At 37.3% G+C, this 72,089-nt stretch overlaps 1 non-coding gene across 1 annotated transcript; it reads right to left on the bottom strand.

The window, feature by feature from the left end:
* Positions 1 to 29,373: 29,373 nt before the first annotated feature.
* LOC121217045 (small nucleolar RNA R71) lies at positions 29,374 to 29,480 on the bottom strand. Its single transcript, XR_005913253.1, has one exon. It is a non-coding gene; the product is annotated as a small nucleolar RNA R71 (small nucleolar RNA).
* Positions 29,481 to 72,089: the final 42,609 nt, after the last annotated feature.

Genomic DNA, 72,089 nt, shown 5'->3' on the forward strand with positions numbered 1-72,089 from the left:
TCCTCCATAAACCATCAAAATGCAAGTAGCTCATGCATGGGTAAATTTTTAAACATGAAACCTAGCATGAAATATGGTTAGAAATGGAGAGAGTAAGCTACTGGGATTTTAAAAATACAAAGAACATTAAAAACGGGGCTTGGGAGCACTTACTATTGAGCTTGAAAAGCTTGGAAACCCTAGCTATAGACGGCTTGAGAGTTTTGGCTGGTACAAGGGAGAAAATGGCTGATTTTTGGTTCATTTTTCCCATTTTATTTCATTAAAATGCCAAATGACCAAAATGCCCTTAAACCCTTTCTTTAAAATTTCATTCATGCAAACCCATTTTTGTCCAAAAACTTAGAAATTGGGAAAATTGCTCTCCAAGACCTTCTAATTTATAATCTAAAGCAATTTCATACAAATTGCTTATAGAATCCAAGTTTTACAATTTATTTAATTTAGTCCCTAATTTCCAATTGGACACCTTACTCAAAGAATTTCTTCATGAAATTTTAACACATGCATATTCTCATACTCTAAACCTCATAATAATCATAAAATAAATATTTGATGTTGGATTTGTGGTCTCGAAACCACTATTTCGAATAGGCCCTATTTCGGGATGTTACAAACTATCTCAAGTAACCATAACTATCATCTTTATATCTAGCCTATACATGCCATATTTACAAATATCCATGAGTTCAAAAATACCAATCAGCAACTGGATAGTGTGTGTATCTCCAACTTTATCTTAATTGAGCGAGCTATCGAACCTCTATAAAACATAGAAAAGAAACAGAGTAAGCTTTATAGCTTAGTGAGCCCATATAATTCAGAATTTAACTTACCATTTATACATAACCAAACAATTAAACAAGGTATATAAAATTCACTTGCCAAATGCGTATACACAAGCATTTATCAACAAGTTAGTCACATAAGTGCATGTAATCATCCATTATCTCAATTTAATACTCAATGCATTGTATCATATCAAATTCACATATACCATGTACATCATTTGTAACATCACTCACAATCATATAAACAATAATTCATTTGATAACAGTAACTCATTTGTTTAAACAGTACTTCATCCATATAACAGTAATTCATTCGTGTAACACATATCTTTTTCATATAACCAATAATAGAATTTATGCCCGTTAAACCTATTAGAATACTGAGGGATACTCGGGTGATATACATTACATATAAATCAGTAATTTGTGGAATCATTATCATTTTCGCTCTTTTGAGTTATAATCAGTAAGCTCCTCCTAAGCTGATGGATAGTAAGCTTTGTTGACCTAAAATGGTAAACTCCGACGAGTTTAAAACAGTAAGCTCTGACGAGCTAATACATCGTAAGCTCATACGAGCTACGGTGAGTCCACAGCACATGCAGGAGCTCAACCTAAACGTGTAACACCCTTAACCCAAGTTCGACACCGATTCTGAGTACGAGGCATTACCATCCACAAATCCAATACACACATACAAGTTGGATCATACAAACCCATTAAAATTTAATATTTTTTCAAACTTTGTTTAAACTCCTTAATATAGGCCCACGAGGCCTCAAACATTCATAGGAAACCATTCGGGAGCAACCCGAGTCCTTTAACTAACCTTAGAAAAATAACTCTTAACACGCCCGTGTGGAAGGGCAACATGCCCATGTGGTTATTATAACACCGCCGTGTCTATGGCTCGTGTCCCTCACACAGCTAAGACACAGAAAAAACTTGACATTCTATTTTTGACGTCAACATCCAACTTAAGGCACATGGCCAAGGCACACGCCTGTGGTTAGAGGTTGTGTCCTCCACACGGCTGAGAGACACGGCCGTGTCTCTACTTGTGTGTTTACTGCCATGCATACTGACTTGCAAATTTTACGTGCAAGGGACACACGGCTAAGAAACACGTCCATGGGGCTGACCGTGTGTTACACACGGCCTAGAAATACGCTCGTGTGTCTACCCGTGTGGAAAAAGTAAGTCTATTTACCAATCCTTCTTGCCACCCTTACTTGCACTAACCTACATAACGTCTAACATGACAAATCCACACAATAATACAAGGTCTAATTAGCCATACAAGGCATTACCTCATTCATGCAATTTACTCATCCATAAAAATATCATCATTTGCATATATCAATAATGAACATTAGCCATTATCCAAGGCTTTATACAAAATGAAAGGATTCATCCCAAGCGAACACATTTGGCCAAATTAACATTGACACAAAACTTAAAAGTCGAAGCCCTATACATGCCATATTCAAAATAATAAAACCAACTATACCAAGTGATTTGGTTGATAGTGTGATCGATGCCTCCGACGTCTGATCCTTTAGCTAGTTAGGCGGCACTATAAGAAAATGGAAATGAGAGGGAGTAAGCATAAAGCTTAGTAAGTTGCATGCAAATAAATAGAACAACTACTTTACCATTCATCATCATGCTCATAGTACAAAAATAGACATAAGCACAAGTCACTCATCGCTATCCAACACAATTCACATAGCATATATTGAGTTCACATCTCATACATTTCAAATAGGTACTGTAACATCCCAAAATAGGGCCTGGTCAGAATAGTGGTTTTAAGACCCCAAATCTAACGTTAAAATATTGTTTTTTATGATTTTTATGAGGTTTAGAATATGAATATATGCATGTGTTAAAGTTTCATGAAGAAATTCTAAGTATAAGGTGTCCATTTGGAAATTAAAGACCAAATTGAATAAGTTGCAAAATTTGTGTTTTAGAAGAAATTTGTATGAAATTGCTTTGGATTTTTAATTAGGAGGTCTTAAAGAGAAATTTTCCCAATTTATAAGATTTTGGACAAAATGGGCATGTATGAAATAATTTGAAGGAAAGGCATTAGGGGCATTTTGGTCATTTAGTATATTAATGAAATAAAAAGGGAAAATAAGTCAAAAATCAGCTCATTCTCTCCATGTTCCTACTAAAATTTTAGGGTTCTCCATAGCTAGGGTTTTCAAGCTTTCCAAGCTCTATAATCAAGAGAATCGAGATACGGGCCTTGGTCAGGGAAAGAACAAGGTTCACGAGGTTTAGGCTCGATTTCTAATATTTTGTACCGAGGTAAGTACATATGCAAATAAATACATTAATTATTGTTATTAATTGATTTATTGATATATGTATGCTTAATATGCTTACTTGGCTATGTTGATAATATAACATGTTTTGATACTTTGCTAAATGATTATGAGACGTTGGCCATGTGAAATAAACCATTATGTGAGTACGTTCGGTAAAGGTTTGGAAGTCTAAAATCCCGTTTGAACCTTAGGAATAGTTAAGGATACAAATGGCATGTCACTAGGATAGTCATGTGTGTTATGAGCTCATTTAATATGTGATACATGCTAAGGTCCGGGTGCTGGGTATCCTGAGTTGTGTTCGAATACTCTCTTAGCTCTTTGAGTAGCCCCATTGAGAGCGACATGTGATTTTGTGATATGAGGCACTTCAATGCACTTTCTGTCAGGTAGCCAAGGCTACGTTCAGGCACTTCTGTGCATTTCTTCCGTATGTCTGAATCATATTCCAAGTGTTCAACGGGTAACGTAATATGAATTCCGAAAGTAAAATTTAAGCAAGCCATATGAATGCAAAATGGCACAGGTATGTACTAAAACCCTATGAGGACTTAGTATATGATGATATTATGAAAGATAAGTATTTGGATAAGCATGTGCATATGAACATGGAAGGTAAGTATACATATGACATGATAAAAAGTATCATAATGAATAAGTAATTATGCTTAGATTATCAATAGTTGCAAAATGTAGATTATTTGTATGTGTACTTACTAAGCTTTATAGCTTACCCTCCTCTCTTTTCCCTTCTATTTAGATATGTCAAGCTAGCTTAAAGGATTGGGAGACATCGAAGCTCGGATCACACTTTCTTCAAGGATTTTGGGTATAAAAAAAAGGGTTCAATTATTTTGGTCATGGCATGAATAGGAAACTTGTTTATTTTGTGTATATGTGTCATGCTGAAGTAGCCAAGTATAATGGCTCAATTGGTCATTGATTATATTGTATGTGGCCATGTGATTTGGTCAATATTAATGATTGGGATGTATCCCTAAGTTTATCTTTACATGTATATTAAGATGTGTATGTGTTGGTTTGATGGATGACTATTCATTTGCTAGTATGTGGTTACATGATTTAGCACTCATAATGGATTGATAATAAGGAACATGGTAAACCATGAAATTGGTATGGAATGACTAAAAGATAAGGTTGTGTGAATACTAAGGGACTAGTATGAAAAGGGGTCATAGTGATGCTATAATGTTGCATGTTTAAGTGTCCAAATATATCATGGGATATGCCATTAAACATATAGAAGTGTACGATTGTTTAAGTGTGACCAATAGCTTGGAGAGTAGCCTCCAAATGCTCCACATGGGTAGACACACGGGCATGTGTGCCCCATGGGCATGTCGTTCGGTCGTGTGTCCCCTGCACCTTGAATTTTAGGTTAACATGCATGGTAGTAAACACACGGACAGAGACACGACTGTATGTCTCAACCGTATGGAGGACACAGCCTCTGGCCATGGGCATGTGCTTGGATGTGTCTCTCAAATTTGTATGATGACGTCATAAACAGAATGCTCGCTAAAATCACAAGAGCCACCACACGGGTGTGTCCCAGGTCGTGTGAGGAACACGGGCTAAGGACACAGGTGTGTGCTCAGCCGTGTGAAAACCCTTGGAGGTTTGAATTGGAAAATAAATCCAATGATTCCATACGAGTGTGGGACATGGGCGTGTCCCCAAGCACACAGGCGTGTGCATTGCCTCCACACGGGCATGTGAGGCTTTAACCTAGAAATTTTCTTAGAATTTCCGTGAGTCCTCAGTTTAGTCCCGGCCAGCCTATAATGCATGTTTTGGGCCTCGTAGGTCCATAATAGGGACAAATTGACTTTAATTGATTGGTTTTAGTTGAATGAAATTTTGTGCCCCGGTTCTGTATGTTTTGGTTCTGCTTAAGTTCGGTAATGTCTCGTACCCTGTCCCGGCATCGGATACGGGTAAAGGGTGTTACAGGTACCTATACCACTCGCAACATGGTTATAATTTTCTCATTTAACTTAAACTGTAACTCTCATTGTTTAAACTATAACTCTCATCATTAAACCATTTGGAATGCTACCGGATATTCACTAAGCCTCAAACATAGGGTATAATGCCGATGCCATGTCCCAGACATGTTCTTACTTTGACTCATCCATCAAGTCGATGCCATCTCCCAGACATGGTCTTACACTAACAATCGAAATCGAGGCCAACGTCCTGCCCCAGACATGGTCTTACACTGGCTCTCACGTATTCGTGCCAATACCATGTTCTAGATATGGTCTTACACTGACACCTCTATACGTGCCGATGCCATGTCCCAAACATGGTCTTACACTGACACATCTCGTAGCTGATGCATGTCCTAGACATGTCTTACACTGGTTTACCTCTTGGGGCCGATGCATGTCCCAGACACGTCTTACACTAGCTCTCGTCTCAATGCCGATGCCATGTCCTAAACATGGTCTTACACTGGCTCTCATAATGTGCCCAATGCATGTCCTAGACATGTCTTACACTGGCACACAAATAACCTGAATGTCATGCATGAATATTCGATTTATTTCCTAAGGTTCACCCGAGAGTTCTATTATCTCAATTATCATCATGTATTTCATTACCAAAATTAATCAATTTATGCTATAAAAATTCATGCACAATTGATAACAATGTAGTTGCATCATTTACACACAACTTACCTCGGTATACAAAATGTAGACGACTAGTTCGACTTAGTCCACTTGCTTTGCTTTTCCCCGGTCTAGGCCTGAATTTTGTAATTCTTGATCTAAAATGATAGAAATTCATTTGTTTCATCGGCATATTGCTCTAAGCACTCGAAAATTCATAATTGGGCAAAATAACCATTTTGCCCCTAGACTTTCACAAAATGACCATTTTACCCCTGGGTTCGAAAATCGATTTTTATCATATTTTCTCACTAACCAAGCCTAGCCAAATACTTTTTATAATAGAAACAACCCACAAGTCTCATTATTACACACATGAAACATCTATTTCACAACTTATGCAAAATGGTCCCTAGTTAGGGTTTCCATAAAAACTACTTCACAAAAGTTGTTTATTTCACAACCATAACTCATATTCTTCCATAAAATTTCAGAAATCAACATGTCTACTATCATGGAAAAACCCTAAACTTTCAACCATTTTGCAAAATAGTCCCCTTGTTAGAAAGCTCATGCTTCACGGATCTCAAAAAGTACAAAAATATTCAAGAAAAGCCCTCAAAGTCACTTACTTGCAAAGGCTTTAAGTTGCTGAAATTTTTCAAGCTTCCATGGCCATCTTCTTGGAGGAAAATTGGTGGATAAGAAGGAGCAAAACAAAAAGATGATAGCCTTTTTCTTAGGTTTTATTTTAATCAATTTAGGCCACCTAACTTTGATTTTCTCATCCCTTTTGTCCCTATGGCCGACCACCACTATTTTAAGGGTCTATTTTCCCTTTAAAGATCCACAATTTTGGTTATCTAGCTATTTGACACCCTTAGCTATCAAAATAGGACTTTTGCACTTTATGCAATTTAGTCATTTTTCACAATTAAGCATGCAATCGCTAAAATTAATCCACCAAAATTTTCATGTACTCTTATAATTATGCCATAACACATAAAATAATTCCAAAATAATTACTCTGACTCTGAATTTGTTGTCTCAAAACCACTATTCTGACTAGGCCTAAAATCGAACTGTTATAATTTTCCCCCTTTTAGGGATTTTCGTCCCCAAAAATCTTACTGATGAATAGGTTCGTGTATTGGTCTCTCATAGTCTCCTCGGGTTCCTATGTGGCTTCTTCGACCCCATGTCTATGCCATAATACTTTAAAAAAAGTGCAATACTCTTATTCCTCAAGTGTTTTACCTCCCGAGCCAAAATCTTAGCTGGCTCTTCACCATAAGTCATGTGTGGCTGAATCTCAATTTCTTCAGGGGAATTCACGTGTGAGGAGTCAGATCAATAGTGGCAAAACATCAATACATGGAACACTTCATGAATTTTCTCTAGCTCATGAGTAAGGCTAGCCGATATGCTACCGGTCCAATTCTCTCGGTCACCTCATAAGGTCCAATGAACCACGGACTCAGCTTGCTTTTTCTACTGAATCTAAGGACTTTCTTCCACGGGGATACTTTCAAAAGCACATTATCACCGACTTCAAACTCAATCTCTTTTTGTTTCAAATCCGTGTAGGATTTCTATCTATCCGAAGCGGCCTTCAAATAGTTGTGAATCACCTTAACTTTCTCTTAGGTCACTTTAAGTAAGTCAACCCCGCATATCTGATTCTATCCCAGCTCGGTCCAATACAAGGGTGTCCGACACTTACGCCAATACAAAGCGTCATAAGGTGCCATTTTCAGACTTGACTAATAACTGTTGTTGTAGGAGGATTCAAACAGTAGTAAATACCTTTCCCAACTTCCTTGAAACTCGAAAACACAACACCACAATATATCTTCTAGGATTTGAATTACTCTCTCCAACTGCCTGTCTGTTTACGGGTGGAAAGCTGTGCTAAAATTCAACTTTGTCCCCAAAGCTCTTTGCAGCTTCTTCCAAAACCTCGAGGTGAACCTTGAGTCCCTATTCAAAATAATCGACAAGGAAATTCCATGAAGTCTCATGATCTCAGAAACGTATAGATCGAGCAATTTTTCAAGGGAATAGTCAGTATGCACTGGTATAAAATGCGCTGACTATGTAAGCCTATCGACAACCACCCAAACGGCATTGTTTTTCCTCAGGGTTATCGAAAAACCTGTCATAAAGTCCATAGAAATTTGATCCCACTTCCACTCAGGAACCATGATAGATTGAAGTAAACTCGAAGGTACTTGGTGTTCGAATTTCACTTGTTGACCAACTAGACACTTAGAAACAAACTCAGAAATGTCGCTTTTCATCTCTGACCACTAGTACATTTTCTTCAAGTCATTGTACATTTTCACACTACCCGAGTGGATAGATGAACAACCACTATGTGCCTCTCATAAAATCCTCTGAATGAGATCATTATCCTTGGGTACACAAACTCTGTCTCGGTACATCATACAACCATCGGTGCCAATAAGAAATTCTGATTCATTTCCCATCTCACACTGAGCCATCTTAGCTTGCAAGTCCTTATCATATTTCTGAGCTTCACAAATCTCTTGAATGAACGTCGGTCTAGCTTTTATCTTAGCCAGAATCAAACCATCATCAGTCACAAAAAACTGAGCGTTCATAGCCTTCAAGGCGAATAATGACTTCCTACTCAAAGCATCAGCGACTACATTCGTCTTTCCCGGGTGGTAATCTATTATTAACTCGTAATCTTTTACCAGCTCTAACCATCACCGCTGTCATAAGTTAAACTCTTTTTGAGTCATCAAATACCTTAAGCTTTTATTGTTAGTGAATACCTAACATTTCTCGCCATACAAATGGTGACTCCAAATCTTTAATGCAAACACTATAGCCGCTAGCTCCGAATCATAGGTTGAGTAATTCTTCTCGTGTGGCTATAGCTGTCTCGAGGCATAGGCTATTACCTTGCCTTCTTCCATGAGCACGCACCCTAACCCATTCAAGGATGCATCACTATACACCATAAACTCTTTTCCCGGTTCTGGTTGTACTAAAACTGGGGCTTCGATCAACAAAGCCTTTAGTTTCTCAAAACTCTGTTGGTACTTCCCTGTCCATTTGAACTTGACATCCTTTTGTAACAACCTTATCATCGGAGAGACTATCATAGAGTATCCATTCACTAATCTTCTGTAGTATCCAGCCAAACCCAGAAAGCTTCGAACCTCTGTCACATTCCTTGGCAGTTTCCACTCAACGATAGCCGAGATCTTACTCAGGTCAACTCTGATCCCATCACCCGACACAATGTGTCCCAAGAATCTGACCTCTCGTAGAAAAAATTCGATCTTACCAAACTTGGCATATAACTCCTTATCTCTGAAGGCTTATAGAACCGTTCTCAAATGCTCTGCGTGGTCGCTCTTATCACATGAATAAATCAATATGTCGTCGATAAAAACTACGGTGAACCTATCCCAATATGGTAGGAAAATGTAGTTCATTAAGTCCACAAATACTGCAGGGGCATTTGTTAAACCAAAAGGCATGATGAGGAACTCATAATGGTCGTACCTCGTCTGAAAAGCAGTTTTCGGTACGTCTTACTCCTTAACTGGAAACTAGTAGTAGCCTGACCTCAAATCTATCTTAGAAAACACGGTGGTTCCCTTTAACTGATCGAACAGATCATCGATTCTTGGTAAGGGATACTTGTTCTTCACGGTCACCTTGTTGAGCTGTCGGTAGTCTATGTACAATCTCATCGACCTGTCTTTCTTTTTCACAAAAAGTACCGAAGCACCCCACGGTGAGTAGCTCGGTCTTGCAAAACCTTTATCCTTGAACTCTTGTAATTGAGTCTTCAACTCATTTAACTCTGTTGGATCCATTGTATATGGAGCAATCGAGATAGGTGCCGTACCAGGGACTAACTCGATACCAAACTCAACCTCTCTGGTTGGAGGCAATCCGGGTAATTCCTCCGAAAATACATTCGGATACTCACATACCATAGGCACTGTCTCAATTTTCACTTCAAACTCTTTGGTGTTCAACACAATTGCTAGGTAGGACTTATACCCTTTTCTCAAATATTTCTTGACAGTCAAAGACGAGATCAGTAATAGTGAGTTATCCTGTTCACCAGATTCAATCCGAATAATATACTCATTCTCACATTTCATTTCTATGAACTTGCTACCATAATTCACTATCACATCATGAGCAGTCAACCAATCCATGCCAAGAATTAGATCAAATTCATCAAACGATAGTAACATGGGGTTAGCTAGAAAATAATGACCTCCAATCATCAAAGGACAATCTCTACACACTTTATCAACTATCACATGCTTTCCTAACAGATTTGACACTTTTATCACAAATTCGGTAGACTCAACAGATATATTCATATTGGGTACTAATTTCATGCATACATAAGAATGGGTAGACCTAGATCAATTAAAGCAACAATAGAAATATCGTGAAGAGAAAAAGTACTCGTAATCACATCCGGTGAAGCTGCCTCTTCGCGAGCATGAATGGCATAAGTTCTTGCAGACGCTTGGCGCTCAGACCTCACAGTTGAATCTCTAGGAGCACCTTTACTGCTAGCCCCACTGCCCGGATTCTTTTGTGGTCAACCCCTCGAAGAAGCACTACTCGCCCTCACCTCTTGATTTTTCTCTTTCTCATATAATTTAGGGCAGACTCGGATGAAGTGGTCTAATGACCCACATTTGAAACAACCTTTTTCATTCCCTCGGCACTAGCTGAAATGACATCTACCACACTACGAACACTCCGGCCTATATGGACGAGCACTGCCAACACTTGCGATGGAAGTGGTTTGAGCTTTAGACGCCATGTATTGCTTGTTCTTGTTTTTACTCAAGAATCCTCCTGCAGCATTCAATCGAGTAGTGAATTCCCTCAATCTCTTAAATGAGGATTGATGCGACATCCCAAACTGTCTCTTCTTCAAATCACGTGACTCAATAGCCGCCTTTCTCTTCTCTTTAACCAACTCTTCTGCTCTACAAGCTCTCTCAACCAATACTACAAATTCCCTTAGCTCTAGGATGCCGAAAAAAACTTGGATATCTTCATTCAGGCCATCCTCAAACCTCTTACACATTATGGCCTCGGTAGATACATACTCTCGGTTGTACTCGCTGAGTCTTACAAACTCACGTTCATATTCCGTCATTGTCATACGGCCTTGCTTCAGCTCTAAAAATTCCTTCCTCTTCTAGTCTATAAATCTCTGGCCAATGTACTTCTTCCAGAACTCTTCTTGGAAGAAATCCCAAGCTATCCTCTCTTTCGATACAATGGACACGAGAGTATTCCACCATTAGTAGGACGAGTCTCGTAGGAGTGACATTGCACACTTCACACATTCCTCAGACGTACACGATAGCTCATCAAATACCCTAATGGTATTTTCCAACCAGAACTCTACTTTCTCTGGGTCGTCATCAATATTAGCCCAGAATTCCTCAGCCCTTTACTTTTGAATCTTGTCTACTAGGGGTTTCTCTCTCCTAACCATATCTATTCCTGGAGGAGCTACAGGGGCATGCTAAGGAATCAGAGGAGGTAGGGGAGGTAGAGTGTTCAAGTTCACATGAACAAACTCCGTATACCAAGCATCCATCATATAAAGGTAGGCTTCTCTCGCCTCTTCACCTTGGGCCATTGTAACAGGCTCGCTTTCAATAGGCGCGGTCCTTTTAGTGGGAGTCGGTGTATTACTCTCCACATCATCCGTCGTAGCTCTATCTGGATCCTTTTACTATATGAAAACATAATTTATACTCATCAGGAGTCGTCACACTATCAATATGCAACCATGGCATGTATAGCTAGACTCGTACTTACACTAGGTTAGTCCTAAAATCGACTAAACCATAACTCTGATACCATTAAATGTAACACCCCTAACCCGAGTTTGACACCTATTTCAGGTACGAGGCATTACTGTTCACTAATCACGTGTACACATACAAGTCGAATCATACGAGCCCGTTAAAATTTAATACTTTTTCGAACTTTGTTTAAACTCCTTAATATGGGCCTACGAGGCCTCAAACATGCATGGGAAACCATTCGGGACCAACCCAAGTCCTTTAACTAACCTTAAAAAAATAACTCTTAAAATAGGGCCCATACCCGTGTGGTCATTATAACACGGCCGTGCTGATAGCCCGTGTGACACACACGGCCTAAGGATTTAGGGACAAGCTCGTGTCCCATGCCCATGTGAATTAAATTCTAAATTCGATCCTATAGGGGTTTTCACACAGCCTGACAAACACCCGTATCTATGGCCCGTGTCCCTCACACAGCCATGACACGCCCGTGCCCTAGCCCGTGTCTAAAAACCTTGACATTCTGTTTCTAACGTCAGCATCCAACTTAGGGCACAAGGCCAAGGCACACGCCTGTGGCCAGAGGTAGTGTCCTCCACGCAGCTGAGACACACGGTCGTGTCTCTGCCTGTATGTTTACTACCATGCATACTGACTTGCAAATTTTACGTGCAGGGGACTCACGGCAAGCAACATGCCCATGGGGCTGACCGTCTGTCACACACGGCCTAGACACACACCCGTTTGTCTACCGGTGTGGACAAAATAAGGCTATTTACCAAGCCTTCTTATCACCTTTACTTGTACTACCTATATAACATCTAACATGACAAATCCATACAACAATACAAGGTCTAATCAGCTACACAAGGCATTACCTCATTCATGCATTTACTCATCCATAAAAATATCATCATTTGCATATATTAATAATGAACATTAGCCATTATCCAAGGCTTTATACAAAATGAAGGGATTCATCCCAAGCAAACACATTTGGCCAAATTAACATTGACACAAAACTCAAAAGTAGAAGCCCTATACATGCCATATTCAAAATAATAAAACCAACTATACTAAGTGATTTGGTTGATAGTGTGATCGATGCCTCCGACATCTGATGATCCTCGAGCTAGTTAGGCGACACTATAACAAAATGGAAAGGAGAGGGAGTAAGCATAAAGCTTAGTAAGTTGCATATAAATAAATATAACAACAACTTTAGCATTCATCATCATGCTCATAGTACAAAAATAGACATAAGCACAACTTACTCATCGCTATACAACACAATTCACATAGCATAATTTGAGTTCACATCTTATACATTTCAAATAGGTACCTGTACCACTCACAACATGGTTATACTATTCTCGTTTAACTTAAACTGTAACTCTCACCGTTGAACCATTTGGAATGCAGTCAGATATTCACTAAGCCTCAAACATAGGGTATAATGTCGATATGTCCCCAACGTGGTCTTACACTGACAACCGAAATCGAGGCTGACGACATGCCCCAAACATAGTCTTACACTGACTCTCACATATTTGTGCCGATACCATGTCCTAGGTATGGTCCTACACTGACACCTCTATACCTGTCGATGCCATGTCCCAGACATGGTCTTACACTGACACATCTCGTAGCCGATGCATGTCCTAGACATGTCTTACACTGGCTTACCTCTCAAGGCCGATGTTGTCCCAGACACGTCTTACACTAGCTCTCGTCTCAATGTCGATGTCATGTCCCAAACATGGTCTTACACTGGCTCTCATAATGTGGCCAATGCATGTTCCAGACATGTCTTACACTAGAACACAAATAACCCGAATGTCATGGCATGAATATCCGATTTTTTTCCTAAGGTTCACCTAGGAGTTCTATTATCTCAATTATCATCATGTATTTTCATTAGCACAATTAATCAATTTATGCTATAAAAATTCATGCACAATTGATAACAATGTAGTTGCATCATTTACACACAACTTACCTCAGTATACAAAATGTAGACGACTAGTTCAGCTAAGTCCACTTGCTTTGCTTTTCCCCGATATAGGCCCAGATTTTGTAAGTCTTGATTAAAAATGATAGAAATTCATTTGTTTCATCGACATATTAATCTAGGCACTAAAAAATTCATAATTGGGCAAAATGACCATATTTGCCCCTAGACTTTCACAAAATGACAATTTTACCCCTAGGTTCGAAAATCGATTTTTATAACATTTTCTCACTAACCAAGCCTAGCCGAAATTTTTTTATAATAGAAACAGCCCACAAGTCTCATGATTACAAACATGAAACATCTATTTCACAACTTATGCAAAATGGTCCTTAGTTAAGGTTTCCATAAAAACTACTTCACAAAACTTGTTTATTTCACAACCATAAGTCATATTCTTCCATAAAATTTCAGAAATCAACATGTCTACAATCATGGAAAAACCCTAGACTTTCAACCATTTTGCAAAATAGTCCCATTGTTTGAAAGCTTATGCTACAAGGATCTCAAAAGTACAAAAATATTCAAGAAAAGCCCTCAAAGTCACTTACTCGCAAAGGCTTTAAGTTGATGAAAATTTTCAAGCTTCCATGGCCATTTTCTTGGAAGAAAATCAATGGAAAAGAAGGAGCAAAACAAAAAGATGATAGACTTTTTTTGGAGGTTGCTATGGAGGATACTAAGGAGGGATAAGGAGAGAGATTTGAGGAGATTTTCAAGGGATTTGGAGGAAACCATTTGGTGCACTTCGACAATGTGAAAGTGAGTAGGTGCTGACTTCTTCTGGTATTTTCGGTTTTTGTTTTCTTATTTTGGCATATTTTTTTACCATTCTGGTCCTCCTTTCTTTCAACATTATTGCTCGTTTGACTTTTTTTCACTCTGCCGGAAATACAAGACATCAAGTGCCTAATTCTAATTATTTCTTTTTGAAGTATTTTTCTCTCATTCTTCTTTGGTCGAACTTAACATCTCCCTGCTTCTATTCTCTCTCAACCCAATTCGACCCCTCTCCAATCTTATGTTGTTGTTTTTCTTCTTGGTTTCTCTAGGGTCGAATAGTTCTTCTTCTTTTTACTATTTCTTTTGGTTTTTCTTCACAACCGAACTTCTTTCTCGCAATACCATATTCTTTTAATACTAATTCGAATCTTTATTTCTCTTTCTGTTTCCCTTCGGCTCATAGCCTTAAGCTAGATAGCAATCTCGTTCTTCTTTCGCTTTGGCCGGTCGTTGTTTGGAGGTCACCTAGACTTTCGGTAAGCTATTGTTCTTTCTGGTGTTGTTGGATGCTAACCGTTTTCTCTATCCTTAATAAATGTTTCCTTTGGTTGTTCACGTGTGGTCGAATACCTTTTTACTCCCTGATGATGGTGGTGGCACTTTCGATTTTTAGATTATTGCAAAGGGTGAAGGGGTTTACCAAGGATCGTAGTGGTAGTCAATCCTTTCTTATCTCGCAATCTAAGGCAATCATTTGGGCTAATATTGTAGGATGTTAGCCGATTATTCTGGTGTTAGGTTCTTAAATCTTTTGATGTTTTCAATATTTTAATAAAATCTGTGGTTAGGTAGATACACGATTAATCAGGTGATCGATTCTGTTAGTAGTTTAAGAAGGCTAGGGGCATCCGATCAAACAAGGCTCGGGTAGGTAATCATTCGATCAAGTCTTGATTAAGATTTTGTCAATTCATGTGTTAAGGTTTTAATAGAAGTTACTTTTATAATAGGTTTGACATTCGGGGTTTTCTGCGTTATTTCGAAAAAAGTGTGTAACTGTACATCGAAATCCTTTACTTTTGAAGGGCGGGGAAGGTATGTATTCACACCCCTGTTTAATTGTGAATCGGTAAAAGTCAAAAAGCTGAAACCTCAACATTTGGGGCCTCACGAGTGTACGAACACATGCGGGGCAAACCAAGCCCCAAATTGTGGGTAACAGACTACAAAGGCCACCACGTGCATTTTCGTGGACTGGGCCGTTATGGGTCGAAATGGGCCAAAATGGGCAGCATGGGCTAAATGGGCTTGTGGGCCCACATAGGTAAAATCCTCGATAAGTGATCAGTGATAGGTTGGTTTATGAGGCTCGCGATGTCGTATGTGAATATGGACTAAATGGGCCACACGAGCGTATGGGCCCACTTGGGCCCATAGTAGATTTTGGGCCTATATACACTGTTCTGGCTGTGTAGGTTTTCTGAGTTGCTTGAAGCGAAGATAGACCTATTTTATAACATGTGTTATTATAATTTGGCCAAATATATTGGTCTTTAGTGAGCTAATGATTCTGACCTATAAATATAACTATTTATGTTATGTTTGATATTAGTGATGTGCATATGCTTGTTTGCCATGCATGGTTGGTAATATGTTATGTGTTGTTGTGAATGTTTAAGTCCATTAACGCCTCGAACCCTGTCCTAATGCTGTATACGGGTGAGGGGTGTTACAATGAAGATGAACATGATGCACATCTCCAAGTTGTTCTGCAAATTCTAAGGGAGAAACATGTGAGTTCTGGTTACGGGAGGTAACATTTCTGGGCCATGTGGTATCTGTTGAAGGGATTAGGTTTGATCCTCGAAAAATTGAAGCTGTTCTAGATTGGAAGCTGCCTTAGACTATATCTGAGATTTACAATTTTCTAGGACTGGCAGGGTATTATTGATGATTTGTTGAGGGGTTTTCATTAATTGCTGCACCTCAGACTAATTTGTTGCGTAAGGGTGTGCTGTTTAACTGGATTGATGCACAACAAGAGAGTTTTGAGAAGCTTAAGAAAGTTCTAACTGAGGCCCCTGTCTTGATACAGCCAGAGTCTGAGAAAGAATTCACTATTTACAGCGATGCATCACATGTTGGGTTGGGATGTGTGTTGATGCAAGAGGGTAAGGTGGTTGCATATGCGTCCCGTTAACTTAAAACTTATGAGGCAAATTATCCGACGCATGATTTGGAGTTGGCTGCGGTGGTATTCGCATTGAAGATTTGGAGGCATTACCTATACGGTGAGAAGTGTATCATTTACATTGATCACAAAAGCCTTAAGTATCTCCTCACTAAGAAGGAGTGAAACCTTAGGCAGTGTAGATGGATTGAGCTGCTAAAAGACTATGACTAGACGATCGAATACCATCCTGGGAAGACCAATGTCATGGCGGATGCACTGACTCGTAGAGCTATGACTGATCTGAGGGCGATGTTTGCTCGCCTCAGTTTATTTGACCATGGTAGTTTGTTGGCCGAGCTCCAAGCTAAACTGACGTGGATTGAGCAGATTAATGGTAAACAGTTGCAAGATGAGTCACTGGGTCTTCGTTTTCATCTGGTCGAGAGTGGGGATACTATGGATTTTGGATTGAATAGCGAAGGGGTGCTTTATTTTCGTGGGAGAATCTGTGTACCGAAAGATATTGATTTAAGGTAGTCTTGTGACAGCCCAAAATTGACCCTAGTCGGGAAGTGGTTTCGGGACCACAAAATCGAGTCATAAAAATAATTGATTTCCATATTCTATGCTTATTATGTGTGTACATGAGTATGTGGAAGTTTCATTCTCCAATTTTGCCAATTGCATGAGAAATTATTAAATAGGGATTGATATGAGACATGGTGAAAATATGATAGGCTAATTTAAAATGGTCTATTAATGCATGTTGTGAAAATGATGGGTTTGCATGTCAAATTACCCAAAATTTGAGCTAGTGGTTGGCCATGCTATGGGTGGAAACATGTTGGGAACATGTTGGCCTAGTGAGGTATGTAGGAAAAAAATAAAATAAGGGGCATGGGCATAAAATAATGAAAAGGAGTATGATGAATACAAAAAAAAATGTGTGTAGTTGTTTCCCCCCCCATTGCCGTGAGCTAAAGAAAAGAAAGGAGAAAATTTTTGTTCATCCTTTCTCATCTTCATTTAGCCGAAACTAGAAAGAAAAAAACAAAGAAAAAAAATGCTCATCCTTTGGTTCATCCTTGGCCAAAAATTTTAAGGAGGAAGGAAGAAGAAAGGTTGAAGAGGTTCGGCCATGCATGTAGCTAGGCTAAGGTATGTTTGATGATGTTCCATGAGATGCATGCATGTTTTAGTTGTTAGCTTGAGTTCTACCTAGCCCATGGTCTAAATCTTGCTATGTGATGGAAATGACACTCGGCCATAGATGCATCATTCTTGGTTGATGTTTTATGTTGTGGTGATGAGGCATGAGGATGAGTTAAGATTCGGCCTAGGTGGAGTTTGTGTTAATGCCATTGCATGCTAAATATGAAGCTTGTTAATGATGCATGTGATGGTGGCTTGATGATTCTTGAACCTCCTTTTTAGCATTTTTGAGTGAGCACATATGTGCATTGGTTGCTAAATGGAGAAGAATCGGCTAGCAAGTTGTGTGCTAAGGCCGAATATAACTTTTGCATGTTAATGAGCAATGCATGTGTTAAATTGATGGAAAGGGAGAGGATGCTTTACTAGTGTGTATATGTGTGTATTAGCCAAGTTTTGAACTTGAAACAAAAGGGTGTTTAGTCAATACAAGTGACCATACTTGTAGAATGTATTAAGTGTTGAAATCGGCCCCAAAATAGACATGCATATTCGGCCAAGGGGGAAAAATTAGCTAAAATGTTGAGTTTGATTCATGATTCCGTACATATGTGACTTTAATGTCTAATGTATAAATATGGGCTAAGTGCCTTGTGTTCCTCTTTTCGATGCTCAAATGATTAAATCAATTTATTTGTTTAATTAAGCTCAAGAGCAAAGGGGAACTAAATCCGATAAAGGGAAGGAAAAAGTGGTCGAATAGCTATCGGAATCGTTCGACAACACCCGAGGTAAGTTCTTGAGTAAAAGAGCTTAAATTATGATGTGATTAGATCATGTTTTGAGCAAATTAAAATCATGCTCTTTGTGTGGCTATTGAGCCGAATTTGCAAGAATGATAAATGTCTTGTGTTTGTGTTTTGCTAACGAAAATGAAATACGAATGGGCCATGATTTATTGTTAAATGTGCATGGTTATTTGAATGATGTCCGGGCTAAGTCCCGAAGGCTTGTGCTAAGTGACAATATCCGGACTAAGATCCGAAGGCATTTGTGCGAGATACTAATTCCGGGCTAAGCCCGAAGGCATTTGTGCGAGATACTAATTCCGGGCTAAGCCCGAAGGCATTTGTACGAGATACTAATTCCGGGCTAAGCCCGAAGGCATTTGTGCGAGATACTAAATCCGGGTTAAGTCCCGAAGGCATTTGTGCGAATTACAATAACCGGGCTATGTCCCGAAGGCATTTGAACGAGGAGCTATATCCGGTTAAATTCCGAAGGTATGTGATTTGGGAATGAATGAACTTGCTGTAAAATTCCAGTTAATACTCTCGAAACATCCCAACATTGAGGTATGTTTCGTATGTGCTTGAATTTAGTTGAGCCCTTACAAATAAGTGTTCGCTCAGTTGATAAACGAGCTACCGGCCTTTGGCTGAGTTGATCTTTTGTGTATGTACATAAGGGTTGGTAATGTGAAGCAAGTATGATATCGTAAATTTGTGCATATGAAATTATCCGTTTAGCTATATGAATGCTATACTTTTGTTGTGCTGGAATTCCTTGCTCAAAACTTACTAAGCATAAATTGCTTACTCCGTTTCATTGCTCCTCTGTTTTATAGATTTGGTTCTCCAGCTATCGGACTCGGGATCTTGAGGTCAAAGTCGCCCACACTATCAAAGCCCCCTTTTTGGTACAATTTTGGTTGAACTTCGAAATGGCGTGTATAGGACTACCCGTTTGTTGTGGGTCGTGGACCCTTTGGACATGTATAAATTTTGGATAGCCATGCGAAAATGGCTTATATGTGTTTGAGTATATTGTTATAATCATTTGGTGTGGATATGCTTGACAAGGATTGGCCATGGGGATGGTTAATCACTTTCATAAATTGTGCTATTTATGCAAAAAGGGCTAGTTGAATCATGGAAACCATGAAATAGGTAAAGTCTACCTTAAAGGCAGATGCTGACAGCAGCAGTGATGTAGATTTGGAAAATCACTAAAATAGTAGGAAGGGAATTAAATAGTGAATAAATTATGTAAACAAACCTTGATGAATCTACTTTCATAGGAAAGTAACGAAACAATCATACGGATAGTATGTTAAGAGATATTCAGGTTCTCGTGAGACAGGGCCAGAACGGTTTCTAGATTTCCTGTTCCGACTTTGGAAATTCATTATAAATTAACCAGAGATAATTAGGAGTCATACCATATATGTATAGATTCCTCTCTGAGTCTAGTTTCTATAAAAACAAACGGCATTAGTATTGGAGCGCTGTACAAGGAGATATCCAAGACAGGCGCAAAGGTCAGGGTAGTCGATCCCTGTAACATGGGAGACTTTGACTAATAAACTGTACTAATTGGCCCGACCAAAAATTCTAGAAAAAATATGTAGATGGGCATATGAGTCTAGTTTCAGGGAAAAATCACGAAACTGATTTTCGAGTTGTGAAACTCAAGATATGATTTTTAAAGCGACTATTACGCAGATTGACAGTGTCTGGAAAATTTTTTAAAGTCTGTTAACACCTCGTGTTCGACTCCGGTGACGGTCTCGGGTTCGGGGTGTTACAAGTCTATACTGCGAGAGCCGTATAGTAGCCCTTATGCTATGCATTCTGGAGGAAATAAGATATATCGAGACCTTCGAGAGTTATATTAGTGGTCGTGTCTTCAGCATGAAGTTACCGACTTTGTGGGTAACTATCTAACTTGTCAGTAGGTTAAGGCTAAACATCAGTTACCTTCAAGGTTGCTTCAGCTAGTTAAGATTCCGCTTTGAAAGTGGGAGAAAGTGACTATGGAATTCGTTAGTGGGCTGCCCCTAACGCCAACTAAGAAGGATTCAGTATGCGTCATCGTGGATCGATTGACCAAATCTGTCCATTTCTTACCAGTTCGTACTAATTACTCGTTGTAGAAGCTGGCTAAACTGTATGTGTCTGAGATAGTGAGACTGCATGGGGTATCTATTTCCATAATATCTGATAGAGATCCTCACTTCACGTCTCAGTTCTGGAAGAAGTTCCATGAAGCTTTGGGTACAAGGTTGGACTTCAGTACTACGTTCCATCCTCAGGCAGATGGTCAGTCAAAGAGGGTGATTCAGATACTGGAGGACATGTTAAGGAGTTGTGTGATTGATTTCTGAGGCAGTTGGGAGGATTATTAGCCGTTAGCAGAGTTTGCTTATAACAATAGCTATCAGTATAGTATACAGATGGCACCTTACGAGGCATTATATGGTCGTAGGTGTCATACTCCTTCATGTTGGACTGAGTTGGGTGAGCGGAATGTTCTGGGCCCTGAATTAGTTTCTAATACCGAGGATAAAGTTAGGCTAATTCAGGATATACTGAAGGCGGCATCAAACAGACAGAAGTTGTATGCGGATCTGAAGCGTAAAGAGATTGAGTATTCTATGGGGGACTTCGTTTTTCTCAAGGTCTCACCATGGAAGAAGGTACTGAGGTTTAGACGGAAGAGCAAGTTGAGCCCTAGGTTCATTGGGCCTTACCGCATACTAAACATGTGGGACTGGTTTCCTATCAGCTAGAGTTACCTCCAGAGTTATATCGGATCCACGATGTGTTTCATGTCTCCATGTTGAGGCACTACCACTCTGATCCCACGCATGTTATTTCGGTTGAGTAGGTTGAGGTTAGACCATATCTGACTTTTGAGAAGGAGCTGGTTCAGATACTGGATCGTGAAGTAAAGGTTTTAAGGAAAAAGTCTATCCCACTGGTTAAGGGACTTTCGCATAATCACAGCTCTGAGGAGGCCATGTGGAAACCTGAAGAGGCGATGCAACAACAATACCTTCATCTGTTCTGATCAGGTAAAATTTCGAGGCCGAAATTTTTTTAAGGGGTAGAGCTGTAACACCCCAAAATCCTAATTAATTATTTTTGTATGTTTGTAACACACAAGTGTGTATCTGCTTCAGTGGTTATGTGTTCTACGAAGTGTTTAAGAAGTCTTAGGTTCAAGCCTTGACTTGTGCAAAAGTTTTGTTTTTAATATGAATAAACTTATGTCCCTAGTCAGTAGGCTTTTAAATTAATGTGAGTATAACACGATAGAATGGGCTTGCTGGTCTAAGGGATAAGTGGCGTGTTGTTGGTGCCTGAGGTTTGGGGTTCGAGTCTTGGCGATGTAGAGGAGTGTTTTATTTTTCTGGATGCCGTGTGAGTGTTTGTATGTCAGTGGAATTCTGATGCTAGTGGGCGGTTGGATTGTTTGAGGGGTGTGGGGATTGTGTAGCCAAATTCTAAGAGCATATTATGGAGAAATTTGGGGATAGGTTGAATGTTGTTCCGATTTTGAACTCCCTTTTCTTACTCAACATTTCGGCAGTGGTGTACGGTGCTTCTCATTTTTTTTCCTTGTTTTCTTCTTTATTGCTTTTTGGTTTTATTTCCCTTTATTGCCAATTTGCTATTTCCCTTTGTTGCTGATTTGATATTTCCTGTTCCCATTGATTCCTTTTCTTTTGCTAAGCTACTCATCTCAGCCTCTCTTTTCCTCACAAAAACTTTTTTCCAAATTCTTGCTATTTCTCCCTCTCACAATCGGTTCGGAGCAGTCACCATCTCCTTTTGTGCTGTTGCCAAATATTTCTTCTCTCCCCCTCTTCGGCTTTCGGTTTCTCTCTAAAAGGGGGATTGACTTTGGTGTTTCTCTGTCCCCTTGACCGAATACTTAATCTTCCCCCTCCTCCCTCTTCTGTCAATTTTCCTCTCATAAGCAGTTGGTTCTGTCTAGCGTGAGCTGGTTTCGGTTGGTAAGTCTTTTGGTAAGGACAGAAGTTATGTCTCAAACGTTGTGAGTAATGTTGTTATTAATTAATCTGTTAAGTTCCTAACATGCGGTCATATCGCATTGTAGTTGGCAGCAAAAAGTTGTAATGAACTCGGTTTACCAGTGGTATCGTAAGCTATACCTTTTTGAAGCAATAGGGGTAAGCAACATGAATGTAAGTCAACTGTTGTTGTTTTATCGGTTTGGTTCCAAGCGTGACTAATGTTGGATATGGAATTTTCATTTGTTTTAGGTGTAGTTCATCTCAAGAGGGGTTGCGTACCTAGAATCCTATCAGGTGTGTACAAACACAACTTTGGCAATGGTAATCGGCAAAAGCTAGAATAAGTGAACGTCGACGTTACACGGGCTGCGTTTGCTTGTGTGGCAGTCTGTATGATCGTTGAGGCTGCCCACGAGAGATTTCATGGGCTGAGGTCGTATTGGTACATGTTGGGTTGAAATGGGCCGTGTAGGCCCCATAAGTGAGTGGGACCCACACGATAAACAACACAGACGTGTGAAGAATATTGGACCAGGTTGTGTAGTCCACACAGCCAAGGCGATTTTTAGGTTCTGTGGGCCACACGAGCATGTGAGCCCACATGGGCCCGTAATATGGGCTTTGGGCCAATTTACACTGTTTGACTGTTAAGGTTGCGTAGGTCACCCGTGACGACTATGGAGCTACTGTTTGGTCGGTAAGTGTACCTAGTCCCCCTATATGATAAAATGACTGAAATGCACCTATGAGATGTATGATTATATTTGAGTATGCCCTTCTAAACATATTGAATACATGTATGATATTATGACATGATACATTATTTGTTGCATGGGGATGGGATTTATTGTGATTGGAGGAAGTGTACTGTACTGGCAGCTTTGCTACAAATATTGTTTATTGTCACAACCGATACTACATGGAGTGTTGGGTTGGACGGAGATGGAGTGTAAAGGCTGGTTGGGTAGGATTTGTAACACCCCAAACCCGGCCCAGACGTTATGGCCGAATTCGGCGTGTCACATTGAAGTGTTTTTCGAAAACCATGTTTTCATTGAAAACCCTTCTTGATGTAAAACTCATTGGAGCGTTATTGTAAAAATCATGTTTTAATTAAAAATATTTGAGAAGAATATTTTCGTTATAGATTAAAGTGAATGGAAGCTGTGCACCGGGTAGGAATCCAGAAAAGAGAAGGTGAGTCTATTGGACTACTTAAGTACCAAGCTCTTCATGGATCCAATCCTAGACATGCACACATCCATTGCCACACTTAAAGCATATTACTTGTCCACGAACAACAGATTAAGTTTAAGTCCATTTAAAATATTTATTTCCTTTGAAAACATTACATTGCGGAAGCTTTGCTTCGTAATCGTGATATTTTGAAAATAAGTAACTTTTATAAAACGCGCCTTAGAGCTAACCAATTTAATAACCCAAAATATTAAAAAAATAAAAAGAGCGGCCTTATTACAACTTAAACCAAAATAAAAATAATCAAAATAATAAGTGCGAAACTTATTTTAAAGAAAACAGAAACTTAACCTTCGTGGCCACTATGAATCCTGCCCAGCTCCAAGTCCACCAACTAGGGCTCACCTGCAATGATGGAAGAGAAATGGGGTGAGTTTGGAAAACTCAGTGTGTAAAGTATCCCAACCAGAGCCCAAATCAGTTCAAGCTTTACTGGGCCTAAGCCCTATTCAAAAATCAGTGTTAACTAGGCTTTAGCCCATATCAATATTAATCTGGGCCATAGCCCCTTACAGTATCAGAGTATATTGGGCCTAGCCCATATCAGTATCAATATGGGCCGTAGCCCTATTACAAGTCGAGATATATTGGGCCTTGGCCATATTAACATAGTTGGGCCCATTTCAATACAGTTGGCCCATAACAAAACAGCCTCATATGATTAATGCATGATAACCCCATCCAACCCTGCACTTGCCTCCGTCCATCCCTACACTTCCTGTGGGGAATAAATCACCCACGCTATCCCTACACTTACAGTGTTAGCACCGGTTGCGGCACTAACTATAATCTGCAGCAAAGCTGCTTATATCAGAATATGTGGCATAGCCACCAGAACGGGTTCTTCCTCCATAACATAACCCAGATCTCATGCAACAGATATACATCTCATGGCATACAACAAACAGAATCAAAATATCATGCATTTCAGTCAAAATTAACTCTAGGGGTATAACAGTCATTTTGCACCTAGGGGTAAAACGGTAATTTTCATACTTAGCGATATTTTAGTAAAATTCACTATTTTAGGGTTTACATACATCCTACAACCATTAACGTATCAACAGAAACACTTACCGAGCGTCTTTACTGAATTGGGCCTGTTGGCCCATTAACCCGTTTTCGGCCCATTAAGCCCAAATATACCGAAGTGCATGAAATTGCGCACTCTGCAATCATACCGCTTTAGATTACCAAAACTAACAAACAACCATCTCACGAGCGCTCGCACGCTCGCAAGTTCACAACATGCTGGCTTTCCGGCTTTTCGGCTTTTGCCGATCTAGTCTATGAGTGGGTGTCATTTAAAAACCTGTTTTTTGACGAAATGTTGACGAGTTCCACACATGAGTTGCCTACAATCAGTTACTAACACGTTAAACTATGAATCCATAACAACTTAACACATCAAACTCTTACCATATGTGGCCCTTAACACCTTAGGCACTAAAGTTCTTACCTTTGTCGGAAAGATGGACTAGATCTAATTCTGGTCGTTCCAAATATCCAAGCCCTCGATTAGTAGCCTTTAATCCACACTAGAGCAAAACAAATCAAATAACACCACTAAACCCTTTTAGTTTAGTCGACAGGCACCCTTTGCATATAGGGGTTTTCGGCTTTTCTTTAAATCCCAAAATAAAGAATGGAAATAAGATTCCGAGTACTTACCACCAATGATGTACTTGTCAAGAGTGTTTCAAACACTTTCCCAATCTCATATCCACAGTGAATCTAATATTAAAATGCGAGTAGAGAATAGAACTAGATATTAATTCCCGAATCACTATGACTTATGAAGGTTTCGGCTTTTGTGAGTGATCGGTTAAGGTGATTGAATGGGAGAGGTTTTTTTCTTTTATGATTGGTGAAGCAAAGAAGATGGGAAGATGACGATAAAAGAAATGAGAGGAATGGTTTAATGGCCTCGGCCAAAAATAAATGGCACTTATTTGCTATGGCCGAATGAGTGCATTTCGGTATAAATCTTCCTTTTAAATTCCAATCCCCTAAATTGCTCCTTGATTCTTGGCCAATTTCAAAGTTTGAATTTCATTCAAACTCCTAATCGCTGATCTGCAGCCTTATCCACCGCTTCATCATGCTGCAAAGAAGATTTTTGGTCAAACTCTAACTTTCCCCTACGTGAACAGAAAAATTGGAAGCCCATTGCGCGTACAACAGCTCGAACTCCAGACCTCAGTCCACCCTGGCACCTACGTCTATGCTGCTGGCAACTGCACCAGGCTTCCTTCCTTACTAATATATGGTTACAATTAAATATAAACCTTACCTGCTTCAGTCTGGCCCGCTTTAAAAATAAAACAAAATTCGCTTTCCCATGGAATCGAACTCATAACCTCACGACAAGTCTAGCACGCTACTGCCACTGCACTCAAGCTCCTCATGATGTAATCTACTCACAATTAATTATAATACTTATCTACTGCAGTCCCGGTTCGTTTAAAAATAAAACAAGATATCGCTACTTACCAAACTCGAACCCCTAACCGCATGCACACCCTTAACGCCTCCTTGCCACTTGACCACGTGCCGCTTTTGTGTCACCTTTCCTCCCATGATATTTATAAGGCCTCCTTGCAGTAAATCCTTGATTGTAAAAGAAACAACCATTGGCGCACGCCATGCCTTGAACCCAGGCACCTCCCACGCCTTCCTAGCATGCTTAGCCTCTAGGCCAAGTGCACCTCTATGCTAAAACGCTGCCCAAATTATTATTAAGGCCTACTGCCCAGATTCTCTAAGGTAGCATAAAATTAAAATTTTTCTAGAGTCTTAAACACCAAAACCACAATACTTTTATAAATATATATATATTTTTTCCCTATCTAATAATAATAATTATAATAATAATAATTTTATAAATATATCTAATAATAAAAATTTGAAATATCAATAATACAGTAAATAATAATAATAATTTTCATAAAAATTTTTCAAACATACATGCAGTAATATTTTTCTAATAATAATAATTTTATCTCATAATACTAACTAAAATTTAGTAAAATTTAAAATATCTGTAACAATAAATACAGTAAAAATTTTCTAGTAGTAATTTATTTCAAAATTTTTTACTTAAACGATAATATTTAAAACTTCTTAATTATTTAGGTTTTCTTCTATCCAAATCCCAGACTCAAGGCCCAATTCTTTCTAGGCCCAATTTTTGGGGCGCTACAGGATTTCTTGTTTGCATTACTGTACAATTACTGTCATGTAGTTGGTCTCAGGCCCAAACTGATATTGATACTGTAATGGGCTAAGGCCCTGACTGAAATTGAACCATGACTGAATGGGCTTAGGCCCAGACTGTATATGCTCACTATTTGGTTATTTGATGTGGGATTTCACACTGAGTTTTTCATAACTCACCCATCTGTTTATCTGTACAGGTAACCCCCAATCATAGGTGGATCGGTGCTGTGAGAGACTCAATGGTGGCCACACAACTGCACGTACTTCCGTATTTGATTTTTAATTTATGAGTAATTTTATTTTGGGTATTTTATTTGTAATAAGGCCTCTTTGGATTTTATTCTTATTTTGGGATTTAATTTTCTTTGGTTATATCTGCTAGTCTGAGGAACTCGAGTTTTAAAAAGAAACAACGATTTTACAAAATAAACGTACGAACGCGATTGTTTAAAAAAACTACCACTGTTAGGATGCAAGTTTAAAATGAACGACATGTTTTTAAATCATCATTAAGATCACACAATGTAACTAAATATGGAAAGGTTTTTCAACGATATCACATTTTGCGAAAAACACTTCAATGTGACATCGTCATATCCAGCCATAACGTCCAGGCTGAGTTTAGGGTGTTACAAATTATCCTTATGTACGCACTGGGAGTTCGAACCTAGTACCTCTAGGATAGGGGAATACCACTTAACCACCAAACTTAAGGCTCATTTCTTGATAATTCCTTAACATCGATAATTTTGAAGGCATTCAAAGTTTGCTTACCCTATTCTAAATATACTTCAAAATCTAAATTTAATCCCTATTTCTTTTAGCCTTAATTTTTTTATGTGACAAATCTCTCTTTTAAAAAAAAGCAGGAGTAGCGAGAGCTTCCTACAGTTTTGCCTTTATTTTCTGATTTGCACTTTGTGATTCGTAAACTTGAATGATGATGTTGAATGGTTTTATTTTGGATTTGAATGTCCAATCCATGAACTAAATCTCATTTGATTGGAATTATTTAGGTGAAATTTTACTATCATTAATGCCCATGGTCTGATTTTGGGTAGATTATTGTTTCACTCGATTTGTGATTATGTTAAATGCATGCATGCAAGCTCTAGACATAGATGATTGTATGGTATGTTGTTAGATCTAATTTAATTCTAAAAAGATTAAATAAATTGGATTATTATCAGTTAATATAGGCAAGTATTCCAAAGAATATTCATAACACTCTAGACGTAGAAGTTGCGACATGTACTAGGAAAAGAATAATAGTCTGGATATCATTTACGAATTCTGTAAACATACAAAATCTCAAAATGACAACTTAAAGCTGGCTTTTGAAAGAAGCAAACTATAGCAGTGAATCCCTGAACAGTAGAATGGTCAAGATTTTGCCATGGCATTATTATGAGATGAAAATAAAACTTGAATAATTCCAACCTTAATCATTGAACAGTACAAATCCTCCCCACTTATTCTTTGAGAATTGTCACAGTATTTCAATTGCCCTAGCATTTTTTTCATTCATAATTTATTTTATTATTCCATTCATTAATTTTGTTCATCAATTTATCATTTGTTTCTTTTCAACAGTTTAATTAGTCAAATTCATAGTAATAGCAAAACAAATTTTTTAATCAATTCCGATCCTTATGGAGACAATACTCACTCATCACTTTATTACTTGATTCGACGTGTATACTTGTACATTCGCATTACACATTTACACGCGACAAGGTTTTGGCGCCGTTGCTGGGGATGGACAACATTGGTGAAAATTTGGTGTGTTATTACCTCTTTAATTTTTCTAGTTTAGAATATTAGTTGTTTTGATTTTTGTTTTTTAGGATTTTTGTTAGTGCATGAGTAGAAATATTTCTGCACCTGAAGAGTATTCTTTTGATCCAAAAATTAAGGGAACCTTGAGAAGAAGGAGAAAAGAATTGCGAGAAATAGAAAGAATTAGAAATGATCAAGTTAGGAAAGAGCCATCACATCAGAATGGAAGGGATGTTGATATTCCTCAAATAATAGATGACAGAAACAGACCCATCAGAGAACATGTAATGTCGATCTTGGATGATCTAAATCCAGGAATTGTCAAGTCGCATATTTAAACTCAACATTTCGAGTTAAAGTTGGTGATGTTTCAAATGTTACAAACTATAGGGTAGTTTAGTGGATTGCCAACGGAAGATCCACGGTTGCACTTAAGACTCTTTTGGAAGTTTGAGATTCATTCAGATAGCAGGGTGTTCCTGAAAATGCCCTGAGACTAAAGTTATTTCCTTATTCATTGCCAGATCGTGGCAGAACATGGTTAAATGCATTGTCATTAGGTACGGTGGCATATTGGAATGAACTTTGTCATAGCTTTCTACTAAGATATAATCCTTCAAACACGAATACTAGATTGAGGAACGATATTACGTCCTTTTGGCAATCTGGGGATGAAACATTATATGAAGCATGGGAGCGATTTAAGGCGTCAATTAGAAAATGCCTAATGCATGGTTTTCAACATTGGATGAAAATGGAAATGTTTTACAATGGATTGAATGCGAAAAAAAAGTATGGTGGTTGACGCATCTACCAATGGGACTTTGCTCGATAAATCATATAATGAGGCATATGAAATTCTGGAGAGGATAGTAAACAACTATTATCAATACTCCACCACAAGAGTAGGTACTAGTAGAAGAGTTACTGGAGCAATGGAACTTGATGCAATTACTTTCCTAACAGTTCAAGTATCATCTTTAACGAATATGATTAAAACACTAAAAAGACCAGTTGTAGTGCAGGAAATTAAAACAGTTGAATTAGCATGTGATTATTGTGGAGAATATCATGTTTTGATGAATGCCCCTCAGACCCAGCCTCAGTTTATTATATGAGAAATTTTAATTGCAACAACAACAACCGATATTCCAATACATATAATTCAATGTGGAAGCAATATACCAATTTTCAGTTGGAGTAATCAAGGGGTAGGAAATTCCAGTAATGCTCTTCGACAGAATGTTGTGAGTGCACCACCTAGATATAATTAGCCCATGCCACAACAAAATACTCAGCAAAATTTAGCTTCAAGTTCTTCATCTATTGAATCTCTATTGAAGGAATACATGGTTAAGAATGATGTTATCATTCAAAGTCAAGTTGCATCTGTAAGAGCTTTAGCAAATGAAGTGGGGCAAATTGCCAAAGAATTAAGCTCAAGACTACAATGAGCACTTTCGAGTGATACTAAAAATTCACGATCTCAAGGGAAGGAACAATGCAAAGCCATTACACTTAGAAGTGGTACCTAGCTACCAGGAATTGTTAATGACACCACTATTGAAGAAAGTAGTTCAGATTTCACAAATAAGAAGAATTTAGAACCAATAGTGGAGCAGGCTACAAAAGAAAAGAGCAATCAGAAAAATGTTGAAGCAGATTCATCTTGTATTTGCCAATAAAAATGCCACAACAAAACAGTCTCAACAAATGGAATGAAGGCTACTGCCACATTTTCCCTAGCTTTTCCAAAAATCTAAGTAAGATTTCAATTCAAGAAATTCTTGGATGACCTGAAGCAATTACATATCAACATACCATTGGTGGAAGCATTGGAAGAAATGTCCAACTATGTGAAATTCATGAAAGATATCTTATCAAAGAAGAGACAGTTAGGGGAGTTTAAAATTTTCGCTCTTACTGAAGGGTGTACAACAATGCTGAGAAACAAATTGCCACCAAAACTAAAGGATCCAGGGAGTTTTACAATACCTTCCTCTGTTGAAAATCATTATGTAGGAAAACCATTATACGACTTAGGTGCAAGTATAAATCTAATGCCTATGTCTATTTTTAGGAAGCTGGGAATAGGGAAGGCGAGACCTACAACTGTCACATTGTAATTAGCAGATAGTTCATATGCAAATCCAGAAGGTAAAATCATGGATGTGTTGGTAAGAGCTGACAAATTTATTTTTTCAGTAGATTTTATTATTTTGGAACGTGAGGCTGATAGAGAGGTACCAATCATACTTGGGAGACCTTTTCTAGTAATTGGTAGAACATTAATCGATGTACAAAAAGGTGAATTAACAATGAGAGTTAATGATCATCAGATAACCTTTAATGTTTTTGATGCTATGAAGTTTGCAGATACAGATGAACAATGTCAACTGTTGAGATTGTTGATATAATAGTTTAGGAAGAATTTTCAAAATTTTATCACAATAATTCTAATAATGATGCAGACTCATTTGAGTTAATAGAAGCAAAAATGATTGAAGAGCTTGGTGAACTGATGGAAGCTAAGCAAATTTAGAATGGATCAAGGAGAAGTTTTGAATCATTAAATTTATCAGACCGTTCTTTTGAACCTCTTCAACCATCTATAGAAAATTCTCCTACATTGGAATTGAAGTATTTTCTAGTACATCTGTAGTATTCTTACTTGGGAGATAACAACACATTGCCAGTAGTTATCTCTACGGCATTGACATTAGATCAAGAGGCTCAATTGTTGAAAGTTCTAAAGAAATCTAAGAAGGCATTGGGGTGGATGATTGCAGTTATCAAAGGAATCAGTCCAGCACTCTACATGCAAAAGATTGCAATGGCAAATCTATCGAGCAGTAGAAAGACTAAATCCCATTATGAAGGAAGTTGTCAAAAAGGAAATTATCAAATGGCTGGATGCTGGAGTTATATGCCAAATTTCTGATAGTTCTTAGGTAAGCCCTGTTCAATGTGTACCTAAAAAAAGAGGCGTCACCATGATAAGCAATGATAACAACGAACTCATTCCTACTTGTACTATCACGGGATGGAGGGTTTCTATGAACTATTGGAAACTCAACAAAGAAACAGGGAAGAACCATTTTCATCTACTATTTATCGACCAAATGTTAGATAGATTAGCAGGAAAAGCATTATATTGTTTTCTAGATGGTTATTCGGGGTACAACCAAATTGCCATAGCTCATACTAATCAAGAAAAGACCACATTCACATGTCCTTATGGAACTTTTGTGTTCCGATGAATGCCATTTGGATTATGCAATGCCACTGCACCATTTCAGGGTTGCATGATGGCAATATTTTTTGAACATGGTGGAGAAATTTTTATAAGTTTTTATGGAGGACTTCTCAATGTTTGGAAATACTTTTGAAGACTGTTTAAAAAACCTATAGTTTTTTATCGGTGTGAAGAAACCAACATTGCTCTCAATTGGGAGAAATGCCACTTCATGGTCTGTGAAGGCATTGTTTTGGGACATAAAATTTTGCAGAAAGGGATTGCTATAGACAAAGCGAAAATTAAGGTTATTGAGAAATTGTGTAACACCCCTAACCCGTATCTGTGGCCGAAATAGGGTTACGGAGCATTACCGGAGTTTTCAAAACAAACAAAAATAAATTTTAAACTTTTCAAATCAAATCAATAAAAAAATTAAAACCAAGTCAAAATATACATATTGTCCCTTATACAAGCCCTCGAGGGCCTAAAAATGTGTTAGAAACAAGTTGGGACTAAATCGAAAACTCATAGAATTTTTTAAAAAACAGTGAAAATTTTCAACACTGTAGGGGTCATACGGCAGTGTGACTGACACAGCGAAGAGACACGTCCGTGTCTCAGGCCGTGTAGGCATTCGAAGTAGAGACACATGGCCGTGTTCTAGCCCGTGTCCGAGGCTGTATAACTCATTGAATTAGTTCACACGACCAAGCCATGTACCCTTCAAAATAACCTCACACACCCGTGTACCAGGCCATATGCTAGGCCGTGTAACAACTTGACTTGCAACCCTTTGAAAGCTATAAGGGACACACAGCCGTGTCACCTGGCCATGTTTCATACACGGCTGAGACACATGCCCGTGCCTCTGCTTGTGTGGACAAAAATAGGCCATTTTACAAGTCATTTTTCTCACCCAACTAGGCATGTACCTACGACCAAAAATGCACATATATGAAAGTCCTCACAAGGCCCCAAAACCATGCATATTCTAACTATATATGTAACACCCCTAACCCTATCCATCACCGAAATAGGTTACGAGGCATTACCAGACTTATAGCACAATTCAGAGCATTAATTTGTCACTAAATCAACTCATTTCAATCAAAGTCATTCATTTACACTTGTAACATGCTTATGTTAAGCATAAATAACTTAAAACATGCATTCAGAACTAAATCGATAACATTTGAAAACTTTGGGAAACTTAGAAATTTTTCTCAAATAAAGAGGTCACACGCCCGTGTGCCCAGGCCGTGTGCCTCAAATGGCCACTAGACACGCTCGTGTCATAAGCCGTGTGGAAACAGGGCATACATACTGACTTGGGTCACACGGCCGACCACACGACTATGTGTCCAAGTCGTGTAACACATTGACTTATTTTAACTAAGCTTCAGTAGACTCATGGTCGAATCACATGCTCGTGTGCTCAACCGTGTGGACGAGAAATAGGCTTATTTAAGCCACTTCTCCTCACTCAAATACAATCACTTATAAGCATAAATATAACACCATACTCTTATTCAATTTGGCAACTAGAACAACCATATCAAAAACAAATTATGTGCCATCAAACACATACCAAACCAATATGACTTGTGAGCCAATATATGCATATAATGTATTCAATAATTCAAACAATTTGCATATCTTCATCTCATCAACTACTTGCCAAAACATGTCATATTTAATATACATATACATACCCAATATTTAACCAAGTTAAGCCAAATCACATGGCTTAAACACATCAATGCATATAAGCTTCAATAGCTAAAATAACTCACACATCTCATATCATCAACTAGCCTATACATGCCATATTACCAATTTTAAAGAGTTCAAAAATACCTAATCAACTCAATCTTTGTTGGCTTCCAACCCGAACGAGCTTTCAAAACACTGTAAAAAAATACAGAAAATAAACAGAGTAAGCTAATAAGCTTAGTAACCTCGTATGACTAGTATGTATTATATACTATTAATTCAGAATTAGAGGAGCATGAGGACATATAAATCAGCTCCGTCAAAATCAACACGTAATACAATAACAAACTGGTAATTCCTGTATGTATTCATTAGTTTTCACTTACATATCATATGAAATTATGAAATATCACTTCCTTGTCGAGCATGTCACTTATACCTGAACTGATTCATATCATCATTTCAATTCTCGTACCGTTATCTTCTCCGTTGAACCATGGAAATAGCATCGAACATTCTGTATCTTGCACACTAATGGGCATATGTGTGGTTAAACCACCTATATCTCGATTCACATATATAACATTTGTTCGTACATCATTAAAACCTATATTAACATTTCAATACAATCCAACCAAATTTTCCAAATGCATAGGCATATAAAATCATCAATATCATGTAATTCACATAACATTATGGCAATTCATTTCTATTTGTATAAATTGTAATTCATTCATATAACCAGTAGTTCATCCGTATAAACAATAGTTCATCTATATAAAAACAAATCTTATTCATACAATCAGTAACAATAATTATGCCCGCTGAACATATTAGAATATCGAAGAATAATCAGGTGATACACTATAAGTGTATTAATCGGTAATTCGTCAATTCATTATCATTTATGCTCTTTCAAGCCATGATCGGTAAGCTCCTTGTAACACTCCTTACCCGTATTCGACGCCGGAATAGGGTACGAGGCATTACTGGAACACATACGATTGTTAACTTATTAAACCGAGTCATAAAATTTCATTCAATTTAAAATCATTCATACACATGCATATCGTCCCTTATACGGGCCTACAAGGCCCAATACATACTTTGGAAGTGGTCTGAGACTAAACTGTGAATTTTGGAATACATTAAAAAATTTCTTGAAAATAGGGGTATACGCCCATGTCCAAGGCCGTGTTCTTCACACAACCATTCACATGCTTCACTTTCCATAATTAATCATTACACACTCATTCAACAAATTCATGCAAGCTTGCACATCCACAAAATGCAACATCATAAACATATAACTTAACTAATATTATAACTTAACTAATATTAGCCATCCTCAATGGCCTTACACAAAATGAACTATCAAATATTATAGGCCAACTCATAATAACATATACACATAATCAAGTCCCTATACATGCCATGGACTTAAAAAAATACTTGAAGATCATTAATACTATACCAATCAATAACTTGTTAGTGTGATAGAATCTCCGATGACCTCCAACTCGAGCGAGCATCTGTGACACTATAGGAAAAAGGAAAGGAAGGGGGTAACCATTATTGCTTAGTAAGTAGGTATGTAAATGATAAGTAATCTATTAACATGCTTTTATAAATCTTCACAATCTGTTCTCAAGATAATACAATCATAATTGCACATAGTTCCACTATTTATTCATGTTCATCTCAAGCTATCTACTTGAGTCATAGTCACTAAATTCTTTATATCTTGAGATACAGAACTCTAAATTGAGATTCGCTAATTTTCCTGAAACTAGGCTCAAATATCTTCTTACCATAAAATTTCCATAATTTTTGGTTTAGCCAATAAGTACAGTTTATTCTTTAAAGTCACCCCTATTTTGCTATCCAACAGTTCCGACCCCTCTTCACTAAAAATTAATTATCTCTTCGTACAAGATTTGGATAATGTCCTATTTGTTTCTTTCAAAAATAGACTCATTAAGGATTTTAAGCATATAAATTATAACCCATAATTATTTTTGTACAATTTTTAATGATTTTCCAAAATCAGAACAGGGATTCCAAAATCATTCAAACTCTATCTCACAAAAATTCAAATATCTCATACTATGAAATTCTTTTGCTTACACCATTTCTTTTATATGAAAATAGACTCAATAATATTTTTTTTCATATCTTATTCAACTTCTAATTTGTTTTTCACCATTTTCTGTGATTTTTCAAAGTCACACTACTGCTGCTGTCCAAAACTGTTTTATTACTAAAATTTTCAATTACGCCTAGTCATTTCCCGTTGAACACATCGGAATAATAATGGATGCCCGGTGGCTTGCACATTCACAAAGTGGCCTTCACATGGTACCACACTTGTGACCAAAGCTATATTTTACACATAGTGGCATGCACTTAGTACCACACATGTGATTGAAGCTATCGGGTACCCATAGTAGCCTGCACTTAGTACTACACATGCAACCTAACCATCTGGTAGACGTAGTAGCCTGCACTTAGTACTACACACGTGACCTAAAACCATTTTAAATACATAGTAGTCTATACATAGTACTAGACATGTGTTCTCACAACTGATCATTCATATCTTTTCTATTCCGAAAGTCCAACTGGGAAATTCCTCACTTTTCAACATTTTACCAATTCATCCATAATCAATTTCAGTTCATAATTTACATCAAGTGATCATTCAATATGCAACCACCTCTCATATAATAACAAAATATTATAACATAAGTAAAAACGATATATTATTTACATACAAACTTACCTTGGTAGCACAATCGGTGAAAAGGACTTATTCGTCACATTATTTATTTTCCTCCCGTTCTAAGTCCGAATCTCGCTTTCCTTGATCTATAACAACACATTTAACTCATTTATTCATCTTTCTACTCAAATTAGCCTAAATTCACATTTTGGAAAAATTTACATTTTTGCCCCTAAACTTTGTCATATTTACACTTTTACCCCTGGCTCGTAAAATGATTTTTATTCAATTTACTTGTATTTTAAGACTAGTTGAACCATTTTTGTAACTATAGCAGTCTACAATTTCCATTTATTCACACACTTACACACATTTTACAACTTTTTACAAACTAGTCTTTTTTGACAATTTCACCGAAAATCACTTAGTAAAAGTCATTTATTACACACCGAGCATTAAACATAAAAAAACATGCATGTCATCCATGGTTAAATTTTTAAACACAAACCCTAGCTCAAAATAATGGTGAAAATAGCTAAACCGAGCTACGATGATCTCAAAAATGTAAAGAACATTAAAAACAGGGTTAGAACAGACTTAAAATCGAGCTTGGAAGCTTGAAAAACCCTAGCCATGGTTTCCCCTTGTGAAATTCAACCATAGCTTAAAGATGGACACAATTTTGCTTTGATTTTAGCTTTTTAATTCTTTAAATTACTAAATGACGAAAATGCCCCTAACTTAAAAATATTCTACTTCACCTATTTCATGTCCATTTTTGTCCAAAAAATTATCCAATGGTCTAATTAAATTTAGGGTCCTCCAACTTAAAATTTCATAAGAATTGGACACCTCTAGCATGTAGAACTCAACTTTTTCACTTTTTACAATTTAGTCCTTTTGACTAAATTGAGTGGCCAAACGTTAAAATATTCGAACAAAATTTTCACGAAATCATTTCATTAAATTGTAGACTATAAAGTATAATAAAAATAAATTCTCACGTCGAATTTGTGGTCCTAAAACCACTGTTCCGACTAGGCCCAAAATTGGGCTGTTACACTCCTCTTAAGCTAATGAACAGTAAGCTCTATTGAGCTGAAACGGTAAGCTCTATCGAGCTGAACAGTAAGCTCATACGAGCTGAAACGGTAAGCTCCAATGAGCTGAAAACAGTAAGCTCTTATGAGCTAATATATCTGTAAGCTCATATGAGCTGTGGTGAGTCCGCAACAAATGCAGGAGCTCGACCAAAACAGTAACCCTAGTGACATGTCTATCGTATTCTACGATTTCCTAAAGTTCGAACAGGGCTCAGTATTATCCAACTTCATCATTTAAGCATTTAATGATCAATAATTCAATTTATCAAATCATATACATTCAATTCAATTAAATATATACATTTAAATACTCAATCTGCATACTCAATGCATATGATCATTCTGAATCCGTGTAACCTATATAACATTTGTGACATTTCACTTCCATTAATGTAAACAGTAATACAATCATATAACTGGTAATTTGAATTTCAAGTGGACTATTTATTCAACTTATACATATACATTTTAAACAATTACATGTATTTAATAATTTGATTCTAGCTATACGAACTTACCTCGAATTGCTCGAATAAAACTATTGGCTATCTGTCTACTTTTCATTTTCCTCGATCTAGTACCGGTAATTGTTTATCTTGATCTATATATAATATCAAATTCAGCATATTAACTTTCCTTTCTATTCAATTTGACACTATATACACATTTTGGCAAAATTACACTTTTGCCCCTAATGTTTTACTTTTTTACAATTTAGTCCAAAAATACAAATTCATACAATTCAACATCAGCCCATGCTAACCAAATTTTCCTTATATTCATATCAGCCCATTTTTCACATTAATTCATACATTTACCCATGGATTTTACAAATTTCTCAATTAAATCCATAATTGACATTTTTGTCAAAAATGACTTTATAAAACTTGTTAATCTAACTTCAAACTTTAATAATCTATCATAAAACATCTTAACAGCCAAGCATTCAACAATGGCATCATTCAAAATCTATAACAGTTTCAAAAACGAAGATACTGGCTAGCTAAATTAAGCTGAAACGAGCTTAAAAACGTAGAAATCATTAAAAACCGAGCAAAAAATCGTACCTAAATGAGCTTGAGAAGCTTGGCCAAACATAAAGCACTCCCATGGCTGGTGTCTTTTTCATTTTTTTGTGGAAAAATAATAGGTAGAAGATGACACCTTTATTTAATTTATTTTTACTTTACTAATTACCAAATTACAAATTTAACATTAAAAATCCATTCAATTTACAACATTACCAAACCATTTTCAGCCATTAACTCATAATTGGATTAATTAACACATAAGGACTTCCTATTTTAAATTCTATAGCATTTAAACACTTTTAGCTAATAGAGCACTACTTTTACGCTTTACGCAATTTAGTCATTTTTATCAAATTAAGTACTTAAACGGTAAAATTTCTTTACGAAATTTTTATACTAGCATTCTATCATGCTGTAAAACTTATTAAAATAATAAAATAAATATTTTGACTTTGGATTTGTGGTTCCGAAACCACTGTTCTGATTTGACTCAAAAACGGGCTATTACAATATACATATGGTATAATCTCAGACAACCAAATGCCCTTAGGCACCTCAAATGACAATATATAAACTTGTCTAATCATGTACTCAATTTGACCAAAAAAATCAACTAGCTTATAGGCATATTTGCATCAATACATGCCATTTAGCCTATATACTAAAACATACCAAAACTCATCAAATGGTACCAAACATGCCATTCAACCACAAAGTACCAATGCATAACATTTCCATCAAGTTACAAACCATATATATAATATACATATTCAAACCATAATTTCATTTTCCATAACTCAAACATATCAAAGCCAAAATATTAAGGCTCCTTATATACATACCAAAATATACCATTTCACCAACAAAATGCCAAAACACAAGCCAAGCAAAATGGTCATTTCAACAACCAAAACACTTGGCCAACATTAGCCAAAATACCTATACATACCATTATAACCGAAATTAAACATTCGAAAGTATCGAAAGGGCCGATGGATAGTGTGATATAGCTCCGATAAGCTTCCAACCAGAATGAGCTTCCAATTCACTATAAAACACAGAAAAATAACACAGAGTTAGCATTTAAGCTTAGTAAGTCCGTATAATATAGAATTTAACTTACCATTTAGTCACAAAATAGGTAAGTAAACATTGTAGATACCAACATAATTTAGCCAAATGCCTAAGCACATATACATCAACCATGTTAGCCATGTAAATACATATATATAAACCAATAATCATGGATGAGCAGAACAATTGATTAATTTCATATATGTGTATCATCCAATTCAATTTTCCATATACCATGTAACAACATTTCCATGTAATTCATATATGTCCCTGTAATAGTCCGTATTGAACTCTTCCCATTTCACATCAGAATATTGCCCGTTGGATACCCAGGATAACTCCCACATAGTGTGCTAACTCATATAACTGTAATCCATCAAATCCTGTACATGTATGCTCACACTAGCTGTGAATCGATATGCTCACACGAGCTGTAAATTAGTATTCTCACACGAGTTGTGGGTCAGAACGTAGCTATACAATGCTGCTCACACGAGTTGTGGAGTATCTACAACACATGCCAGACCTCAGCTATTGGTAGGACGTTTAGGACCAGCACTCGAATCATGTAAACCCTAATGACATGTGATTTGTATCCTACGAATTCCTAATGTACAAATGGGGCTTGGTAATAGTCGTATGTCGTTGGATATGCAACCGATATATATGTATAGCAATTTACAATACAAGTGTAATTCAACTAAAACATATATGCACCATTTAATTACACGAACTTACCTCGATGAGTATATGTAAATACGTAGGCATTTAATCTGAGACTTTCTCTTTGTCCCGATCTAAAGCCATACGAGGTTTGTCTTGATCTATACGGATAAATTGAACTCAATTTAATATATATTTCATTCAATGTAACCCAAATCATATTTTGGAAAAATTACCATTTTGCCCCATATACTTTTAATTTCTTTGCAATTTAGCCTCTAGCTTATAAAAATGGAAATTCATGAAATTCCATCATAGCCCACTATAATTAAATATCAATTAGGTCCCTAAAAAGCCCTATATTTCATTTATTTCACAATTTCACTATGTAAAATTTTCTATTTTTCAACTTAATCCCTATTTGACATTTTCATAAAAAATCTCTTTACAAAAATTGTTTATCTAATAAAAACTATCCATTTTCTATCATAAAACATCAAAAATCATGTATATTAATTAATGGTAAAACCCTAATAGTCTAACAGTTTCAAAAATTAGTCCCTGGGCTAGCTAGATTAAGCTACAATGATCCCAAAAACGTAGAAATCAAAAACATAACAACAATACATACATAATCAAACATACAAGGGTGGCCGAATGTTAAGCTTAGAAATTGCTTCCAAACCCTAAATGTTTGGTTGAAAGTGATGAAAGAAAGATGATACTTAATTTGGTTTTATTTAATATTAACTTTATTTACTAATTATTTAACTAACCTTAAAAATTAATCAAAATTTCAATAATGTCAAACCATGCTCGTCCATTAACCATATAAATGGTTTAAGATTCTATATCTATTTAATACCTTTATCTACTAGTACTCAACTTTTTCACTTTACGCGATTTAGTCCTTTTTATCAAATTGAGCATGTAAACGGTAAAATTTCTTAACAAAATTTTTATATGGTACTACTATCATGCTGTAGGAAATAAAATAATAATAAAATAAATTTTTTGTCTTCAAATTTGAGGTCCCAAAACCATTGTTCTGATTTCATTGAAAACGAGCTGTTACAACTCTGCCCCCTAAAGGGATTTTCGTCCTCGAAAATCTTACAAGAAAAGAGGCTTGGATATTGCTTTCTCATAGCTTCCTCAGGTTCCCAAGTGGCTTCTTCTATTCCATGTCGTTGCCAGAAAACTTTTACTAAAGCTATGTTCTTGCTTCTCAATTCTTTCACCTCTTGTGCCAAAATTTTGGTTGGTTCCTCACTGTACGACATATCAGGTTGAATCTCAACATACGTCGGGGAGATAACATGTGACGGGTCAGGTAGATACCATTGTAACATAGACAAATGGAAGACATTATGAATCTTTTCTAATTTTGACGGTAAAGCTAATGGATACGCAACATGTCCAATTCTTTTAGTAATGTCAAATGGCCCGATAAATCGCAGACTTAGCTTCCCTTTGCGATTGAACCGAAGAACTTTCTTCCAAGGTGATACTTTCAGAAACACTTTATCGCTGACTTGAAATTCTATGTCTTTACTTTTAAGATTCGCATATGATTTTTGTCGATCTGAAGCTGTTTTCAAACTATCTCAGATCACTTTTACTTTTTCTTTAGTCTCATGAATCAAATCAACCCCTTGTATCTTTTCCTCATTGAGCTAGGTTTAGTATAACAGAGTTTGGCATTTATGACCATATAAAGCTTCATACGATGCCATTTTTATGCTCGATTGAAAATTGTTGTTGTGCGCAAATTCAACCAATGGTAAATATTTCTCCTAGTTACCTTTGAACTCTAAAACACAGCAACAAAGCATATCCTCGAGAATCTGAATTACTCGCTCAGACTGACCATCGACCTGAGAGTGAAATGCAGTGTTAAAATGGAGCCACATACCTAGAGCTTCTTGTAACTTTTTCCAGAATCATGATGTAAACAGCAGATCTCTATCCGAGATGATGGAAATTGGCACCCTGTGCAATCTGACAATCTCAGAAAGATATAACTCAACTAATCTTTCAAGGGGAAATTCATATGTATCAAAATAAAATGTGCTGGCTTCGTCAAACGATCAACAACAACCCAAATGGCATCTTTCTTTTTCAGAGATAGGGGTAAACCCGATACGAAGTCCACAGTAACTCAATCCCATTTTCACTCCGGTATCATCACTGGATGTAACAATCTAGAAGGTACCTGGTGTTTAGCTTTAACTTGCTGACATACCAAACATCTAGATACAAAATCAGAAATCTTACGTTTCATTCCCGGCCACCAGTACATCTGTTTCAAATCACTGTACATCTTATTACTTCTAGGATGAACATACAAGCTACTGTAAGCTTCCTGCAAGATTCTCTAAATAAGCTCTGTGTTCTTCGATACACAAATTCTACCTCTGAATAATAAACAACCATTGGATCCTATCTGAAATTCTAAATCGGTAGTCGACTCACACTATGCCTGTTTAGCTAGCAAACTCAACATCACATTTTTGAGCTTCGCAAATCTGTTGTAAAAACATCAGTCTAGCTTTCAACTCGGCTAAGATCCAGCCATTGTTAAATAATGTCAGTTGCGTATTCATTGCTTGTAGAGCAAATAAAGACTTTCTGCTAAAAGCATCAGAAACCACATTCGATTTTCCTGGATGATAATCAATGATCAACTCATAATCTTTTAATAGTTCGAGCCATCTGCGCTATCTCAGATTCAAATCTTTCTGTGACATTGAATACTTCAAACTCTTATGATCGGTAAAAATATGACATTTTTTGCCGAACAAATGGTGTCGCCATATTTTCAATGCAAACACAATAGCTGCCAAGTCTAGGTCATGTGTTGGATAATTCTTTTCGTGCTGCTTTAACTATCTGGAAGCATAAGCTATCACTTTGCCTTCCTGCATCAAAACAAAGCTTAAACCATTTAAAGATGCATCGCTAAAAATCACAGACTCTTTACCCTATTCAATCTGAACTAGAACTGGTGCCTCGGTCAACAGTGTTTCAACTGATTGAAACTTTGCTGACATTTTTTGGACCATTCAAATTTCACATCCTTCTGTAATAGTCGTGTCATTGGTGTAGCTATCGTCGAGAACCCTTTGATGAATCTTTGGTAATACTAGCTAATCGCAAAAAACTTCTGACTTAGGATGTATTTCTCGATGGTTTCCAGTCAAAAACTGCTTACTCGAATCAACCATGATGCCTTCAGCTGATACTATATGTCCCAGAAAACTGACTTCTTAGAGCCAAAACTTACATTTGCTAAATTTGGCAAACACTTGTTTATCTAGCAGGGTTTGTAACACAATTCTCAAATGTTCAGCATCCTCGAACTAGTCTTGTGAATATATCAGAATGTCTTCAATAAATACCACAACAAATATTTCTAAAATGGTCTGAAGATTCTATTCATCAAATCCATAAATACTTCAAGTGCATTAGTTAAATCAAACGGCATCACAAGAAATTCATAGTGTTGTACCTAGTTCTGAGTGTAGTTTTTGGCACATCCAAATCTTTAACTCGAAACTAATAGTAGCCAGAACGAAGATCAATCTTCGAGAATACTGTGGCACCTTTCAATTGATCAAATAGATTGTCAATACGAGGCAGTGGATACTTGTTCTTGATTGTAACCTTGTTGACCTGTCAGTAATCAATGCACAATCTCATCAATCTATCCTTTTTCTTAACAAACAGAACCAGTGCACCCCAATGTGAAAAACTAGGTCGAGCAAAACCCCTTTTTGTCAATTTTTACAGCTATGCTTTCAACTCTTTTAACTCAGTAAGAGCCATTCTGTAAGGTGCTATCGATATTGGTGATGCCCCTAGTACTAGTTTAATAGCAAACTCAACCTCTCTGATTATCACTAACCCCGATAACTCTTTTAGAAAAACATCAGGATCAGATACTTTAGTGTCCAACACATCAGTAAGGTAAGCATTGCAACCTTTTCTCACATATTTCTGTGCTGACATAGTTGATATAACAACAGGCAACCCACTCAAACTATCTGATTCAATATGAAGCATCTCACCATTCTAACATTTCAATACAATAAGCTTTTGTCTACAGTTTACAACAACGTCATGTAGAGTTAACCAATCCATGCCCAAAATCACGTTAAATTCATCAAATGGTAATAACATCAAATCAGCCGAAAAACTATAACCCCGATTCATTAAAGGACAATTCTTGCAAGCTTTATCAACTAACACATACTGACCTAGGGGGTTCGATACTTTAACTAGGAATTTAGTGGACTTAACAGGTAAATTCTTAATAGTTACTAAATTCGTGCAAACATAAGAATGGGTTGATCCCGGATCAATCAAAGTAGTAACTTCAATATCAAAAATAGAGAAAGTACTGGTAATAACATCTGGCGCAGAAGCATCCTCTCGTGCTCGAATAGCATAAGTCCTAGGTGGTGCTCGTGCCTTAGATCTCATAATAGAGTCTTTCATTACACCACGGCTACCACTCACATTTCCAGAATTACAAAGTGGTCTACCTCTCGTAGTTGTGTTGCTCAATCTCGTAGTTTGAACTTTCTCTTTCTCAGATTTCTCTGGGCAATCTCTAAGATAGTGATCGAAGGAACCACAACTTAAGCATGCCCTACTCTTCAGTCGACATTCACCATAATGTGGTCTTGTACAGTGCCTGCACTCAGGCCTAGCATCTCTGACATTACCCACACTCGCTACAGATGTAACCTGGGATTTTAGGCTAGAGCGTCGGTTACCTATGTCTTTACTAGAATATCCTACAGAAGCTATAAAAAGGTTGTGATGTTCTTTAGATCTCTTTGATCCTAACTGATATGACTTCCCAATCGATCTCTTTCTCGAGTCTCTAGCTTCAAAATTAGCATGTCTTTTCTCTTTCTCAGCTCCTTGGCCTTATGTGCTTGGCCAACTAATACAACGAATTCTTTCAGCTCAAGAATTCCAACTAATAGCTATATGTCTTCATTTAACCCTTCTTCAAACCTTTTACACATAGCAGTCTCAGTCAGAATACATTACTACCCATATTTACTTAGTTTGACAAATTCTAGCTCGTACTCTATTATAGACATACAACCCTGTTTGAGCTCGAGAAATTCTTTACGTTTCTGATCCAGAAATCTCTCACTAATGTATTTCTTTCAAACATCGGTTTGAAAGAATTCCCAAGTGATCTGCTCTCTCGGCATAACAAAAATCAACGTGTTCCACCACTGGTAAGTCGAATCTTTCAATAATGATATCGCACACTTAAAACACTTGGCCGGTGAACAAGATAATTCATCGAAAACTCTGATTGTATTATTTAAAAAGAATTCAGCTCTCTCAGGATCATCTTTAGCAGTACCTTTGAATTCCTCAGCATTACACTTAAGAATCTTATCAACAGGTGGCTTACTGGCACGTAATGGTTCCACACCTTGAGGAATAACGGGGACCGGTTGAGTAACAGGAGAGGGTGGAGATCGTTGAGTGGCCATGTTCATCAATACGAACTCGGTGAATGATTCACTTCTCATCTTGAAGAAGGTTGTCTTAGCCTCTCCTCCCCGGGCCTCGGATATGGGCCTCGTAATGCTCGATGCTATTTCGTGAATGGAGGATTGAGTGTTACTTTTTACTTCATCGAAGTTAGCTCGATTGGATGTCATTGCTATAAGAAAACATGTTTTAAAAAGGTCAGGAGTGTAACACCCCTAACCCGTATCCATCACCGAAACAGGGTTTCAAAACATTACTAGACTTTTAGAAAAAATTTTAGATAATTCTCGTAAATTACAATTCATTAACTGATATCATTCAAAATGTCCCTTGATTAGACCTTCAAGGCCTAATACGAGTATTAGAATCAAGTCAGGACTAAATCGGGAGCTCTAAAAATTTTCACGAAATTTCAAAAATTTTCCAATGTGCAGGGCTCACACGCCCTTGTGGTCCAAGGGACATGCCCATGTGACCCTGGGACATGCCTGTGCTACAGGCCATGTTCGACCCCATGTAACACTCTAACTGGTGCACACGGCCATGCCACACGTCTGTGTGCTAGGCCGTGTGGTCAATTAATTCATTTCAAAATTAGGTGCAGGTTTCACACGACCAAGACACATGCCCGTGTTCTAAGTCGTGTAGCACACATGGCTGAGATGCACGCTTGTGTCTCTACCCATGTGCTCAATTTTGAGCATTTTGTTTCTCAAAATTAAGGTGCAGGGGGCACACGGCCTAACCACATGCCCATGTTACTAGGCGATGTGTCACACACGGTCTAGACACATGCCCGTGTGTCTGCCCATGTGGAAAAAATGAAGTCATTTATAGCTTCATTTCTTACCCAAAATTTCACCCAAGACCTTCACTTGAAACACACATCCAATACCAACCATTCAAGCATTCAAATTAAACAATTCCATCATTCATCATGGCATACCATTACATGTATATGTGTTTATAAACTTACCTTAGATTAACTTAGGCATTAACATCATTTGATCATATGTACTTAACATATCACATATGAATATATCATAATAACCTACTTAATCATACCAAAATAAGCCATTACTAGCCATTCCAATGGCTAGGTTACAAAACATTATTTTCACGCCACTAATGGCCAAGTTGTCTTATACATGCCATTATACCAAAATGATTTTACTATGTATACCCAAAATAAGGTAGTCGATAGTGCGACGATGCTCCAATGATCTTCCAACCTTCGTTGAGCTTTTGAGCACTATAAAACAGGGAAAATAAAATAGAGCAAGCATTACATGCTTAGTAAGTTCTTATAATGGAAACTAAACTTACCGATCTCATTTATTAAACCTAGGCATACAACATCATGCTTACCATCTATTAGCAATATTTCCTAAACACATGCATTCAATCAAACATGTTAGTTACCAAAAATGCTCATAACAATCAAGTAAACATAGATCAGCTCATCATGCAGTTTTCTTTTCAAGTTATTATCATTTCATCCCATAATTCTCATACCATGTCAAGAGTTTTATGTCCATTAAATCATTGAAATTCTGATAGATACTCAAGTAGTACACTCGGGGTGTACAATTCAATAACCCATTAATTTTTTTTCAAGAGTACCCATTAGGGCACTGAATCGAGGAACACACTCTCGAGCCACATATCGTATAACAGGATTACCAGTCCAAGCTAAATCCTTTATATAACGTAAGCTCAAAAGATCTCAATTAGGATTACCAGTCCAGGCTAAACTCTAATCGTAACGTCTACTCGAGAGGTATTAGATTAGGATTACCTGTCTGGGCTAAATCCTTTCTATAACAAGGTCAGTAGGATTACTCATCCGATCTAAATTCCGTCCACAACAAATGCAGGACTTTATTCATTTCGGGAAAGCGCATATATTCATCGAAATTCAATATTCAATTGGGACTTAACCCTTTTTTACCATTTCAAGCATGTATTCAATTTTTCATTATAGCATTCAAATAATGTACATTAATATGAGTTACATACCATACAAACATAACATTCAATTTAAAATATTTACATGCTCGACTAAGTTACACGAACTTACCTCGACACTTGTTCGCGTATAAAATCTACTAATCCGAAACCTTTTCTTTTCCTCAATCTAACTTCGAATTTGTGTTGTCCGGATCTATATGAATAGCTTTAATCATCAATTTCACATATTTCATATTTATTTGGACACAATTTACGTCCTAAGCAAAATTACCATTTTGCCCCTAACTTTTCCACAAATTCCAATTTCGTCTCTAGGCTTGAAAAATGAAACTTGTGCAATTTACTCCCTATTCAAAGCCTAACCAAAACCCCATTGCAAAATTTACAGCACATGTATTCATAAAAATTCAAATTTTTCTTCAATTTCACAAGTTGACATTTTAGTCCCTAAATCATGTTTTCATCAAAAATCACTTTGTAAAACTTGTTTATCTATCAACAACCTTTCATTTTCTACCATAAATTTCTAATTTTCAACATATATATCCATGATCGATTTTCCATATTTTGATAACTTTTCAAATTAATCCCTCAAATAGATAGTTTAAGCTATCCCAGTTTCAAAAATATCAAAATTACTAAAAATAGGACAAGGAAACTTACCCAATTAAGCCTTGAAAGTTTTGGCTTAAACAACAAGTAAGCGAGGAGATTCACCAAGCCGGTGTGACAGTATGAGTAGGGTAGACTAGCTATTATTGCCTAAATGAAAAGTAGGTTAAGTAGGCTAAGAGGGGTTTCCAGGTGGATCAATCCTTTTTCTTCTGTGTCAGTGTGGTTCATTCGTTAATCATATCCCAATCCTTCTATCACTTTTATCATCAGAAAGGGCGCGTGTACCAATTCATCAGAGAAATAGATTTCGGGCTTGGGTATCCATGGCACCCTATTTGAACTTGTTGAAAAAGGGGCGTAGCGAAAGCAACAAATCCTTTAACAGCAGCAAAGACTTCGGATGGGAAACCTTATCTTAATAGGAAGTGGCCACTAAATAAAGTCTAGAGTTCTGCCTTATAGCCAGAGCCCTTTATTATGGCCGACAAAATAAGATGATATTTTCTTTTTATCATCTTTTAATTAATTAATTATTTTAATTTCCAATTTAGTCTATACTCTTTTCTAATTTTTTCATGGATGAGTCACCAAAAATCTACATATTTTTCTTTAATGGTCTAATTACAATATAAGGACCTGTAAATTTGAATTCCATAGCTATTTAATCCTTATAACTACTAGAATTCAACTTTCACATTTTATGCGATTTAGTCCTTTTCGTAATTAAACACTTAGTCAATAAAATTTTCGTATCAAATTTTTCACACGACATGCCTATTATAATACGGACCATCTTATAAAATAAAAATAAATTTTATTTTTGGGTCAGATTTGTGGTCCCGAAACCACTGTTTCGATTTTACTAAAAAATGGGTTGTTACAATTCTCCCCCTCGTTAGGGATTTTCGTCCTCAAAAGTCTTACCAGTAAAAAGATTCGGGTATTGCTTCCTCATAGTATCCTTCGGTTCCTAGGTAGCCTCTTCAATACTGTATTGTTGCCAAAGAACTTTTACTAAAGCTACCTTTTTATTTCTTAACTCTTTTGTTTCCCAAGCTATGATTTTGATTGGTTCTTTACTATATGTCATATTAGGCTGAACCCCTACCTCTGTCTAAGAGATAACATGTGAAGGATTAGATCGATACTACCATAGCATAGACACATGAAAAACATTATGAATCTGATCAAATTCTGGTGGTAAAGCTAACCTATATGCAAGCGATCTGATTCTTTCTGTAATCTCATATGGTCTAATAAACCGTGGACTCAGTTTTCCTTTACGACCAAACCAGAGAACTTTCTTCCAAGGTGATACTTTCAAGAATACTTTTTCACCGACTTGAAATTCTATTTTTGTTGTTTTAGATCAGCATAAGACTTTTGACGATCAAAGGCTACTTTCAAATTGTCCCGAATTACTTTCACTTTTTCCTTGGTTTCACAGACCAAGTCAATTCCTTGTAACTTTTCCTCATTGAGTTCTGTCCAATACAATGGAATTCTACATTTACGACCATACAAGGCTTCATACGCTGCCATTTTAATACTAGATTGATAACTGTTATTGTATGCAAATTCAACGAAAGGTAAATACCTTTCCCAATTACCTTTAAACTCAAGTACAAAACATCGAAGCATATCTTTCAAGATCTGTACTACCCATTCAGATTGACCATCTTTCTGGGGATGAAATGAAGTAGTAATGTGTAACTGAGTACCCAGAGCTTCTTGAAATTTGCTCCAGAATCGAGATGTAAACCGAGGGTCTCTATCTGAAATAATGGAGATAGGCACTTTATGCAATCTGACAATCTCAGAAACATATAATTCAGTCAATCTATCCAAGGAAAAATCCATACGTATTGGAATAATGTGTGCAGACTTTGTCAACCGATCAACAATTACCCAAATGGCATCTTTCTTCTTTGGAGATAGGGGTAATCCCGTTACAAAGTCCATGGTAATTCTTTCCCATTTCCATTCTGGTATCATAACTAGCTATAATAGTCCAGAAGGCAACTGATGCTCAGCTTTTACTTGCTGACATATCAAACATTTAGATACAAACTCAGAAATATCTCATTTCATTCCTGGCCACCAGTACATCTTTTTCAAATCATTATACATTTTATTACTACTAGGATGTATAAACATGTTACTGTTATGAGCTTCATTCAAAATCTTTTGTACTAATTCTGAACCTTTTGGTACACATACTCTATTTCTGAATAACAAAGAACCACTAGTCTCGATCTGAAATTCTGAGTCAGGAGTTGATTCACTCTGTATCCGTTTTGCTTGCAACTGACTATCATTTTTCAGAACTTTAGAGATTTGCTGTAAAAACATTGGTCTATATTTTAAATCAGCTATGATTGAACCATCAACAGATAGTGACAATCGAGTATTCATTGCTTGCAAAGTATACAAAGATTTCCTGCTTAGAGCATCTACCACTACATTGGCTTTCCCGAATGATAGTCAATGACGAGGTCATAATCTTTCAGTAATTCAAGCCATCTGCACTGTCTCAAGTTCAAATTTTTTTGTGACATCAAATATTTCAGACTTTTATGATCAGTGAATATGTAACATTTTTCACCAAATAAGTAATGCCTCCAGATTTTCAATGCAAACACTATGGCTGCCAATTCAAGATCATGTGTCGAGTAGTTTCTTTCACGTGGTTTTAGCTATCCTGAAGCATAAGCTACTATTTTACCACCTTGCATCAAAACACAGCCTAAACCATTCAATGACGCATTACTATAAACTATAAATTCCTTACCCAATTCTGGCTAAACTAACACTAGTGCTTCTATCAATAAACCTTTTAATCTGTCAAAACTCTGCTGGCATTTATCAATCCACTCAAACTTTACATCTTTCTGAAGCAAACGAGTCATCAGAAAAGCTATCGTTGAAAAACTTTTTACAAACCTTCGATAATAACCATCTAGTCCCAAAAAACTTCGGACTTCTGACACATTCTTCGGTGGCTTCCAATTAACAATGGTTGAAATTTTATTCAGGTCTACTCCGACACCTTCAGCAGATACTATATGCTTGAGAAAACTAACTTCCCCTAGCCAAAATTCGCATTTATTGAATTTGGCATACAATTGTTTCTCTCGCAGAGTTTGCAACACTATTCTCAAATGATCAGCATGTTCATTTTCATCTCGAGAATAAACCAAAATATCATCTATAAATACCACCACGAACCTGTCCAAATACGGGCTAAAAATTCTATTATCAGATCCATAAATACTGCAGGTGCATTTGTCAAGCCGAATGACATCACAAGAAACTCATAGTGTCCATACCTAGTTCTAAAAGTTGTCTTTGACACATCTAAATCTTTTACCCGTAGTTGATAGTAACCAGAACGAAGATCAATCTTTGAAAATATAGTGGCACATTTTAACTAGTCAAACAGTTCATCAATACGAGGCAATGGATACTTGTTTTTTCATGTAACTTTGTTGAGTTGTGTAACACCCTTTTACCCTGTACCGTCGCCGGAGTCGAGCACAAGGCGTTAACAGACTTAAATTATCACTTAAACAATTTCAAACAATTTATTTCACCTTTTGTAATAAGCTGCCCATCTACGTCACAGTTACTAAAAAGAATGATATCTCGAGTTACGAAACTCAAAATTAAAATAAATAATTTTTTTCTAAAAATAGACTCATATATCTATTTACTAATTTTTTTCCAGAATTTTTTGTTGGTCTAATTAGTACATTTTATTAGTTAAAGTTTCCCATGTTTCAGTGTTCGACTACTCTAACCTCTATTCACTACTAATCACTTTTCTCTCTGTACAGAATTCAGATGACATGCCATTTATTTCTCATAATAGTAGACTGAATAAGGAATCTATACATATAAATTATGACTCCTAATTATTTTTGTACAATTTTTAGTGAATTTCTAAAATCAGAATAGGGGATTCAGAAATTGCTTGGACCCTGTTCCACCGAAACTCAAATTTCTCATAAAACACAACTCATTTAGCTGTTTTGTTTCATCCATATGAAAATAGACTCAATAAGATTCAATTTCATTTTTTATTAATCATCTAATTCTGTCTCTACTATTTTTAGTGATTTCTCAAACTCACGTTATTGTTGTTGTATGATACTGTTTTATAGCAAATTTCACCTTTTTATGAATTTCCATGGATTAGATAGCACATTAAGTATACATAACACCAAATATGATATTGATTAGCCTTTCCAATGGCTAATCATTACCAAACATTTCCTTACCACCCAATAGCCATATCATCAGATCATATACACAAAATGATTATAATGCTATACATGCCATACTCAAAATATACAAGCCACTATACCGAAATGGTCCACGGATAGTGTGAGCGAGCCCCTGACCGTTCCCAATTTCTGAGCTGGCTTATCAAATCTACAAAGAATGGAAAGGAGGGAGTAAGCATAAATGCTTAGCAAGTTCACCTGTAAATAGCAAGTAAGATAATCATGCAATCCAACATAAAACATCATTTGTATAAATATCACCAAGACATTCATGTTACATTTGCATTTACTATCTTACCACGATTTCATCATACCAAGTTTTCAACCCGAGGGTTTAAGCGCATACTTGTCCAAATTTTCTCATTCACCACACTTACCAACATGTCACCTTCGTCTTAATTATTCTCCTTATTCACTTAAGATTCACCCGTTGAACACATCGGAATATAATTTGAATATACGGACTGCATGCCCATAAGTGCCATACCGGTAGCTAGACAAACTCAATAGCTTGCAGAAATTATGTAGCCAAGCTACCATGTAACCCGCCTATAAGTGAACTCGGACACAACTCAACGAGTTCAGATGCCTAGTTACATCTCACAAACTCGGACTCAACTTAACGAGTTCAGAACTCAAATATCCTAGTGACATGTCACTTGTATCCTAATCTATTCCCAAGGTTCAAACGGGATTATTTTCCTCAATCACACATCTTTTTTGTCTTCCACAGAATGTCGGAACCGATACTTGATAGCATTTCATATTTACCAAGTAGCTCACATAATTTGCATATTACTAAATAATAATCCACAAAGCATACTATTCCATGATAATAATCATCATATCATATAAATAACATTAATTTACTTAAAATGAAAATTATGTTATTACATTTACACCTGAACTTACCTCGGTACAAAATGTTAGAAATCGAGCCTATTCCTCGTAAACTTTATTTTTCCCTCGATCACGACTCGAATCTTATTTCTCTTGATCTAAAATAACAAATTTAGCTTATTTAATACTCACATTTATTAAAATAGTCCTTGACTCAAACTTTGGAAAAATTACATTTTTACCCCTAAATTTTACATATTTACACTTTTTCCCCAAGGCTCAGAAATTAAACTTCATCCTATTTTCTTATGTTTTATGACATATTGATCATTTTTCCCTTCTATGGCAACATCAAATTCTCACTCTAACATGTACTTATGAACATTAGGTATTTTTACTGATTTTGTCATTTTACTCGTTTTCACGTAAAATTGCTTAGAAAAAGTTGTTTAACACAATTTCAAGCTTCATATTCTACCAGAAAAAATCAAAATAAACACATTTCACCTATGGGTATTTTTCCAAATATAAACCCTAGGTTGAATTATTGCTAGAATAAGCTTAATCAAGTTACCGGGATTTCATAAATGTAAAAAACTTTAAAAACGGGGCTAGGGAGCACTTACAATCGAGCTTCGGAGTTTGAACAAACCTTAACCATGGCTGCTATTGGTAGAAACGGTTGAATGAATAAGATGATAGCTAATTTGACTTATTTCCCTTTTTTAATTCTTTTAATTATTAGTTTACCAAAATACCCCTAACTTAAAAATATTTTATTACACCCATTTCATGTCTATTTTTGTCCAGCAATTACCCAATGGTATAATTACCATTTAAGGACCCTCAATTTAAAATTTCATAACAATTGGACACCTCTAGTATGTAGAACTCAACTTTTGCACTTTTTACGATTTTATCCTTTTGACTAAATTAAGTGCCCGAATGTCAAAATTTTCAAACGAAAGTTTTATGAAATTATCCCGTGAAATTGTAGACCATAAAAATATAATAAAAAATAAAATTTTCATCATCAGATTTGTGGTCCCGAAACCACTGTTCCGACTAGGCCCAAAATCAAGGTGTTACAAGTTGTCTGTAATCAATGCACAGCCTCAACGATCCTTCTTCTTCATAAATAGAACTGGCGCACACCAAGGTAAGAAACTAGGTCGAGCAAAACCTCTGTCAGTCAACTCTTGCAACTGTACTTTCAGCTCTTTCAATTTAGTAGGAGCCATTCTGTAAAGTGCTACGAACATAGTTGTTGTTCCAGGAATAAGATCTATAGAGAATTCCACTTCTCTATCAGGTAGTAAAACAGGTAATTCTTCTGGGAATACATCAAGAAATTCACATACAACTGGCACTGTTTGAATCTTTAACTCAGATACTTTAGTATCTAGCACATATGCAAGGTAAGCATTATAACTCTTTCGGACATATTTCTATGCTGATATTGCTGAAATCACATTAGGTAATCCATCCAGTTTATTAGATTCAACATAAAGTAATTCACCACTCTCACATTTTAATACAATATTTTTTTGTTTACAATTCACCACTACATCATATTAGGTTAACCAATCCATTCCGAAGATCACATCAAATGGCAATAACATCAAGTTAGCCAGAAAGCAATAACATTTTACCATCAACGGACAATTCTGACAAACTTTATCCACCATAACACACTGGCCCAGGGGGTTTGAAACTTTAACCACAAATTCAGTGAATGCAGCAGGTGAATTTTTAACAGTTACTAAGTTCTTGAATATATATGAATGTGTGGAACCAGGATCAATCAAAGTAGTAATATCAGTATCAAGTAAAGAAAATGTACCAGTAATGACGCCTGGTGTAGAGCCATCTTCTCTAGAATGAATAGCATATGTCTTGCAGGTGCTCATGTCTCAGATCTAACTACTATATCCTTGGTATTTCCTTGACTACCACTAACATTTTCGTGATGACGGGGTGGTCTACCCCTCAAAACAGGATTACTAGGCTTTGGAGCTGGTTCAATCTCTTTTTCAACCCTTTCTGGACAATCTCTGAGAAAATGGTCAAGTGAACCACATCCAAAACAAGATCCACTCCTAGACTGATATTCCCCATGATGAAATTTGTTACAATGTTTACATTTCAGTTTAGGATTACCAACACTACCCACATTGGTCACAGATGGAGATGAATACCTCGGGTTAGAACACTGAGAGCCTCGCTCTCTTCCAGAATATCCTGTAGATGTGGTAACAGGATCATAATACCTCTTTAATTTCTTAGAAGCAAATGATTATGACTTACTCGCAGTTCTTTTTCTAGAAACTCGAGCCTCTCTTTCATCTTGGTTCTTCTCTTTACTTAATTCCTCAGCTTTGTGTGCTCGGTCGGCTAACACCACAAATTCCTTTATTTCGAGAATTCCATTAATAACTTGACATCTTCATTTAAACCCTCTTCAAAGCATTTATACATTTCAGCCTCAGTTAAAACCTGTAACACCCCTAACCTGTATCCGTCATTGGACTAGGGTTATAAGGCATTACCGGACATATCGGAACATTTCATAATCATTTCACAATAAAAAATTATACATCATCATATCATAGTCAAATATCAACATAAAGTCCCTTTCTTAGGTCAACGAGACCTTAAACAAGCATTAGGGAGAGGTTGAGACTAAATCGAACACTTACAATATTTTTTGAAGCAAAAGAATTTTTCTAAGTTACAAAGGTCACAGGCCCATGTGAACAGGCCGTGTGTCTCACACAGCATTAGACACGTCCATAAGTGTAGGCCCTGGCGAAATAGGGCATCCATACTGACTTGTCCACATGGCCACAAGACACGCCCGTGTGCTAGGCCGCGTGAAAATTAGGGAGGCTACTAACTTGGGTTACACGGTCAGTCACACGCCCGTGTGTCTAGTCCGTGCTGTGCTTGAAACTGACTTAGCAGCACTAAAATAGCCCGATTTTGGGGCTAGTTAGAATAGTTGACTCGAAACCACAAATCTAAAGTCAAGAAAATTATTTTATGTTTTTTAGAGTCATAGCATGTTTATATTAGTGCATGAAAAGTTTGATGAGTTAATTTTGACGTTTGTGAGCCAAATTGTGAAAAAGGACTAAATTGCACAAAGTGCAAAAGTCTTAAATTGATAGCTAAGGGTGTTAAATTGCCATGAATCATAAGTTGGGGGTCTTTAAAGGGCAAATAGACCCTTAGATAATTGACATCCGGCCATAGGGGACAAAAGGAAGAGAAATGGTCAAAATTAGGCAAGTTGGTAACCTATTTTGACTAGAATAAAAATAAAATAAGGAGAAAAAAGATATCATACTTTTCTCAACTTCTTCACCACCGAAAATGCCAGCAAAAATAGGGGTTTTAAAAGATTGAAATTTTTAGCCACTTAGTTCCCTCACAAGTAAGTGATTTTGATGATTTTTCTTGATGATTTTTACATTTTTAGAACCATTGTAACATGAGCTTTCAAATGAGGGGACTATTTTGTAAAATGGCTAAAAGTATAAGGTTTTACCATGAGTGTGTTCATGTTGCTTTCTGAAATTTTATGAAAGAATATGAGTTATGGTAGTGAAATAAACAACTTTTGTGAAGAGATTTCTCATGAAAACCCTAAAAGGGACCATTTTGCACAAGTTGTAAAATAGTTGATAAATGAGTGAAATAACGAGAATTATGGGTTGGTCCTAGTATGAAAAGTATTCGACTAGGCTTGATTAATTAGAAAATGTGATAAAAATTAATTTTCGGACCTAGGGGTAAAATGGTCATTTTGTGAAAGTCTAGGGACAAAATGGTCGATTTGCCCAATTATGGATTTTTGAGTGTTTAGATTTATATGCTGATGAAATGAATGAATTGATATTATTTTAGATCAAGAACTACAAAATCTGGGCCTAGACTGGGGAACAGCGAAGCAAGTGGACAAAATCGAGCTAGACGTCTACATTTTATAATCCGAGGTAAGTTGTATGTGAATAATACAACTACATTGTTATTATATGTGTTTGAATTGATATAGCATAAATTGCTTGTTTGTGGGAATGATTGTGTATGATGAACATTGAGATAGTAGAACTCCCGTTTGAACACTAGGAAATAAATTGGGTCATTTGTGTGCTAGTGTAAGACATGTCTGAGACATGCATCCTCGAAATTTAAGCCAGTGTAAGACATGTCTGGGACATGCATCAACAATGAGATGTGCGAGTGTAAGACCATGTTTGGGATATGGCATCAGCACGGATATATAAGAGCTAGTGTATGACGATGTTTGGCAAATGGTGTCGGCCTCGATTTTGATAGCCAGTGTAAAACCATGTCTGAGACATGGCATTGACTTGATGGGTAAGCCAGTGTAAGACCATGTCTGGGACATGACATCGGTATTATACCCTATGTTTGATGCTTAACGAATATCTGATAGATTTCCAAATGGTTCAATAGTGAGAGATACAGTTTAAGTTAAACGAGAAAAGTATAACCATGTTGTGAGCAGTACAGGTACCTATTTGAAATGTATGCTATGTGAATTGTATTGGATAGTGATGAGTAAGTTGTGCTTATGCCTACTTTTGTATTATGAGCATGATGATGAATGGTAAAGTTGTTGTCATATTTATTTGCATGGGACTTACTAAGCTTTATGCTTACTCCCTTTCATTTCCATTTTCTTATAGTGCAGCCTAATTAGCTTGAAGATCATTGGACGTCAGAGGCATCGATCACACTATTAACTGAAGCACCTGGTATAGCTGGTTTTATTATTTTGAATATGGCATGTATAGGGCTTAGACCTTTAAAGTTGGTGTCATGTTAATTTGGTCAAACATGTTGGCTTGGGATGAATCCCTTCATTTTGTATTAAGCCTTGGAATAATGGCTAATGTTCATTACCGATATATGTAAATGATGATATTTTCATGAATGAGATAACGCCTTGTGTGGCTGATGATACCTTGTATTTTTTAATGGATGTTGTTATATTATGTTTCAGGGTGGAAAAGGGCTTGGTAAATAGCCCTATATTGTCCACACGGGTAGACACAAGGGCATATGTCTTAGTCGTGTGTGACACACAGCTAGTCCCATGGGCGTATTGTCTGGTCTTGTATCCCTTACACATAAAATTTACATGTTAGAATGCATGGTAGTAAACACAAGGGCAGAGACACGATTGCGTGTCTCAGTCGTGTAGAGGACACGGCTTCTGGCCACGGGCGCGTGCCTCAGCTGTGTGCCCTAAATTGGATGCTGTCGTCAGAAATAGAATGTCAAGGTTTTTAAACACGGGGGTCTCATGGCCGTATGAGGGACACGGGCCATGGACACAGACGTGTGATAGGCCATGTGAAAATTCCTGTAGGTTCAAATTTATAATTTAATTCACACGAGTATGGGACAAGGTCGTGTCTTTAGATGCTTAGGTCATGTGTGCCACACAAGCCATCAGCACGGGCATGTTATAAGGATCACACGGGTGTTTTACCCTTCCACACAGGTGTATGCCCTGTTTCAAGAATCGATTTTTTTTTTAAATTGGTTTAAGGACCTATGTTGGTTCCGAATGGGTTTTAATGAAAGTTTGAGGCCTCGTAGGTCAAGTTTAAAGAGTTTTAATCAAGGTTGGACAAGTTTTAAAGTTGATCAAGTCTTGGTGACTTAGAAATGATTATATGCATGTGGTTAAGTATAATCACACCTCGTACCCAGTCCTGACCTCAGACTCGAGTAAGGGGTGCTACATTTAGTGCTATCAGGGCATGGTTTAGTCGTTTCTAGGACTAACCTAGTGTGAGCATGAGTCTAGCTATACATGCCATAACTGTATATTGATAGTCTGACGACTCCTGACAATTATAAATTATATTTTCATATAGTAAATGGATCCTAATAAAGCTACGACGAATTGCGTAGAGAGTAATGCGGTGGCTCCCACTGAAGGGACCGTGCTAGTTAAGAGTGAGCCCGTGACTATGGGCCAAGATGGAGGGGATGGAGAAGCCTACCTCCTAATGATGGATGCTTGGTACACGGAGTTCGTTTGTGGGAATCTAAACACTCCACCTTCCCCACCTCCTCCGATGCCTTAGTATGCTCTTGTAGCTCCACAATGAGCGGATGTATTTAGGAAGGAGAAGCCTCCGATAGACAAGATTCGAAAACAAAGGGCCGAGGAATTCTGGGCCAACCTGGATGATGATCCGAAGAGAGTAGAGTTTTGGTTGAAGAATATCATCAGGGTATTTGACGAACTGTCGTGCAAACCTGAAGAGTGCATGAGGTTGCGGTGTCACTTCTACGTGACTCGACCTATCAATGGTGGAATACTCTCGTGTCCGTTGTACCAAATGAGAGAGTAACTTGGAAATTCTTCCAGGAAGAGTTCCGAAAGAAGTATAGTAGCCAGAGGTTCATAGACCAAAAGAGGAAGGAATTTCTAGAGTTGAAGCAAAGCAGTAAGACAGTGATGAAATATGAACATGAGTTTGTGAAACTCAGCAAGTATGCGCAGGAGTGCGTGTCCTCAAAAGCCACCATGTGTAAGAGGTTTGAGGATGGCCTTAATAAAGATATCCGAGTATTTGTAGGCATTTTGGAGTTAAGGGAATTTGTGGTACTTGTTGAGAGGGCATGCAAAGCAAAATAGTTGGTTAAAGAAAAGAGAAAGACGGCTATTGAGTCGCGTGATTCAAGGAAAAGACAGATGGGGAAATTGCATCAGTCCTCATGTAAGAAATCTAAGGAACTCACTACCTGATTGAATGCTTTGGTGAGGTTCTCGAATAGTAATAAGAGCCAGCAGAACACGACTTCTAGAGCCCAGACCACTTCTGTCGCTAGTGTCGGCAGTGCTTGGCCAAGTAGACCAGAATGTTCGCAATACGGTAGGTGTTATTTTGGCGAGTGCTGAGGTAAAGAAATAGGGTGCTTCAAATGTGGGTCATTGGACCACTTCATCCGAGACAGTCCCAAGCTTGATGACAAGGAGAAAAAGCATGATGTGAGAGCAAGTGTGCTCATTTGAGGGATAGACTACAAAAGAACCCTGGAATTAGGGCTACCAGTAGATGTACGCCAAGAGATGCTGTAGTGAGGTCCGAGGGCAGAGCGCCTGCGAGGACTTACGCCATTCATGGCCGTGAAGAGGCAGAGTCTCTCAACATGATCACGGGTACCTTCTCTATCCATGATATGTCTGTTGTTGCTTTAATTGACCCGGGGTCTACACACTCTTATATTTGCATGGAAATGATATCCCGTGTGAACATGCTAGTACAGTCCACTAAATTTGTGGTGAAAGTGTCTGACCCTTCAGGTAGAGATATTCTAGTGGACCAAGTGTGTAGAAATTGTCCTTTGACAATTAGAGGTCATTGTTTTCCGGCTAACTTGATGTTATTGTTGTTTAATGAATTTAATGTAATCCTTGGGATGGATTGGTTAACTTCTCATGGTGTTGTAGTGGACTGTGGGAGAAAAGTTATTGAGTTGAAATGTGAAGACAGGAAAGTTCTTCGGGTTGGGCCAGATGAATCGATTAACTTGCCCGTGATAATATCGTCTTTGACTGCTGAGAAGTATTTGAGGAAAGGATTAAGGCTTATCTCGCTTTTGTGCTGAATACTCAAGTGTCTGAGTCAAAGATTGAATCTGTACTAGTGGTTTGTGAGTTTATAGATGTGTTTCCAGAAGAGTTTCCCGGATTACCTCCAATTAGGGAAGTTGAATTTGGTATCGAGTTGGTCCCTGGTACGGCACCTATCTTGATCGTTCCATATAGGATGGCTCCTACGGAATTGAAAGAGTTGAAGGTATAGTTGCAAGAGTTAACGGATAAGGGCTTTACGAGACTGAGCAATTCACCGGGGGTGCCCTGGTACGTTTTGTGAAAAAGAAAGACGGGTCGATGAGGTTATGTATCAACTATAGACAGCTCAACAAGGTAACTGTGAAGAACAAGTATCCTTTGCCAAGGATCGATGATTTGTTTGATCAGCTGAAGGGAGTCACCGTGTTTTCTAAGATTGATTTGAGGTCTGGCTACTATCAGCTAAGGGTTAAAGAGCAAGATGTACCGAAAGCTATGTTTCAGACGAGGTATGGGCACTATGAGTTTCTTGTTATGCCCTTTGGTTTAACAAATGCTCCTGCGGTGTTTATGGATTTGATGAACTGTATTTTTTGGTAGTATTTGGACAAATTTTTGGTGGTCTTTATCGACGACATACTGATTTACTCGAGTGATGAAAGTGAGCACGCGGAACATCTGAAAACTGTCTTACAAACCTTGGGAGAAAAGCAATTATATGCCAAATTCAGTAAGAGTGAATTCTGGCTTAAAGAGGTCGGATTTCTAGGACATATTGTGGTGGGTGACGGGATCAGAGTTGACCCATGCAAGATCTCGACTATTGTTTAGTGGAAATAGCTGAGGAATGTGTCAGAGGTTCGAAGCTTTTTGGGTTTGGCTGGATACTATAGACGGTTTGTAAACGGATTCTCTATGATAGCTACTCTGATGACAAGGCTGCTATAAAAAGATGTTAAGTTTGAATGGACAAAAAAGTGCCATCAGATTTTCGAGAAATTAAAGCTTTATTGACCGAAGCACCAGTGTTAGTGTACCTGGAGTCGGGCAAAGAATTTTTGATATATAGCGACGCCTCTTTGAATGGTTTGGGGTGCGTGCTTATGCAAGAAGGTAAGGTTATAGCTTACGCTTTGAGACAGCTAAAGCCTCATGAGAAAAACTACCCGGCGTACGATTTAGAGTTGGCTGCCATCGTGTTTGCATTGAAAATTTAGAGACACCATTTGCATAGCGAGAAATGCTGAGTATTTACCAATCACAAAAGCCTCAAGTATTTGATGACTCAAAAGGAGTTGAATCTACGGCAACGAAGGTGGCTAGAGCTAATAAAGGATTATGAACTGATAATTGACTATCACCTGGGAAAGACGAATGTAGTCGCCAACGCTTTGAGTAGAAAGTCACTGTTTACCTTGAGGGCCATGAATACTCTATTGACTATGTCTAACGATGGTTCGGTTCTAGTAGAGTTGAGAGCTAGGCCGACATTTCTTCAAGGGATCCTTGAAGCATAGAAAGATGATAAGGAATTGCAAGCTAAGATGGTTCAGTGTGAGACAGAATATGAATCCGAATTTTGTATTGATACTGATGGATGTATAATGTTCAAAGATAGAGTTTGTGTACCCAAGGACAATGAGCTTTTACAGAAGATTCTACGAGAGGCACATAGTGGTTGTTTGTCCATCCATTCGGGTAGTGTAAAAATGTACAACGACTTGAAGAAAATGTATAGGTGGTCGGGAATGAAAAAAGACATTTTAGAGTTTGTTTCCAAGTGTCTTGTGTGTCAACAAGTGAAGGCCAAACACCAAGTACCTTCGGGTCTACTTCAGCCTATCCTGATCCCTGAGTGGAAGTGGGATCAGATTACTAAGGATTTCGTGACAGGTTTGCCATTAACCCTGAAAAAAAGGGATGATGTTTGGGTTATTGTGGATAGGCTAAGAAAGTCGGCACATTTTATACCAGTACATACCGACTACTCCCTTGAGAGATTGACTGACTTGTATGTTACTGAGATTGTGAGATTGCACAGGGTACCCTTATCAATTATTTCGGATAGGGACTCGAGACTTACCTCAAGGTTTGGAAAAAGTTACAAGAGGCTTTCGTACAAATTTGAGTTTTAGCATGGCATTTCACCCACAAACCGACGGTCAGTCAAAAAGAGTGATTCAGATTTTAGAAGACATGTTGCAGTGCTGTGCTCTCGAGTTTCAAAGTAGCTGGGAAAGGTACTTACCATTGCTTGAATTTACCTACAACAATAGTTATCAGTCAAGTTTGAAGATGGCGCCTTACGAGGCTTTATATGGGCGAAAGTGTCGAACACCCATATATTGGACCAAACTTAGAGAGAGTCAGATTCACGGGGTTGATTTAGTCAAGGAGACTGAAGACAAAGTTAAAGTGATTCACGACTATTTGAAGACTGCTTCAGATTGGCAGAAATCCTATGCGGATTTAAAATGGAGTGAGATCAAATTTCAAGTTGGTGATTGAGTGTTTTTGAAGGTATCCTCGTGGAGGAAACTTCTCAGATTTGGTAGAAGAGGCAAGTTATGTAACACCACAAACCTGGCCTAGATGTTACGACCGAATCTGGCGTGTCACATTGAAGCGTTATTAGAGAAGTCATGTTTTATCTAAAATCTTTCTTAGTGTTTAAAAAATATTTTCGTTTTAAATTAAAGTGAATGGAAGCTGTGCACCAGGTAGGATTTAAGAAAAGAGGAGGTGAGTCAATTAGACTGCTTAAGTACCTAGCTCTTCCATGATCCAATCCTAGACATGCACACATCCATTGCCACACTTTACGCTTATTACTTGTCCACGAACAACAAATTAAGTTTAAGTCTATTTAAAATATTTATTTCTTTTGAAAACATTTACGTTGCAGAAGCTTTGCTCGGTTATCGTGATATTTTGTAAATAAGTAACTTTTATAAAACGCGCCCTAGAGCTAACCAATTTTAAGGAATCAATTTAAGTGATGTGAATCTCAAGTTGAAACGATTTAAGTAATTTAAAAACCCAAAATAGAAATAATCAAAAATAAATGTGAAATTTAAAAGGAAGCTAATTGAAACTTAGTTAAAAACCAGAAATTTAATCTTCGTGGCCACTCTAAATCCCGCCCAGCTCCAAGTCCACCAACTAGGGCTCACCTACAAGGATGGAAGAGAAAGGGGGTGAGTTTGGAAAACTCAGTGTGTATGGAAAACCCATCCAAAGCCCAAGTCAGCTCAAGCCCATTGGGCCTAAGCCCTATTCAGATAACAGTAGGTACTGGGCTGAAACCCTTTTCAGAATATAGTAACCTGGGCCTTAGCCCCTTTCCAGATAACAGTATGGTCCGTAGGCCCATTCCAGAATAGAACAGACATATTTGTGTATGCAAGCCCAACCCAGCCTATAACCAACCGCTACACTCCACCCGTACCAGCCCTACACTCCATGTGGGGAATAGCTCAACCCACCTAGCCCTACACTCCACAGTTGCAGCACTGCTGCTCAGATATCAATAAGTTGAGGCAAAGCCTCCAGTACGTGGAGAAGCCACTTTCAGTACTTCCTCCATCAACAACCTAGTCTCATGCATCAGATAATAATAACTTGGCATGCATTAAATAGAAACAGTCCAACATGCATTCAGGTCAACCTTAACCCTAGGGGTGTATCAGTAATTTTGCTCCTAGTGGTAAATCTGTAAATTTTCCACCTATAAAGGTATTTCGGTAATTTTATCAGTTTTAAGGGTTCTCACAAATGTTACTGTCCTTACTAGCCCATTTGTCATCGCAATAATTTATTTGTCCCAATTTCACAACTTTAGCCATTGGGCCCTAAAACCCCTAATGGGCCCTACAGTGTCCACTAGCAATTTAAGCCCATTTAATTCAAGTTTTATGACCAGTTTACCGGTTTAAGCAGTTTCGATTCCACAGTCTAACAGAACATACTTATTGCCTATTTTTTTTATTATTTTACCCGTATGGGCCCGTAAGCCCATTGGGCCTAGTTTTAGCCTATTGAGGCTCAATTATCAAAGTGCATAAAATTTCACACACGACTAACTTACCACTTTGTGATTTCAAATCTAATGATTTCTAAACGTCTTGTGAGCGCTCGCACACTCACAAGCCCACGAAATGCTGGAATTTCACCATTTCGGCTTTTTTCGAATTGAACTATGAGAGGGTGTTCGATACAGACCTATTTCACGACGACTGCTATTGAGATCCCTTACGATGTCCTACAATTGATTACCACAATTCTTAGATTGCAACCCACAACAACCAATCCCAATATTCACCTACCCATATTCGAACCATGCCCCTTAAGCCTTTAGAATCTTACCTTTTTGCCGAAAACCGATGACTAGATCTAAGTCTAGTTGTTCCAAAGATCCATGTAACGTCCCGTACCTGAGACCATCGCCGGAGTCGAACACGAGGTGTTAATAGACTTAATTCATTACTTAAACAGCTCAAACAATTTATTTTTAAAAGTTTCAGTTAAGTTAACAATCTGCATCATAGTCGCTTAAAAATTCATATATCGAGTTACAAAACTTGAAATCCAATTCTGTAAATTTTCCATGAAACTAGACTCATATATCTATTTACTAATTTTTTATAGAATTTTTGGTCTAGCAAATTAGTACAGTTTATTAGTTAAAGTCTCCCCTGTTTCAGAGTTTGACTGCTCTGACCTCTATGTATTACGAATCAAATATCTCCCTGTACAGAGTTTCAATGACTATACCGTTTTCTTATAATAAAACTAGACTCAATAAGGGATCTTTAAATATAAATTATGACTTCTAATTATCTTTGAAAATTTTATGGTGAATTTACAAAGTTAGAATAGGGGATCTAGAAATTGCTCTGGCCCTGTTTCATAAATATTTAAACATCTCATAAAATATAACTCATATACCTGTTTTGTTCCATCCATATGAAAATAGACTCATAATTATTCAATTCCATATATTATTCATCATCTAATTGTATCTCTACTATTTTTAGTGATTTTTCAAACTCACGTCACTACTGCTGTCTGAATCTATTTTATGATAAATTTTACCTATTTCATGGTTTCCATGGATTAGCTAGCAATTTAGCATACATAACACCAAATATGATCATGATTAGCCATTCCAATGGCTAATCATTACCAAGCATTTCCATACCACTCAATAACCATATCATAAGACCATATACACAAAATGATTATAATGCTATACATGCCATACTCAAAATATACAAGCCATTATGCCAAGATGGTATACGGATAGTGTGAGCGTGCCTCCGACCGTTCCCGATTTCCGAGCTGGCTTGTCAAAACTGCAAGGAATGAAAAGGAGGGAGTAAGCATAAATGCTTAGTAAGCTCACATGCAAATAGCAAGTAACACAACTATATACGCAAACATAAAACATCATTTGCATAATCATCACCAAGACATTCATATCACATTTTCATTTATCATCTTACCATATTGTTGTTATATCGAGTTTTCAACCTGAGGGTTAAGTACATACCTGTTCAAAGTATTCATTTCACAACACTTACCAATACGTCCCTTTCATCTCGAGTATTCCTCCGCTTGAGTAAAATTTTACCCGTTGAACACATCGGAATATAATTCGGATACATGGAAAGTTTGCACATAAGTGCCACGTATGTAGCCAAGCTACTATGTAACCCACCCATAAGCGAACTCGGACTCAACTCAACGAGCTCGGGCGTTCGCATCCATGAGTGAACTCGGACTCAACTCAACGAGTTCGGATGCCTAGTTACATCTCACGAACTCGGACTCAACTCAACGAGTTCGGACATTAGCATCCATAAGTGAACTCGGACTCAACTCAACGCGTTCGGATGCCCAAATATCCTAGTGACATGTCACTTGTATCCTAATCCATTCGTAAGGTTCAACGGGACCTTTTTCCCAATCATGTGTCTCAACCATCTTCTACGGAATGCCGTTACCGATACTCGGTAGTATTTCACATTTTCCAAGTATATCACATAATTTGACATATTAACAAACAATTATTGTAACACCCCGAACCCGAGACCGTCGCCGGAGTCGAACACGAGGTGTTAACAGACTTCCAACCACTTATTAAAATTTTTCCAGACAAGCTGCCAATCTGCGTACTAGTCGCTTTAAAAATCATATCTTGAGCTCTGGAACTCGAAATCCAGTTCCGTGAATTTTCCCTGAAACTAGACTCATATGCCCATCTACATATTTATTTCTAGAATTTTGGTCAGGCCAATTAGTACAGTTTATTAGTCAAATTCTCCCATGTTACTGGGGTCGACTACACTGACCTTTGCACATTACGACCTAGATATCTCCCTGTACAGAGCTTCAATACTGATGCTATTTGTTTATATAGAAACTAGACTCAGAGAGGAATCTATAAATATATGGCATGGCTCTTAATTATCTCTGGTTAATTTATAATGAATTTCCAAATTCGGAACAGGGAACCCAGAAACCGTTCTGGCCCTGTCTCACGAGAACCTGAATATCTCTTAACATACTGTCCATATGATTGTTTCGTTACTTCTATATGAAAATAGACTCATCGAGCTTCGATTACATAATTTATTCACTAATTAATTCCATTCCTAATAATTTTTGTAATTTTTCAATCCCACGTCACTGCTGCTGCCAGCATCTGTTACTGAAGCAACTACGTCCATTTCGTGATTTCTCATTGATCTAACTAGTAATTCATCATACATATCACAAAATTATAATCATGACTAGCCATACCAAAGGCTAATCATTGTCAAACATCTCCCTACTATGCTATTGCCATATCATGAATCTTAACACCAAAATTAATCAGCCATGACATATGGCATAAAAATCGTATTACCAAGACTTACGACCCAACATTAGAACCAAATTCAACCGAACATTATGCCATTTTCGCATGGCTAAAAGTTTACATACCAAATTTCAACAAAACATATTAGCCTATACATGCCGAAATGTTCTCCTAGACCAACTAAGAAGAAAGTACCAAAGGTTGCTAGCCGGTGTGATGACTTCGACGACGGCACGATCACGCAAAAAGAGACGAGTCCATGAAACCTAGAATAGGTGACAAGCAAACACCGAATGAGTATATAACTCAGTAAGCCATAAGCATTCCACAACCATCCATTAATAAAATTATCACAACAGGAAACAATGAAATGAGGTTAAGTACTCCATCCATACCGAACTATACCATAGTTCCTTAAACCCTATGGTTCAATCTCATACCAAGTCCTACATTGACCTTTCATACATCATTTTATTTTCGTTATAATCATACAATTAAACGAACTTTCACCTATTCCACAATGAACCTTATGTACGTGACTTCAACTATAATCGTCACATAGGTTCAAAACTTACCAAGCTCAACTCCAAATATGAACATAGCGCCTATTAGCCATGAACTCAAGGTACTTACCTTTTCCGCTGTCCAAAATTGACTCGGTAAAGTCGCACCCTTCATGTAAATAATTTATATAAAATATATATTGGGTTGCACACATAATGTTTAGTAATCAACCACGCACACTTAGTGCCATGCACTTTAAACTCACACACTTAGTGCCATGCATTTCAAGTTCGCACACTTACCTTTTCCGCTGTCCAAAATCGACTCGGTAAAGTCGCACCCTTAATGTAAATAATTTATAGAAAATATATATTGGGTTCGCACACATAGTGCTTAATAATCAACCGCGCACACTTAGTGCCATGTACTTTAAACTCGCACACTTAGTGCTGTACAATTTAAACCCGCACACTTAGTGCCAATCTCATGACCGTGAACACTTCTTGCCCGCACACTTAGTGCCGAAAACCAGCCACTCTATAGGCTTCACTTCCTTTTTACATTCGACAATTTCATCTCTACTTACATATACATTTGTATACATTTCATCTCATTAAACACAATGGTATAGGTATTACGATCATTTAAATCAATACCAAAGATATGCTTAATGACTTACCTGTGTTGGGTAAGACGGTTCCGACTCGGCTACTCGATGATCTTTTCTTTGCCTTTGCTCGACTCTCCTCCTTTAACTCCTTGAGCTTAATCAATAAATCAACTAGTTTAACCGCCTTGCTAAATATTTACAATCCAATTACACATGCATATGTATGTTAGTATATTCGGAAATCACCCTTACTAATCACCCACTTGATCAATTATAGAGAATCAAAGTTAATATCACAATGTGTACCCTATATGGCCCATTATACATAATCAAATTTAACATCATCTATATATTTACTCATATGGCCGAATATACCTAATCATACATACACCTAACCAAAAATAATTTCTAAAATCTTTATATCATTTATACACGAAGCCGAGTACTCTTACCAAGTTCACCTATATTCTTCAACAAATTCTTCATTGATCAAACACATATTCGGCTAAAGAAATGACAATTTTAGCAACTTTTGATTTAATACTTTATCAATTATAATACATCTAAATATTTTTTTCATATTATTAACACAATTCACATACATTACTTAATATAACATTTTCACATTCGGCATTAGTATCAACCATAGTAGCCGATTCTTCCTACTTTGTACCCATGCATCTATTTGATCCTTAGTTAGTTCAAACACTCAAAGTCAACCATCTCCATACCTCATCACCAAAGACATCAAAATACCAACCAAGAATTGTAACATGCATGGCCGAATATCATCTCCATCATTTAACAAAGTTTGAACCATGGCTAGGTAGATTTCAAATTTACAACTTAAAATATACATGAATCTCAAAGAATAATATCAAACATACCTCAATCTAGTTACATGCATGGCCAAACTTCCTCCTAATCCTCTTCAAAACCAAACATGAAGCAAGAACTCCTTCCTCCTTCCTTAGAATTTTCGGTCAAAAGAGGATGAAAAAGGATGAACAAATTTTTCTTTTCCTTTCTTTAGCTCACGGCAATGGGGGGGGAAACAACCACTCATTTTTTTGTTTTCATTTCTTTATTACCCATACTCCTTATTTTATTTTTTTCTAACATACCTCACTAAGCCAACATGTTCCCAACATGTTTCCACCCATAGCATGGTCAACCACTAGCTCAAATTTTGGGTAATTTGACATGCAAACCCATCATTTTCATAACATGCATTAATAGACCATTTTAAATTAGCCTATCATATTTTCACCATGTCTCATATCGATCCCTATTTAATAATTTCTCATGCAATTGGCAAAATTGGAGAATGAAACTTCCACATACTCATGTACACACATAATAAGCATAGAATATGGAAATTAATTATTTTTATGACTCGGTTTTGTGGTCCCGAAACCACTCCCCGACTAGGGTCAATTTTGGGCTGTTACAACTCTCCCCCACTTAAGAAATTTTCGTCCCCGAAAATCTTACCGGTAAATAGGTTTGGGTATCGTTCCTTCATCGAGCTCTCGGTTTCCCAAGTAGCTTCCTCGATCCCGTGTTTGAGCCATAACACCTTCACTAACGGAACCCTTTTGTTTCGCAACTCCTTCACTTCACGAGCTAGGATACGCATCGGTTCTTCTTCATAACTCATATCGGCTTGAATTTCAACCTCTGATGGGCTAATTATGTGCGATGGATCAGATCGATAGCGTCGAAGCATCGAAACATGAAAGACGTCGTGAATCTTTTCAAGCTCAGGGGGCAAAATCAATCTATACGCAACCGGACTAACTCGTTCGGAGATTTCGTACGGCCCAATGAATCTCGGGCTCAACTTGCCCTTACGGCCAAACCTGAGTACCTTTTTCCAAGGTGAAACTTTAAGGAACACTTTATCTCCCACCTGATATTCAATGTCCTTTCGTTTCAAGTCCGCATACGATTTCTGACGATCTGTGGCTGCCTTCAGACTTTCACGGATTACCTTTACTTTCTATTCGGCATCTTTAATCAAATCAACTCCGAAAATTTTACTTTCACCGATCTCGGTCCAAAAAAATGGTGTACGGCATTTACGACCGTACAAAGCCTCGTAAGGTGCCATCTTAATACTTGATTGAAAACTATTGTTGTAAGCGAATTCAATCAAAGGTAAATACCGTTCCCATGAACCACTAAACTCAAGGATGCAGCATCTCAGCATATCCTCGAGTACCTGAATTATCCGCTCGGATTGACCATTGGTTTGGGGATGAAAAGCGGTGCTAAAATGCAGCTTGGTACCCAAAGCTTCTTGCAATTTCTTCCAAAATCGTGAGGTGAATCTCGGATCTCTATCCGACACGATAGAAATAGGTACTCCATGTAATCTCACAATCTGAGAAACATACAATTCGGCTAGTTTATCCAATGAAAAATCCGTACGCACGGGGATAAAGTGAGCCGACTTAGTCAGTCTATCAACAACAACCCAAATCGCATCCTTCTTACTTGCTGACAATGGCAGTCCGGACACAAAGTCCATTGTGACTCGATCCCATTTCCACTCGGGTATCATGATCGGCTGAAGTAATCCTGAAGGTACTTGATGTTCTGCTTTCACTTGTTGACATATTAAACGTCTCGAAACAAAGTCGGAGATGTCTCGTTTCATACCATGCCACCGAAACTGACGTTTCAAATCGTTGTACATTTTCGTACTCCCTGGGTGAATTGACATTCGGCTACAATGAGCTTCGTTCAGAATCATCGAAATGAGTTCTGAATTTCTTGGAACACACAACCGACTTCTGAACCTCAAACAATCGTCATCATCAAATTGAAATTCGGATTCCATATTCGGAATACATTCAGCCCGTTTTGCAACCAATTCATCGTCGACTTTCTGAGCTTCACGAATTTGATGAATCAATGATGGTTTGGCCTTTAATTCAGCTACTAACACATTGTCAGG

Source organism: Gossypium hirsutum, chromosome A02, assembly GCF_007990345.1.
Source record: "Gossypium hirsutum isolate 1008001.06 chromosome A02, Gossypium_hirsutum_v2.1, whole genome shotgun sequence".
In the NCBI taxonomy this organism is placed as follows: Eukaryota; Viridiplantae; Streptophyta; class Magnoliopsida; order Malvales; family Malvaceae; genus Gossypium; species Gossypium hirsutum.